This window comes from Megascapheus bottae, chromosome 15 (assembly GCF_031878675.1).
Source record: "Megascapheus bottae isolate mThoBot1 chromosome 15, mThoBot2.hap1, whole genome shotgun sequence".
Classification (NCBI taxonomy): domain Eukaryota; kingdom Metazoa; phylum Chordata; class Mammalia; order Rodentia; family Geomyidae; genus Megascapheus; species Megascapheus bottae.
Window position 1 is genome coordinate 12,323,396 of NC_143523.1, and position 59,661 is coordinate 12,383,056.

The 59,661-nt window shown below is 38.0% G+C and overlaps 1 protein-coding gene across 1 annotated transcript; it reads right to left on the reverse strand.

The window, feature by feature from the left end:
• Positions 1–9,569: 9,569 nt before the first annotated feature.
• Trub1 (TruB pseudouridine synthase family member 1) lies at positions 9,570–39,457 on the reverse strand. The gene is made up of 8 exons (XM_090345796.1): positions 39,176–39,457; positions 35,816–35,914; positions 32,262–32,317; positions 22,914–22,995; positions 15,458–15,530; positions 14,310–14,449; positions 12,567–12,623; positions 9,570–11,815 (listed from the first exon to the last, which is right to left on the reverse strand). The coding sequence occupies exons 1-8, from the start codon at positions 39,453–39,455 to the stop codon at positions 11,556–11,558; spliced, it is 1,047 nt and encodes a 348-aa protein (XP_090201922.1). The 5' UTR covers positions 39,456–39,457; the 3' UTR covers positions 9,570–11,555.
• Between the last annotated feature and the right edge of the window lie 20,204 nt (positions 39,458–59,661).

A 59,661-nucleotide genomic window follows, 5' to 3' on the forward strand; every position in this document is an offset into this window, starting at 1 on the left:
ACTCTACAGACGTCACAGGATCGGTGAGATGATGCAGGGGACAAGAGTTTGCAGTGATACCCCCTAATTTGTAAATGTACATCTAAGACCCGCTTTTGTGGAAGCCACAAACTAGAGTTAGTACTAATCACTCTATGTATTACTCTGTGTTCTTCTGTGCATGTATATCCATGTAGTGTTAAGACAGGAAAAGGAAAGTGACTATTAAGATAAAACAGAGCAATTATAATAATATGCTGTAATAACGTGAGTTGTTTATTTCTAGAATTTTCTGTTTTATTTTAAATGATGATGGTTGAGAGGCTGTGAGTTTGGCCTAGTGGTAGAGTGTTTGCCAAACATGCACGAAGACCGGGGTTCGATTCCTCAGTACCACATACTTAGAAAAAGCCAGAAGTGGTGCTGAGGCTCAAGTGGTAGAGCTCTAGCCTCCAGAAAGCCCCAAGAACAGTGCTTAGGCCCTGAGTTCAAACACCAGGACTGGCAAAAAAAAAAAAAAAAAAAGATGATGGTTGACTGGGCAACTTAGGTTGCAGAACATGAAACCAAAGATAAGGATGGCTGCGGCATTAACTTCAAAACTCTGTGTGTGTGTGTGTGTGTGTGTGTGTGTGTGTGTGTGTGTGTGTGTGTGATAAAGTTTAGTGTATCTTAGTACAACCACTCTGGAACGCAGTTTGGAGATTCCTCAAAAAACTAAACATAGACCTTCCCTACAACCCGGCCATACCACTCCTGGGCATCTACCCTGAGCATCATAACCCAGGATACAATAAGGATACCTGCTCGGCCATGTTCATCACTGCACTATTCACAATAGCCAAGTGATGGAAACAACCCAGATGTCCACTACAGATGAATGGATACAAAAAAAGGTGGTATATATATATATATATATATATATATATATATATATATATATACACAATGGAATTCTACATAGCCACCAGACAAGATAAAATACTGGCATTCACTGGGAAGTAGATGGAACTAGATCAAATCATGTTGAGTGAGATAAGCCAAGACCAAAGGAATAAAAGGCACATGGTCTCCTTGATAAGTGAATATTAGATTCAAATAATATAAGAGCGATGATTCAATCAATACTCAAGTACTCCAGGTCACTGACATGAATTTGGAGATATAAATATATCTATAGACATATGTCTATGATGGGATATATATTCTACAGATATATAGATACATTATATATTGATATATATCTGACATACAAAGACTCAGCTTCATTTTAATTGTGTTCTTAAATTTATGTGCCAGTGATTGCATATAGAGATTCTTTTCTTGAATACTTATTTGTAGAAAATGATATTTGACATATGATGTAAAAACTCAGTGTTAATAAAAACTTTCAATAAAAAAGTTTAGTGTATTTAGTACACTGAATAGTAAAAAGGTGAGCACCCACCATCCATATTCCTTTCTTTTTTTATTTGTCAGTGGTTGGGCTTGAACTCTAAGCCTGGACTCTGTCCCTGAGCTCTTCAATTCCATGGTATCCTTGAGCCACAGCACCACTTCAGGTTTTCTAGTGGTTAACTGGAGATAAGAGTCTCATGGACTTTAGTGCCCAGGCTGGCTTTGCATAAGATCGTCAGATCTCAGCCTCCTGAGTAGCTAGGATTACAGGCGTGAGCCACCGTGCCCAGTTAGCATCCACATTCTTTTTTTTTTTTTGCCAGTCCTGGGCTTGGGCTCAGGGCCTGAGCACTGTCCTTGGACTTTCTCAAGGCTAGAGCTCTACCACTTGAGCCTCAGCACCACTTCTGGCTTTTTTCTATATGTGGTACCGAGGAATCGAATCCGGGTCTTCATGCATGCTAGGCAAGCACTTTAACCACTCGGCCAAACTTCCGGCCCCATCAGCATCCACATTCTTAAAGATATTTCCTAGTTGTATTGACAGCCTATTAGATTTAATGTCAGGAAATGTCATTTGTTAAAATTTATCAGATACTATAATTTATAATTATACAGTTCATGTGACAAATGAAAAACTATACAGAGAAGCCAGTACAGACAAATAATAGTTCGTACAGGAGCTGGCAACAAAATAGAACTGCAAGGTTTCTATATTAAAAGGGAGACATGGTTACATCGATCTACTCTGCTGCCAGGAAAATTCTTTGTTTCAGTTCAGTTCCTCTTTCCACAACAGTATTTTAAAAAGGTTCCTGAAGTGTATAATCTGAATCCACAAACCATGAGAATTTCAAGTTCAAACTTCTCTTTTCACATCTAAATCAGGAATGAGGTATTTGCTTGTAAATATTCGCTGCTTCCTAGGCCTTACGAGTCATGCAAAACTACCTAATTTAGGCTTCATAATTTTGCAAAGTAGATCTTATTAACATCCTTACTTTATAAATGAGGAAATAGGCTAGAAAAAAGTTTTTGAACGTAACTGAAGTTAATAGTTGATAAATGGCAGGGAGGCAAAAGTCTAACACCAGAGTTTAGGCTCTCAAATGCCTATGATTTAGTATCTTAAATAAGTAGGAAGCCACACAGCAGGAGTGAAAAGGCACAGTCTTTTGTTAAGAGGAACATGCAGGTGGTAGGTAGTCAGTGTCGCAGGTAACCATCCCTGTTACCCAAGGCAAGAAAATGCTACTCGTACAATATTTCAGATAGATTTTCTTCAAGAAAAACTACTTGATAACAATTGTTAATCTTTTTCCTCTCTCCAATTATACAATTTTCAATTATCTAGTGAATCACTAAGCAGCATTAATTCTCCTTTATGGTCTATTCAAACACCTACTATCCATCTGACGGTATTCTAATGGGAGTTGAATTTATGACCTTCATCCTGGGTTACTGTATCATATTTGTTTCTAACTGGGCTTTGTGCCTCTGATTTCTACCTATTCAGTTTTTGACACGCATCACTGCCAGTGCAATCTCCTTAAAATAAAACTTCCATGTGAACAAGTCTCCACTTTGAAGCTTAATTGCATCTGGCTTTCAAAGCTCCAAATGACAAAATCCCAAATCTTGTCACCATCTTGACCAGACTCCACTTCACTGACCAAATCTGCCTTGTCCACTACCCTCTATGCGGGGCTGCTCTCCTTTCTTCATCTTTTCTCCTCTCTTCACTCTGGATATACAACTCTGGCTATAGCGAGGCCAACTAGGAGCCTTTCTTCTCTATGCACCTTCCCTGGTCACTAGGCACTCTGTGCTGTCTCCTTCCTTTATATTTGGTTGCAGGAGCTGCACAGATGTTTGTAGAAATGAATTATCATTCCATTACTCATCCATTGCTCTTTCTGGTAATAACGCGCATTGACATTGATGTATTGTCCTGGGCTGTGACTTACCTTCTTATATGGATGTTTCCTTAATTCCCAAATCAAGTTAAGTGAAGGCTTCTGAATGGCCTGGACTATGGGTTTTGTTTCCTCACTGGGAAGGAACTTGTGACTATGTGACAACTGACATATTTAAATTATATATAATAAAATGACCTAGGCTTCTCTTTTCAATCATATGGCCAATTTTGTGAGCCAAAAGAATACTAATGACATAGCTATCTGGCCTCCAAGCTAGCAAGCCTCCGAGTCCTTAGTAATGCAATAGTTTGGAGTTGGGAGAAGTCATTTCTCTAAGCCCCAAATTGTCCTCCTGTAATGGAAAGAATTAAGTCAAATAACTTCAAAGCACTTGAATTCACAAATGCTAATTTATTAAATGTGTTGCCATTAGTCCATTATTTCAAAGATTACTTTTAAAGGATATGGAATGAACTATAACATTATAGATTTGCAAGTTAATAGCCATTCTTAAGATGGGGAGAGTTCCATTTCTAGCAAGGACGGTGCACAAAATAACTTCAAACCCAAGTGAAGCAGTGGCTAGTGTCTACAACCTAGGAGGCAGAGATCGGAGCACGTAGTCTAAGACCAGATCAGGCAAAAAGGCAGCAAGACTCTATACCTAGGAGCAAGCTGGGCGGGCATAGTTGTGCACATCTACAGTCCTACTTACATGGGAGGTATAAGCAGGAGGATCGCAGTCCAAGGCCAACCCTGGGGAAAAGTGAGATCCTGCAGGGCATGATGGTTCACGCCTATAATCCTAGCTACTCAGGAGGCTGAGATCTGAGGATGATGATTCAAAGCTAGCCAGGGCACTGAAAACCATGAGACTTTTATCTCCAATTAACCACTAGAAAACCAGAAGTGGCCCTGATTCAAGGAGTAGGGTGGTAGCCTTGAGCCAAAGAGCTCAGGATAAATGCCCAGGCCCAGAGCTTGAACCTCAGCTTAATTGGTTATTTGAAATTGGATTAGGGAAGGGGGGAAATCAAGATGAGCAGGGGGAGAGGGGGAGAGAAATGGGGACCATGACATGAGAAAAGGTATCAGGTGAATTAATGCACCTTCTATCTGGTGAATATAATGTTACCCTTCTATTAATTACAATAAAAAATCTAAATAAAAAAAGTGAGATCCTATCTGAATAAAATAAAGGAAAAAGGGATAGAGATATGACTCAAGTGGTAGACCTAACAAATGCAAGTTCCCAAGTTCAAACCCCAGTACTGTAAAAAAAAAGACAAAAGCCCTCAAAATTCTCTCTTAAATGCTGAGAAAAGCATTATTTGACAAATTCTCACCAGAACATCGATTCCATCCTAATAGCGAGATTAGTTCTTGAATCCAAGAGAGAGGTGAGGCTGTAAGGTAAGCTGAATTAAAAATAGGTGATAAGACTCTCAAGACAGAGATGGAAACAATAAACTTTCATTTAGGAAAAGGGCAGAACAGTGAGATACCATAAAAGCAGGATTATCAGTCATGGTTTTCTAAAAAACTGGGACCCATAAGAAACAGATGGATGAATAGATGGGTACATTAAAAAGATACAAGAGCAAATCATGTTGAGTGAGACAAGTCAAGACCTAAGGAACAAAAGGCGCATGGTACCCTTAATATGTGGCTATTAAATCCAAAGAGTACAAGAGCGAGGACTCAATAACTGCATACCCAAAGCTATGGACATGGTAATGGAAATATAAACATAACTATATAGACATAAAAACCTATGACTCTATAGACATAATGTTTTATTTCTTAAATTAATGTTTCTATGACATACAAACCCTTAGCCTAATTTTGATTAAGTTCTAAATACTAAGTCCTAGTGATTGTAAAGAGATTCCCTCCTTGAACACTTGTTTGTTAAACTTGTCATTTAAAATATGATGTAAAAATCAACATTAATAAATTCTTTAAAAAAAATACAAGATGACAGAGACAACAGTGATAGATGATAGATGGAAGATTGACAATAGGTAGATATGTAGTAGTTGGGTGGGTAGGTGGTTAGATGGATAATCCTCATTAAATCATCTTTTATGAAATAACTAAGCACTCAATAGTGCTTTGGCTAGTATATTGTTTTATGTGTACCTGAGAGAAAGACTCTAGTCTGTTCTCATATAATCATGTAAAGGTAGTAATGTTCATAATATTCCCTTATGCTTTTTTTTTCCTGGTAGAACTTGAACTCTGTGCTTGCTAGGCAGGTACTCTATCTCTGAGTCACCACCCCAGCTCTTTCATCTATTGTGGTTTATTGGAAATAGGGTTTCACTCACTGAGACATACTTTTGGATCACAATCTTCCTATAGTTTCTACCATAGCTAGAAAACAGGCACATGCCACGGTACCGATTCTTTCACGGAGAGGATATCTCATGGGTTTTTCCACCTGGAAACACAATTGCCCCTAATCTCAGCCTCTCAGGTAGCTGAGATTTGTCATGAGTCAACTGGCACTCAGCTGCTCTTACACTTCTAATAGCTATAGAAGTGTTCCTCTTTTATTCCTGGTATTTTCTAATTTCAGTGATCTTTTCAAGTGATCCATTTTTGCCTTCATTGGTTCTATCATTTTTCCAAATTCTATTTTTCATATGCATCTATGCTTTCATTTTACCTCCTCTGTGTCAAGTCTAATTTGCAATTTGTCCAATTTTAAGTGGCAGCATATTCTTTTCTGATCAAACATTAACACTTAAATTCTTTAAACATAGCTTTAGCAGTGCCCCCACAAACACAATGAGTTGTGATTCAATTTAAAATAACTTCCCTTTGTTCATTAGTTATTTAAAAGTTTGTCACTTCAGTTTTTAACTCTCATTTCCTGCAGGAAATGTTTTTCTCTATTTCTCCCTACTTTAATCCTGTGATATTAAAATAAATCCTTGCTAAAACTTAAAAAAAAAGTTTACCATTTAATTTCCAAATACTGGAGACTGTCCCAGATATAGTTCTCTTCATTGGTTTCTTAATTTCATGTGGCCAGAGATTATAGAATGCACAAACATGAAATATCTAGTTTAAGTTAGTAATTTATTAAGATTTGCTTTATGAGATAGAAATATCTATCCTAGGCATTCCACATATACTGGAACATTTTACAAAAGTGCAGGTCAACTGGTTTCTAGTGTTGTTCAAAATTTTCCATTTTATCCTTACGTGGTACTGGGATTGAACTCAGTGCATCAAATTTGCTAGACAAATGCTCTAACATTATAGAGGCACAACTTAGTCCTCTAAATGTTTGTTTTTCAGATAGTGTTACACTAACTTTACCTAACCTGGCCTTGAACCATAACTCTCCTATCTTTCTCCAGGACCTGGGATTAGAAGTGTGTATTTGCTATTGGCCTATATTTCTAATTCTTCAGAGCATTGCTAAGTTTTGTTTTGTTGTTAAACATTCGGTTTGTCTACTTTGTCAGTCACAGTGAGAAAACTTATGTCTTCCCTTCTAATGAAGGATTGTTTATTTCTTCCTGCAATTCTATGCTGCTTTTTATATATTTGGGAAACTTTTTTTTTGTGGGTCATGGGGCTTAAACTCTGGGCCTGGGCGCTGTCCCTGAGCTCTTCAGCTCAAGGCTACCTCCTTACCCTTGAGCCACAGCTCCACTTCCCCTTTTCTAGTGATTAACTGGATATAAGAGTCTTGCAGTCTTTTGTGTCCAGGCTGGCTTTGAACCTTGATTCTCAGATCTCAGCCTCCTGAGTAGCTAGGATTACAGGCATGATCCACCAGGCCTGGCTTAGGAAACTTTTTATTAGGTACATATACATTTAAGTTTTGGAACAAATCTATCTCACATGCCAGCAGAAACACATTTCCAAACCTTTTTGGACAGAATATACTGAACTAAGCACACAGATCTTCACAAACAATGTCTCACTGAATTCACAATCCAAGTTTCTAATACCAAGAACATGATTTTGTCTCAGATGAGAATTAGGAGACTGAACAAATAATATGACCGCATACTTCCCAAGAATTTCAGGTCACTGAATTAATAAAAACTACTAAACATGGGGCTGGGAGTTTGGCCTAGTGTTTGCCTAGCAAGCATGAAGACCACGGATCGATTCCTTGGTACCACATACATAGAAAAAAAGCCAGAAATGGTGCTGTGGCTCAAGTGATAGAGCTCTAGCCTTGAGAAAGTCCAAGGACAGTGTATAGGCCCTGAGTTCATACCCCAGGACTGGCAAAAAAAAAAAGAAAAAAAAAAAGAAACTACTAAACAGCAAACTCAAACAGATAGAGGGGAAAAAAAAAAAGATAAAATAAACCACAAAAAGCCAGGGGTGGAGGCACGGTGGCTCACACCTGTAATCCTAGCTACTCAGGAGGCTGAGATCTGAGGATCAAGGTTCAAAACCAGCCTGGGCACAAAAAGACCTGAGACTCTTTTTTTTTTTTTTTGCCAGTCCTGGGCTTGAACTCAGGGCCTGAGCACTGTCCTTGGATTTTCTCAAGGCTAGAGCTTTACCACTTGAGCCTCAGCACTACTTCTGGCTTTATTTTCTATGTATGTGGTACCGAGGAATCGAACCCGGGTCTTCATGCATGCTAGGCAAGCACTTTAACCACTAGGCTAAACTCCTAGCCCCAGACCTGAGACTCTTATCTCCAATTAACCTCTAGAAAATGGAAGTGGGGCTTGGCTCAAGGGTAGCCTTGAGCTGAAGAACTCAGGGACAACACCCAGACCCAGAGGTAGGGCAGTAGACTTGAGCTGAAGAGCTCAAAGATAGCACCCAGGCTGTGTTCAAGCCCCATGACCCACAAAAACAAATAAATGGACGAAAGAAAGAAAGAAAGAAAGAAAGAAAGAAAGAAAGAAAGAAAGAAAGAAAGAAAGAAAGAAAGAGGAAAATTACTAAAGGAAGGAAGTTTGGCTAGCAAAAATAATTGAAAACAAGCTATGAAAAATATCTCTAACATTTGCTATATAAATAACTCATGAAAACATGTATAGAAACCATGAAGATATTTATTTATATAAATGAACAAAGTTATACAGATGAGTCATACAAAAAATTTTCTCTTTTATATTTATTAAATTAGTAACAACATATAAAACCCCTACACAGTGACAATGTAAAACATTACAAGTCTTCAGGAATACAAATAGGCAAAGAAACCATAAAAAATTTCACATTATTTAAGACTGCCATTCTAAAAAGCTGCCTAGTTAAATTGAAAACCACTTCAGTATTCCAAAACAGACAAATGATTTAAATGACTCTAAGTATAAAATAATATGAAATAATATGATTAAATTAACCAGTATATATATATATATAATATATATATATATATTTTTTTTTTTGCCAGTCCTGGGTTTGGGCTTAGGGCCTGAGCACTGTCCTTGGACTTTCTCAAGGCTAGCACTCTACCACTTGAGCCTCAGCACCACTTCCGGCTTTTTGCTATGTATGTGGGGTACCGAGGAATCAAACCTGGGTCTTTGTGCATGCTAGGCAAGTACTCTTACCACTAGGCCAAACTCCCGGCCCCTAACCAGTATATTTTTAATAAGCAGGAAAAATGAGGGAGGGTTATAACAATGTTTAAAAAGAAATGTACTCATTACCTTACTTTTATAACTAAAACCTCCATACTCATCACCTTTATAATAAAAAAGAAAAAAGAATAATCTAATAGACTAATACAATAATCGAGAGAATCTTAACCATCAAAACTAAATACAGGCTAGACTCTAGTGGTTTGTGGCTGAGTAGCTAATCAGAAAGGCAAGATCTGCAATCCTCAGATCTCAGTCTCTTAGACTATTATCTCCAAAAGCCAGAAGTAAAGGTGTGGCTCAAGTGATAAAACACTAGCCTTTAATCAAAAAAGCACATCACTGAGTTTGAGGCACAGTACCCACACCAAAAAAAAAAACCCCAAACAAATAAAAGTACAAATAAAGAGTAACAAGTGAGAAACAGCCACTAAGAAGTATAGATGCCATAAGGCTATAAAGTGAATTTTCAAAAGGAAAAGTAATATTAAAATTATAATTCCCAAAGGTAATATATGAGGATTATTAATACATTTTCCATCTGGAAAAACTTTTTTCAATGTTTTAACAGGACTGGCTATCTTGATTTTGAGTGTGTGGAACTGGGGTTTGAACTCAGACCTTGTCTAGCTCGATTTACTTCTTTAGCTTGAGCCCTACTACTTGAGTCACACGTCAGGCTTGGTCTTGTTATTGTGGAGATAAGTTTCAAAGTCTTTTCTGTCTGGATGGGCTGCAAACTTCAATCTTCTGGATCTCAGCCTCTTGAGTAGTCAGGATACAGGCACAGCTTCCCAGTGCTATCATTTTTAGACATTATTCATGTGTTCAAGTAATCACTATTCATTCCTATTTGTGATCTAGTAGTCAATATTTCAGTTGAGAAAGAAAAAAAAAAAAAGAAAAGCCTGTGTTCCAAAACCTAAATATTCCTCTACTTGGATTTAGCTAACAGTGAATGAATTCATACTGTACCCCATGCCTTTCCTTTCTGGTCAACACAAGTCACTGGATGAGAATTAGTAAAAATATAGACTTTCAACTTCTGAATGTATTGTTTGGTATCTAGGTTAATGCATCATATTAACATTTCTTATATTTTTCTCAAACTAAGAGAAAGATTAAATTTCATTTAAAATAAGTTGCCAGTATGCTGAGAATGTTTCTGAAACTTCTAACTTAACATTGTTTACTAGATTAGCTACAAGTGAAAATTTTTGAATTAGAAGTTAATTATGGCAACTACCTAAAGAAAGGCAATGGAACCAGGCACTGGTGGCTCATATCTAGAATCTGACTACTCAGGGGGCAGAGATCTGAAGATCATGGTTCAAAGCTAGCCTGGAAGGAAACTCCATGAGACTCTTCAGTTAACCATCAATAGGTTGGAGCTGTAACTCAGGGCTACAATATTAGCCTTGATCTTAAAAGCTAAGGGAATTAAAGACTGGCATGTCACACACAAGTGCATGCATGTGCGCGCACACACACACACACCACAGAGAAAAAAATGCAGCTAAAAAAATCTAGAAACTACTTGTATATGAATTTTTAGTAAATCTTCCTTTTGAAACTGTGTTTCAGTAAATGAAAGAGGATTTGAATGCCTTTATGACTGGCTGCACAAGTTATCACTTTTCTACAACAAAAATATAAAGCACTCACATGAAATACTATTTTGCAATATGATAACATTTTCAAAATCATGGTAGAAAGGGATTCAGAACTTTCCCAAAGTTCTTTGAATGGAAACATTTGAAAATCACTGTTTTAAAATATTTTGAGCAGAGGAGATTAGCAAGAAATTCAGGGCAGCTCTTTTCCCATGTCTATAAATATGTGAAAGAACAAACCACCAAAAAACACATATCATGGGGATTAATGCCCTATAATGAAATACAAATAAATGCTAAAGAGACAAAGGAAAAATTTAATTCAGGATCTATCCTTTAGTTTAAATTTTTATATTGTCACTTAGTAAGCTGCTACAAAGCAGCAGACTATTGATGCAAAGAAACAGCTCATGGTTGCCACAATACAAAGCCACAGGAGCTCAGTGACCCACTGTAAAGGTAGAGGTGAAATTAATTAAACATTACTCTTCTGTTTACATGCTATTAGTAGTAAGCAATAATTTGTTCATTTACAAATATTATAAAACTTCATTTCCAAGAACTAAATAAACATAACCACTACTAGATGAGTATAACCTTATCAACTCAATATTTTCAATAATACTGGACTCTCCAAAACAGAATAAAGAGATCCATAACTGCCATTTCACATATACTTGAAGAATTCCAAAGCAATGGGACCACCTGGAAAAGCCTGAATAAAATTAAAATGGCTCCCACATCTATGAAATAAAGATACATGTAAACTCATACTTCCTTTTTTTGTTCCACATTTTCACAAGAAAAAGACTGAAGGTCAAATCCAGAAAGTTTCCTGAATCCAGTCAAAGCCATAGTTTAACAACATAAAAACATCTCCAAAAAAACCGAATGAGTTCAAGACCATATATCACACAAACTGCTTGCTACAGGAATTATAAACGATGGTCATTTTTCTTCATGCAAAAAAAATAGCTGTCAAGTTTCTTGAATAGAGCCTGCCATTCGTTCTGCATCTGTCCATAGGATTCAAATATCAACCAGGAAATGATACTTCCAAGCCAAACTCAAAGTGTCTTACATCCATCATCGTCTCCTTGTGTCTCATTTAGGGTTATATATTCACAGCTCAAAACCTGCTCACAAGACCCCTCAGGTTTTGACTTTTTAAGTGTCAGCTCTGCAGGGAGAAGGGATGAACAATGCTCAAGGCATTGGGCAATGCCATCAATTGTCCACTTGTCTTCGGGAAGAGCATGCTCTTCCAGGGTAAATGGCCCCTGTTTGGTTCGGGTCAGCTCTAGCACACTGGCACAGGAAGAAAGTTCTACAGCAATAAAAGGCAGAAAATTCAAGAGATAAGTACTTCAGTATTTCACAGGCTATAACTTTTCAAATGACAGAAGAACATTTCTCAAACCTCTCAAAACTACAGTAAAACTTAAACTGCCTTATTCAAATATAACAAGATCCTTCTGATAAACAGACGATTAAGAAGTAAAGCCATACTTAATAATTCATCTTAGACACACACTGCTTTAGAGTATACAAAGAACTTCCACGATACTTTCCTTCCGTAACTGAGGAAGCATCAGAAAGGTAAACATTGCCCTGTCTTGGCAGATGAGGACCTGTCCATGTCATAATGGCCAGGGAACAACAGGGGCAGAATGGGAACTTTCTGCCTGCTTCTAAGACCATGGCTTCCAGTTGTTTTCTTTTTTGAAGATTGACCCTTATCAAGAAAAATCCATTTTAGGTCAATTTTTTAAAAATCCTTACAGTTAAAATGTTTTATACTTAAAAAAAAATGCTAACCCTGTATCTGTCATTCCCATCTATCCTTTGTTCCTCTGCTTGCTTGCTTGCTTGCTTTCTTTCTTTCTTTCTTTCTTTTTCTTTCTTTCTTTTTTTTGTTCATTCCCATCCCAAGCCCCTCACCGCAGTGCTGAAGCTGATGTAGCATGTGTCAACAACAATGCTCCTCAGAACAGAACTCAGAAATGAGAATATTCCTTCTCCTCGTCAAAAGTAATATTACTCTCCAAATGATAATTCATAATTCACTTTTTGCTTACCTTTGCCAATGTCACTGACCAAGCTTCTGATATAAAAGCCACCTCCACATTCAACATCTGGAACGTGAACAATGACATGGTAAATTGCTAACCTCCTATGAAATCTACTTTACATAGAAATAATGCCCCTCGACAAATGTAAAAATGCACTATGCAAACAATCCAGTTATAAAATATTTATGTGCTAAAATATAAATTATTCATCCAGTAGCATATGTGTTTGTGAGATTGAAAAGTCAAAGTGTGGAGAAAGCAAATAGCAGAAACTCATGAACACATTTTAAATTAACTGGCAAGTCAGAGCACTTTAATACTTCAGTCTTGTTCATTTAATACATTTAAGTAGTTAGAAATCTGTTTTTTCTATTATGAGCTATAGATGCTAAAATACTTCCAGATTAGTATTCTTTGCTCATTTATTAGGCTTTAAAGTTAGAAATCTCAGTTTTGATATTATAAGCTATAGGTTTAAAAAATAATTCTCAGATTTATGCACTGATTAAAAATATAAACAATCAGCAAAACCTTCCTTTCATAATGACAAAAATATCTTTGGGTTACTATATTACATACAGAGAGCTCAGGGTAATTAAGTATTCTCTTATAAATATTCCTTAAAAATCATAAAATACATTATACACTGTAATAGTGTGACTGAATATCTATGAACATCTTCTTACACAGTGTTACAAGCTTGCTGGTTGAGAACAGGGTTCTTTATTTACCAACAAGACCTGAAAGAAGGGCTGTTGTATCCCCACATTGAAGGACTATATTCTTGCTGTTTCTAGACTGAACAAACCAGGACACTTCAGGGAATTAATCATATTTTAATCCCACAGGGGATTTTAATTCCTTTTTTGTCACCAGCTCCCGGTTGAGGCCAATGCTGACAGAAAAGAAATGACAGGATCAAGTGTGGGTGAGATAGCAGGTTAACATTATATTTTACTTCATTGAGGACAGTGCTTTGGGTCTCCTGTACTCTCTAGTAAAGAAAATAAAACATTTATGACTTAAATGCAGTCAGAAAATTTTGTTTTTCTTGCTTTCACGGTATCTACTCTGCCAGTCTAGTTACTGCATGCTTACATGATATAGCAAAACACTCTCTAGACTTTGTTCATTATCTGTCAAACAGCCTAGAATTCTGGGGGGAAAAAAGCAGACTTTAAAAAATATTGAACACAATCATATTCTATAGGAATTTTTACACAGATTAATGTAAATGATAAAAAGAAGCAGTTAGTACATAGTTTCTTAACAAAGGGAAGGGGAAAAATCAGCCCATTCTCAAAATCTGTTACCCAAAAATTAAATATATTCTTTCTAAAAGGACTAAAATTAAATATATTAGATATAAACCATATGAAGGCAAAAGCATTCATAAGACGAAATTTAAGGGCTGAAAATATATCCCCTTTGCCTACTCTTCTCTACAGAGACCTAAAGTAATACACCGGTACTGGAGAGGCTAGGGCAGGAGGATTATGCTTCCGACCCAGCCCAGAGAAAAGTTTGAGACTCATATGAACTATCTGGTCTAATTTGATGAGAATTTCTGAACCTCCATGTTGCTACAAATATCTCAATAAAAGTGCTATCAAATCACAATCTTCCTTAAACTCAGGCTGTATACAGAATCTTCAGCATCATAAGGATCCATTAAAATTACTCAAAATTAGCCAAATACAAAATAAAGGTACAAGTAATCACCAATGATTTCAATTTTTTCCATCTTACCTAATGTGAAAAATGGTGGCTGGAATTTTTGGAGGGAGATATTGTACACAGTAACTGGCCTGGCTGGTTTTGCTTCTACGACCTCACCTCTCTTCATTAAAGTGGAAAGTCTCTGTCCATCTTTCTTTAGAGCTGAATAGCTTACAAGAGAAAAGGAGAGAGGCAGGGAATGAAAGAGGATGATGTGAGGGGGGGGGTCTGAGAAAGGAAGAGACGATCATTCCAGATATCATGGAAAGAAAAACTACTAAGCAGGTCTTTGTATTCAAAGCCATTCCAAAAACAAAACTCTTAACAACCTCAACACAGATCACAATTCTTTGAACCCAATGTAAACTCATTGTGGCATGCATAATTTTCAAAAAGGATTTTCTGTTGTTTATAAACTGCCCAGTTTATAGTATTGTGTCATGAATGAATGAAGACAAGTAGAAAATTGATATACTTACATTTTCATTAAACTATAACTCTCATCTGCTTAATTTATGATAAAGATTTTGGACCTGAAGACAATGAGCATAACACCTGACAGCACATGGTGGGGTCTGCACACAGTAATTTCCACGAAAGTGACATTTCTGAACTCAAACTGCCCTGATGCCCATTAAACAGAATCAAACGTTGATTAAAATCTAAATAGCACAGGACCGGGAGTTCAGCCTAATGGCAGAGTGCTTGCTTAGCATGCATGAAGACTCAGGTTCGATTCCTTGGTACCACATACATAGAAAAAAGCTGGAAGAGGTGTTGTGGCTAAGTGGTAGAGCTCCAGCCTTGAGAAAATGCAAGAACAGTGCTCAGGCCCTGAGTTCAATCCCCAGGACTGGCAAAAGAAAGAAAGAAAGAAAGAAGGAAGGAAGGAAGGAAGGAAGGAAGGAAGGAAGGAAGGAAGGAAGGAAGGAAGGGAGGGAATCTAAATAGCACAGATACCACATTGTGCTAACTTTCAGAAACAGATCATATTCTACAGCCACTTAGTGTTGAATGTTTAGCATTTGGTCTAAATCTGGCTCACCTCTTCTTGATTCTTGGACACATCAGATTCACAGCCTTTATCACAAAAGTAAACCTATTTTACTTTAGTTAGAATGATGTTAACCAGTGAAAATAAAATGAAACATGTATTCAAATTCAATAATGGTACTTACAGAGGGGGTACCTGCATTATATTCCCAGTAAATTTCTGCAGAATACCTTCAATATCTTCTTGTGTTATTTTATCTGCCAAAAATGAACAAAAAATGTGGCATAACCACAGATGTCCATATGCTATTTTTAAAGACCAACAGCTCTGAAAATTCACTTAAAAATAACCAAATTCTGGAAAGTGGCACTATGGCTCAAGTGGTAGAGTACTAGTTTTGGGCAGAAAAACTCAGGGACAGCTCCTAGGCCTTGAGTTCAAGCCCCATAAGTCCCAAAACTCACACACACACACACACACACACACACACACACACACACACGCACACATTCTACCTTGCTGACAAGGATAAAATACCCATTAATGAGATAAAAGGGAAAGAAAATCTTACATTGTTCTTTAAATCCCCACCCTCAGGAAAAAAAAAATAGTCCACTCACTGCATTGCATACAGATTTAGCTGGTTCTGACTCTGACATTTAGACCTATAGAAAGCATCACATTGGCTACAGAAATAGTCTGGGCGGGGAATGTGGTTTAGTGGTAGAGTGCTTGCCTAGCATGCATGAAGCCCTGGTTTCTATTCCTCAGAACCACAAAAACAGAAAAAGCTGGAAGCTGCACTGTGGCTCAAGTGCTAGCTTTGAGCCAAAGAAGCTCAGGGACAGTGCCTAGGCCTTGAGTTCAAGCCCCAAGGCTGATGACAACAACAAAAAATATATTATGGCAGTGATCAATAAGGAGGTGACCAAAAAGCAAGCAGAAAAAATTCCATAAATTCTGTCAAGTTTTCCTAGGCATCAAGTACTAACAATAACTTACTGTTGTACTAAATATTGCTAAGTATTTTTCACATTTTAAGTTTTATCTGACAAGATTTCAAAACTAGTCTATGTTGCAGCATAAATTGTACCTAATTTTATAACAACTCTGCTCAAAGAAAAGCTGTGTTGATTTGTCTCTCCTATTTCTTCTCTGCTCTGCAGATTTATCTCCTCTTTTAGCTAAATACGCAACTGGCACAGAAAAAAACCACACAAAACAAGAACTTTAGCATGCATGCTCAGCATTCTTTGCACAATAATTTTTAGAAAATATGAATGAAGATTTACACATAAAGCTTGTAATATCAGTCAGTCATGTTTTCACTTTCTGTTTGGTATCATTCAAACAAAAGATTTTTAAAACAAAGAAGTATGGTATAAATTCAATACTTGAAATTGTCATATGTTATAGATAAGGATGCATATTTCACATTCAGTAATAAACTAAGTCTTGAAAGCATGTTATAACTTAGATCATAGTCAATGGAAAGAAATTAATGTTTCTATGATTGTGCAAGAATTTTATATAAATATTTTTTCTGGCATTTGATTTTATTTGAACAGTATTGAACAAAAAAATTAGTGTGCTTTGAATTACTTTTCTAAAGCCATGATAAAAATTTAACATCATGGGGGGCCGGGAGTTTGGCCTAGAGGTAGAGTGCTTGCCTAGCATGTATGAAGACCCAGGTTTGTCGGTACCACACACATAGAAAAACAAAGCTGGAAGTGGTGCTGAGGCTCAAGTGGTAGAGCTCTAGTCTTGAGAAAGTCCAAGGACAGTGCTCAGGCCCTGACCTCAAGCCCAGGACTGGCAAAACAAAAAAATTTAAGATCATGGAATACCATATCCAGATTTCAGTAGCAACCCAACCTTAACTTCAGTGTAACCTTGATTCTTACAAGCTAAACACAAAACAAAACACTAGAATTTACTCAACTCAGAAAACAAAGAATTATAGAACTCAGAAGAATTTCTTTTTTGTATTTTTTAAAATTTTTTATTGTCATGGATAGAGGGGTTACAGTTATATTCGCCAAGTTCATGTTTTTATCCCCATTTCCCTGTCCCCATCCCCTTCCCAATCATCTTGTTTTCCCTCTTCCCTTTCCTATTTCAAAATAAAGAAATAAACCTATATACAATATGCTAGGTAACAAAGTCAGATACTGTAACAATATGAGTTTAGCCAAAGGGCAACAAAAGAGAAGAGAAATAACATAGTACATTAAGACAGCAATCACACAATCTAAAGCCTTGTTTCCATATCCTGCAGATCCTTTCATTTAGCCTCATCATAGATGGCCTTATGTATCTAGGTTGTGCACTATTTACCATAGCGAAGATATGGAACCAACCCAAATGCCCCTCAGTAGATGATTAGATCAAGAAGATGTGGTATTTATACACAATGGAATTCTATGCTGCCATCAGAAAGAATGACATCGCCCTATTTGTAAGGAAATGGAAAGACTTAGAAAAAATCATATTAAGTGAAGTAGGCCAGATCCAAAGGAACATAGGCTCAATGGTTTCCCTAATTTGTAATAATTAGTACACATCTTGGACTCTCCTAGCAGAGGATTACTATAGCACAAAATCTAAAACTCAGATTTTCTGCACCAACTGGCACTCCCAAACCACAGGCTACCAGTAGCAGTTCTACTTATTGCTTCTCATGCACTCATGCTTCATGGTATGGGTAAGGATCTACCCATTAAAAAGGTTTGCTCTATTGCAATATCAAGACACAGCTGCTAGTGGTCTTTGTTATACAAATCTAAGTTTTACAGTTGGTGGTACCTGGAAGCTGGTACTTGGGTGAGAAAACCCTGTCATAGATGATAAAATTGCAGTAATTCATAACTAAGTCACACATTTCTAAAACAATCCCCCAAACTCATATTATGGTACATTGTAAGCCTAGCCCTTGGAAGAAAAAAGTTTCTAAGTTTGAAACTAATCTAGGCTACAGAGTGAGAATCCTGTCTCAAAAATAACTTAAAATTTTAATTAAAAATGAATACCACGGGCTGGGAGTTTGACCTAGTGGTAGAGTACTGGCCAAGCATGCACGAAGACCGGGGTTGGATTCCTTGGTACCACATGCATAGAAAAAAGCTGGAAGTGGTGCTAAGGCTCAAGTGGTAGAGCTCTAGTCTTGAGAAAGTCCAAGGACAGTGCTCAGACCCTGAGCTCAAGCCCAGGACTGGCAAAAAAAAAAAAAAAAATTAAAAAAAATAAAGAATACCAAAGAGCTGAAACAAATTCTAAGTAGGGAGGAAGAGCAGGGAACTAGAAAGGGAACAAACAAATGGAGGAAAGGTGGATAAATGCTGTCATTTTATTCAATGGACACTATGTAAAAGCTGGACCCATGGAATGAAGATAAAGACGTGAGGGGTTAACAGGGGAGAATGACAGAAGGAGTGACACTGGTCATTGTATACTGTACTCATAACCTGACTTTTGGACTTGAAACCCCTCTGTACAACCACTAAATAAAAATAAGTACTTGTTAAAAATAAATTTTAAAAATTAGCAAGACTAAACAGCTTTCCTGTTCTGCTAATGTGGTCTTTTTCCTGACATCCAGTGGCATCTTTCACTAAATTCCCCCCTCCCCCTCACACACATACATTTTATTTCTGCCACATTGTTTCCTTCTCTAATTTCACATATCAGACATCGAAGGCGTATACTGTTCATCCTGAATTAATCATACACAATTTCAAACAGCACTTTAAGGTATTATCTCATCAGTGAAATCCTGAGCTTTTGAAAGACAAAGACAGTTTTCTTAGATAATGTACACTAGTAAGATGGCTTTCAAGACATTTTTGCTAAAATTTAATTTGTTTAAAAGTAATAGAATCTCGAGTAGGTTGAAGGGGTGACAGATGATGCTTTGTATTCATAAACTCCGCTGTTAAATGGTACCTCTTTTGTGCAACTACTTAAAGATAATAAAAGTTAAAAGAAAAAAAGTAATAGACTCTCAAGGTCAAAGGACATTTAAAATTCATCCAGGGCAATCACTTAACTGATGTTTGCATGACAAAGGCTAAGGCTGTGGTGTCGAAGTCTATGGCAAAGCAAAGGTGCTATATCTAAAATATGGTATTAATCTACAATAACTTTCCCTAAAATGTAACAACTCTACTTCAGAGCAATTTAGAAGAAATGAAGAACAAAATTTCAACAGCAAGAATATCTAGTAACTATCCCAAAGAAGTATATTTGGTAAAAGAAGTTGAGTATGATCTAAGCATATTAGAACTGGATAATTATTATTTGTTCAGTAATTCATAAGTAATATATGGCAGTATTAATCTGAAGTTCACTTTTTTAAAGTTGGGATGTAGTTCAGAGGCAGAGCACTCGCGTAGCATATATAAGATCCAAGGTTTAAACCCTCACATTAAAAGAAAGAAAATAGAAAAAAAAAACTCATTCTCTAAAATTGTACATATAAGAATATATTAGAGGGCCAGGAGTTTGGCCTAGTGGTAGAGTGCTTGCCTAGCATGCACGAAGACCCGGGTTCAATTCCTCGGTACCACATACATAGAAAAAAAGCTGGAAACGGTGCTGAGGCTCAAGTGGTAGAGCTCTAGCCTTGAGAAAGACCAAGGACAGGGTTCATGACCTGAGCTCAAGCCCAGGACTGGCAAAAAAAAAAAAGAGGGAAAAAAAAAAAAAGAATATATTAGATATCATTACTTGCTTAAAATATACTGACACAAGCCAGGCACTGGTTTGAACTTGTAGTCTACTAAATCAATGACTCACTGTCTCAGTTCTCTAAAAACTAAAAATATTGCCTAGCTGAGACAAAATGAATTTTAAATACTCATTTGCCATTGACTGTAGAGTGCCTTGTTATTTTATCTACATATCAGCTTTTTGGAAAGCTCAACAAAACTGCCTTTTGGGTTGTAGCAATAACTGAGGGGAAAGGCAGCACCAGTGGCCCTTTTATTGTGATTTTTTTAGTTTTGTTTTTTTGTGATGCTGTGGATCAAACCTAGAGCCTTACACATACAAGGCAAGCACTCCACAAGGGAACTACATCCTCACCCTGCCATTGGCCTTTACAGCGAGGCTAATGACCTACAATATGCAGGACCATAGAACACAACAAAGAACTGTCCTTGGTATTTCCTGACTTCTAGATATATGCCCTAAATGTCTGCCAGATACAATTTGGTATAAAGCCTGTTTATTACAGATAGTGAGGTTAAGGTTTATCTCCATTTCACAAAGAATTTTTCTGTCCAGCTTTATATTTTGTAACTTTTTAATTACCAAATTTTCTAATACCAAATCTTAATGCAATACTACCTGTAACAGAAAGCATTTATACTTTTATCATTCACAGGGATCTATGTATAAGTACAAACAGCTGACTATTTCATGAAGAATTTTAGTTTTGTAGTGGTAAATACACAAATGCGTGCATTTACACAGCAGGATAGAATTTTATTATAAATTGTGTTTCTTTCATTTATTGTTTTATATTAATCTAAAAATTAATATAAAATAATTCTATTTCAAGATAGTAATGAATGCATATAAAATACTGGCCATAGTCTGTGATAGAGCGCTAGCCTTGAACAAAAGAAGCCCAGGCCCTGAGTTCATGCCCCAGGACTGGCAAAAATAAAGTAAAATAAAATAAATAAATAAAAAAGAATATTCATTTCAGGGAGGAAAGGGGTAGACAAATAAAGGAAAGATGGGCAATAATAATGCAGTGAAGAACTGAATTTATATCTTATAAAATTAAGAAAAGCAAGGGAAGTGGTGAGTTGGTTGATAATGTTCAAATGGGTGACACTGATCAAGAGACAATGTATTCATAAACTGCTTAATTAAATGGCTACTCCTGTGTACAACTATGTAAAGATAATTAAAATATTTATAATCATGGAAAAAAAATATTGGCCATAGGTCTCAGACTGAGTTCTCAGAGAACTGAAAAAAAAAAAGTCAAAAATCCCCATTAGAAAGTAACTCTATAAGGACACATCTAGGTCTTATCCTCATTTATCTTCCCCTAGGTTCCTATTAGAGCTTCAATATAGTAAATACTTGATCATTTGCTGAAAGCACATGGAAAAACCATACCACGCTGCAAAATTCTCTGAGCTCTCATTTTCTGGGACTATAAATACTACTCAAATATTATATGAAGTTTTTTTTTTAGTCCAGAGCCTGAAGAGGAATTTAGTTTCTCTATGATTTATTGCAACATCATCATAAGGTTATTTTGATGAACTGGATTTTCTTTTAGATTAAAAAATAATAAAATTACAAATTACCCAATGCAAGAATAATTTTTTGGAAGTTCAAAATGCTGAAGACTAGAAAGAAAGAATATGTGATAGGGTATGTTTTTGGCAGCCTGCTCTTCTAGTATCTCCTACTCAACACACCGCAACATCACATGACCTAAAAACCTAGGCCAACTAAAGTCAACTCTTCCTTACTATCCCCATTTACTCAACCAACAATCAGTAATTCTCACTAGCTTTACTTACTGTTCTGTCTCTTCCACCACAACGCCAGTCCAAGTTACCATCATCTCTGCTGAGATTCTATTACCCTATTCCTCTTTCATTTTAAAAGCTGTGGTTAAAGGTTATAGTTGTGCTTCAATTAAACGGAGTTCTACCATTTGCTAATGTTACAATGAGTCAAAGCATAGTTCAACAGCTATGTTTCTTAAAGATTTGGAAATAAGTCATGACTTTTTGTTTGTTTTCATTTGGCTGCTTTATTAGTTGAGCAGAATTCCAAACTACATATAAATGTTAACAGCATAAACTGAAGCCATTATGAGCAAAAAAAAAAAAAGGAAAGAAAGAAAAAACCAAACAAAAAAAGGAGGTTAGCCTGGCTACCAGGGCAATTTATAATAATACAATAAGGACAATCTGCATAAAAACATAAGGAAGTCAGATGCTGCCTATAGACAAATTAAGAAGAGTTAACATTAAACATGGGAGAAAGACCCAAAATGCTCACAAATAATTCACAATTGGTGACACAATAACGCATATGAACTGACAGGCAAAACTGCAATGACTGCATTCTGAATAGTGTGAGCACTGTGAGAGTTGCTAGGAGACCAGGTTCATTTATCTATCCTTCCTTAAAGTAAGAAAAGAAGAAATGGCAGAATCATTAAGGTGGGTCTCAGGGAGTTCTATGTGACTTCAGAGAATTACCTTCCTTTTCCTCATGAAGAGTGTTTAAAGTACTAAACCTGGGACATCTATTTCACTAGTAGAAAAGTAATTGTTTAAAAAAGCAAGACAAGTAATATCTAACAAGATGGCATCTCTACTTTGTTTTTAGGGAAGACATCCTAAAGCATGTGTTTGGCAAGGGAGCTACTTGGAAGCATAATTCTGAATATCATAAAAATTCATTATAGAAAAAAGTAATTATAAAATATCTGTGTGCATAAATTTGTACCAAATATGCTACAATATGGTGAGAATTTTCAATCTTCTTAAAGAATTATGTACTGAGATGTAAAATCAGATAAAATCAAGTAAAAGATTTGTTTAAATTTTACATTTTCTCTAAAAACTAAAGAGAAAACCTGAATTAGATAAAATTCATACCATAGGGTTTCTCTTCTGTTATTTTTCCCGTAGAATCTAACGTGTCAGTAGCTTTCCCCAGCTCTCCGATGGCAATATACCTCTACAATAAGGGAGACAAGAGAAAAAAAATGGTCCATGGGGTAAGGAAAAACTGTTATGCATGCCTTGAAATTTATGTAGAATTTCACTATCATTACCAAACTGGTAAGAAATAAAAGCACACATGACACACTGATATTTTTTTGTTGGTGGTTTGTTCCTGGTATGTGAGAAACATTTGCATAAACTGAGAAACACTCACAAACGTCTCACATCTGCCAACAGGACAAAGAAAAAAAACCCACGTTATTGCAAATTCTAAACCCACCTTAATATTGAGTAGTTTGTTTCATAAGGAAAAAAAAAACAGTTGGCTCTCCATATTGTGAGCTCTGAAACACATTCAATCAATCACACATTATGCATGTTCTAAAAAGAATCACATCTGTACTGAACATGTACCGACTGCTTATCATCATTGCCTAAACAATACAATGTAAGAACTATTTATACAGCATTTACACTGCAGTAGAAATTATACAGAATAGAGATAATTTATAGTATACATGAGCATGTATTTATGCTGTAGGCATATAATATACTACTTTATAACAAGGACGAGTATTCATGAACTTTGGCATCTGCAGAGGCCCCATACCCTCATGTACACTGGGGAACTACAAATCCATGAGTAGAGAGAAAGGCGCAAAAAATACAAATGGCATCACTAGTACTAATCAATATTTTATCACATACAGAATTAAAATTAATTATAAATAAATCAATTTATTTTTATATGAAGCATAAAACCAATCATAATAACTAGGACATTCATTTAAACAAAAAATATGTAGAAAAATAGAGAAAAGCTAGTATAGCAGAGGTAGTATACTTAACTACTACATGTATATTACATTATTCACAAATAGTTACTAAGTTTCTAATAGTTATTAGACTAAAAGCCAAACTGGTGCTTCTGTCTGGAACAACTAACCAATCTTGAGTAACTAACACCAGGGGGGGTGGGAAGGGGGGGGAAGAACTATAGCATGAAAGGTAAGAGCAGAGGCTGAAACTAAGTCTGGCTGGGTTTAAGCAAATGCTCTAGCATCAGCTCATCTTAAAATGGGGGAAAATAAGTACCTCAGGAAAACAGTATCTGGCCTTAGTAAGCAATGGGTAAAAGTTATCCACCTATCATCATTACTATTACCAAAAAGCCCCCAAAACAAAAAAGGAAGAGTGATTCAGATTAGAATGACTGATCTTTCCATAAGAAAATGCTAAGGTTTTCCCTTCAGAAGTCTCTGTAGCTGAATAGAAAAGCACAATGCATTGTGCCTTGAATTCATCTCATTATTCTGCTCTATGACACATTTGAACTAGGGGTCTTAACGAGAATGCCAAGGAGCAAGGCCCATCGTCATGTCTGGATTAGGGATGTCCCGTGCTTCGGCACATGCTACTTCTATGGCTCTGAGTTTCCTCTGTTCCCTAAGAACCAGACGTATTTATCTTTCAAAGCCATCCTATTAATCCACCCCAACTCTCACTCACTCCAACAGGACAGAAGTAGACATTCAACACAAAACTTAATATATAAAAAGAATGGTTTCTGCAGGGCGCCAGTGGCTCATACCTGTAATCCTAGCTATTCAGGAGGATGAAATCTGAGGATAATGGTTTGAAGCCAGTCAGCCAGAGAAATTCCTCCTGGGACTCTTATCTCCAATTATCTCAAAACCTGGAAGTGGCACTGTGCCTCAGTGGTAAAGTGCTAACCTTGAACCAAAGAGGCTCAAGGACAGTGCCCAGGCCCTGAGTTGAAACCCCACAACCAACAAGAACAAGAACAACAACAAAAATGTTTTTTGGGTTTTTTTGTTTGTTTGTTTGTTTTGCCAGTCCTGGGCGTGAGCTCAGGCCTGAGCACTGTCCTTGAACTTTCTCAAGGCTAGACCTCTACCACTTGAGCCTCAGCACCACTTCCGGCTTTTTTCTATGTATGTGGTACCAAGGAATCAAACCTGGGTGGGTCTTCATGCATGCTAGGCAAGCACTCTACTACTAGGCCAAACTCCCAGCCCCATGTTTTTGTTTTTAAATCAAATCCACAAACTCAATCATGACTCTTAAGAACTATAAATGTATGAAGTATTATCCTATGTACATTTGAGATACAGAGAGATGACAGACTTCTCATCTTCAAAAAGTTGTAATTTAAGAGAGTAAAATATTATAAGGATAACTTAAGAGCGAGACGAATGTATGTATAGAAACAAGGGCTACCAATGTTCTAGCTTAACACTGCGCATATGTTTACCTGCTGGAAAAGTTCCTATGGGTGTAATCTTCCACATTTCACCATGGTTTTGGATAATCACGAATTCTGTAACTAGCTATATGCTATAATCTTTTTAGGGTAAAAAACATCTATCCCAAACAGTTCTCAAATATTTTAGTTTTAGAATTCCTAAAGGATTCAACACTAATTGAGAAATCTTGGCACAATTTTTAAAATCTAAATATTTACTGTATTAAAAGCTAAAACTGAAAAATGTTTAAAATATATATACTCATTCACCTTCCATCAGCAATCATAAAAACCTAGGATATTAGTTTTGACTTCAGTAGGCCCCTGAAAAGAGCCTCAGGAAGGAGTCCCTGGTACATATCCTGTGAATTTGTGATCTAAATCATAGCTGTTTTCTAGTTCTACCTGTCCTGGCCACTAATATTAAGCAATTAACCTTTGAGTTTATTCCGTTAACCACAAGCCACTTGGAAAAGGCTACCACACAGTTAAACCTCCAGCTGAAACAAAGTCTTACCATCAAAAAGATGTGCGATAGAGGTAAAAAGAAAGATGGACATACAGAGAATCCTATCATTTCATTCTATGGGTGTACTATGCTCACTTTCACTGGCTTCAATTGGGTTTTAGAGTTGCATTATTTTCTACTATGTATACCTGGGAGTTGTAAATTCTATTACTACATTCATTACAACCATAATTTCACTGTAACAGAACAAACGGAGGCCCCACAGAGTTCCACTGAACTGAGTGCTCTCTGGGATTTACAGGTTTTTCTCACTGATACTACTCTATTCTCTATTCATCCTCAAACTCCCTGAGTCCCACGGCAGATATTAGCTGGGCATCTCTAAGAGCAAATGAGCTTTTGTACTCTTCAGGGGAAAGGAAAGTATGTGTATTACAGAAAGAATACACAATCATTTCCATGTCAAGTAACTGCTTTTGCTGAGGATCCATTTTTAAAGTTGTAATTCAAATTCTTACAAAGACTAGGAAGAATGTTTTTCAAAATCTTCCAGATGAAAAACATGGCTCTGAATGCCTTTATTAAGAAGGAACAATATAAACGAAAATAAAAGTTCCTTATACTACTCAGACAAAATACAGCTCAGAAAGAAAAGTCTTCAGACCTTCCAAATGTACATTTTTTAGTTAGCACAGTAAATATGAACCCCAAGTTTCTTCAACAGCAAATACCCTATTGGATGTAAGGAAATCAATGGGAAATTGGGAAATCAGGATCATCTTTGTTTAAAAGAAAGCAGTGAACTGAATCTCAGACCTTGGTTTTGGTCTTGCCTTGCCATAATCCTGTCATATACTTCGTTTTATCTTATTAAACATCTTTGAGTTTAAGCATCCATACCTTCCAAGTGAGTGTGAGATATAAAGTCACCTTTCTCACCCTAAAATTCTGTGAATCCAGTGAAATTACTCCACTATAAAGACTTTTTCTTGCTTTCTTCTACTTTCTTAAAATAAATATAAAATCATGTAAGTCAATATAAAAAAAGAAGGAACAACTGTTTATACTTTCTAAGCCCTACAAAAAATTTCAATATAGTATTTAAAACACATTTGAATACTAATAGAGGAAAAGAAGAGGTACAAAGTAGCCAATGCCAGTGGCTCATGTCTGTAATCCTAGCTACTCAGGAGGCTGACATCTAAGGATCAAGGTTCAAAGTCCATGAGACTCATATCTCCAATTAACCACCAGAAAACCAGAAATGGCACTGTGGCTCAAAGTAATAAAGAGCTGGCCTTGAGCTGAAGAACTTAGAGACAGCACCAGGCCCAGAGTTCTAGTGCCACCAGTGACCTCCCAAAAAAGAAGAGGTACAAATTGGACTAGCCTCTGTAGATGATGACTAGAATGAAAAAATGCTAAAATCTTAAGGAATTGGCCAAGATTAATAGAGAATTACCTAACTCACTCTTTAGCAAACTCACAACTGGTTAACCTTACTTTACATGCTACTGTTTGTTTTTTTTTTATTGTTGTTGTTGTTGTTGTTTGTTTGTTTTTTGCCAATTCCGGAGCTTGAACTCAGGAACCGGGCACTGTCCTTGAACACTTTTGCTCAAGGCTAGCACTCTGCCCCTTGAGCCACAGCGCCACTTCTGGCTTTTTTTTTTTTCTGTGTATTTAGTACCAAGGAATCGAACGCAGGGCATCATGAATGCTAGGTGAGCACTCTACCACCAGGCTTTATTCCCAGCCCCCATACTACTGTTTTTAGAAGTTTCTATCCCCTGATCCCATCCAAGGTAGGGAACTTCATATCCCAGTGATAACAAGTTCAGTTGCTGGAAGTGACATAAACTATTGTGGGAGGAAATTCTGGCTTTGCAGCAGGTGCTACTATGCAGTACTTCTACATGCTCTGGTGTGGGGGGGGAGAGGAGGAGGCGGTCCTCATGTGTCATCAATGCTAGCTAGATTCAAGTTTTCATATAGGATAGGACAGCAACTCTCTTATCTCATCTGGTTCCTAAACATCTTTTAAGTAGCTAACTTTATTAATCAACAAAGAAAATCAGTGAGGATAGCATTTCAAACCTCACCAAAGACAGCTCCATCAAGGTATATATGCTATATAGCTTCTGCTAACTTAATAAGCTGAAGAAAGTTTAATTTGGGGAAAACATTAGAGGACCACTCACTTTCCTTCACTAAACTACACTCTACTCTTAAATCAAGATAGGCCAAAGGAACACAAAAACGTAACTACTCAGAATCATTTTACCTAAATTATTTTACACAGATCTACAGATCAATTATAAACTACAATAAGAACAACCATCTGTCATTTAATATCCCTCATATCCTTTTGTACACAATTTCTGTTTTCAAGTCCTAAGAAACTCTGTCTCTCTTTTTTTTTTTTTCAATTGGTCATGGGGCTTCAACTCTGGGCCTGGGCATTGTCTCTGACCTTTTCAGCTCAAGGCTACTGCTCTACCCCTGGAGCCACAGCACCACTTCCAGTTTTCAAGTAGTTAACTGGAGATAAGTCTCACATTCTTTAGTGTCCGGGCTGGCTTTGAACCACGATCTTCAGATCTCAGCCTCCTGAGTAGCTAGGTCACTGAGACCAGCCAAAACTCTGCCTATTAAAGAATAGAACTTTTTTTCTTTCTAATGATTATTATGTTTTAGTTATAATACTAGAAATCTTAGGAATAAACAAACTGAAAAAAGAAAAAAGAAAAAAAGGAAAGAAATTAGCTACAGTTTTTCTAACAGAATTTGTTTAGCTAAAATTGACTTCGGGAGTCTATGAGTTTGTAGTTACAGAAATCTAATAGACCTGGAATTCAGAAGAGAAAGGATTCAGTGATGTGTGAAATACTCAGTAGTAATAACTATATTATTTATTGGACAATTTCTGTATACAAGTGCTATAAAGAAAAGTTACTTTTTACATATGTAATACACAACCTCAAAAGCAAATGCAGTATTATTGCTGTTAATGTACTACGTTATTTCTCTTCTCTTTTTTGGCCCTTATAGTTAATCTCATATTGTTACTGTATCTGACCTTTGTAACCTAGCATATTGTATGTAAGTTTATTTGAAATAGGAAAGGGAAGGGGGGAAAACAAGATGATTGGGAGGGGATGGGAGAGGGAAATGGGGACAAAAACATGAGAAGGGGTATCAATGTTTGAGAAGTAATGCACCTACTACCTGACGAATATAACTGTAACTCCCAACAAGAAAGAAAGAAAGAAAGAAAGAAAGAAAGAAAGAAAGAAAGAAAGAAAGAAAGAAAGAAAAAAGGAAAGGAAGAAGGAAAGGAAGAAGGAAAGAAAGAAAAAAGGAAAGAAAGAAAAAAGAAAGAAAGGAAGAGCAGTGAAAAAGGAATAAGAGACTCAAGAGAAACATGATCATAGGAAGAACAAAGCTACAGGACTAGGGATATTTTCCTGTTAAACCTGATCTGAATGGGAGAGAATGGGAGAAGCGTCAGATGAGGACACCATGCCTTAAGAAAGCCCAAATTAGGCCACAGAGAAGCCACCTACAGGGACTTAGAAAGGTATATGAAGTCAGTGATGCTTCATCACTCTGTGCTCTAAGTCCAATCATCCTGAGACATCTCCAGCCAAACCCATCCAACTCAGCCCTTCCCAAATCACTGACCCACAGAAATCACAAGGGAAATAAAACCATGTAGTTAAGAAATAATATGTTGGGCACAGTGGCTCATGCCTGTGATCCTTGAGGCTGAGATCTGAGGATCGAGGTTCAAAGCCAGCCTGGGCAATTAAGTCTGAGAGACTTTTATCTCCAATTAACTACCAGAACACTGAAAGTGGCTCTGAAGGTCATGGGACAGAGTGGCAGCAGCCTTGAGCTGAAGAGCTCAGGGACAGTGCTAAGGCCCAGAGTTCAAGTACCATGATGGAAAATAAATAAATAAATAAATAAATAAATGGAAAAAGAAAAGAAATGTGATAAGGGAAAAAATAGAATGGAAGAAAGACAGCCTCTCCAACAAGTGGTACTGGCAGAACTGGTTAAGCAACTGTAGAAAACTAAAGATGGATCCTTCTTTGTCACCCTGCACCAGGATTAACTCTAAATGGATCAAAGACCTCGAGGTAAAAGCAGATACACTGAAAACTTTACAAGAAGGAATAGGAGATACACTAGGTATCCTTGGCACAGGTCGAAACTTTCTTAATAAGGACCCAGAAACACAACAAATCAAAGAAAGTCTGGATAAGTGGGACTGCATTAAACTTCAGAGCTTCTGTATGGGAAAGGACATAGCTAGCAAACTAACTAGAAAGCCTACAAAATGGGAAAAGATATTCACTAACCATACCACAGACAAAGGCTTCATATCTAAAATATATCAACAGCTCAAAAAATTGAATCACTCCAAAACTAATCTTCAAAGAAACAACCATCCCATTAAAAGATGGGCCAAACACTTAGAGAGTCTAAGAATGGCCTATAGACACATGATGAAATGCTCGACATCTCTGGCCATAAAAGAAATGCAAATCAAAACAACTCTAAGATTCCACCTCACTCCAGTTAGAATGGCCAGGATCAAGAAATCTAATAACAACAGATGCTGGAGGGGATGCGGCCAGGAGTGATCACTACTACACTGTTGGTGGGAGTGCAAACTCGTTAAACCACTATGGAAAGCATTATGGCGGTTCCTCAAAAGACTAAACATAGAGCTCCCCTATGACCCAGCAATTCCACTACTTGGCATTTACCAATTGTCCAGAAACAAGGACATACTAAATCTACTAGCACAACGATGTTCATTGCAGCACTATTTACCATAGCAAAATATGGAACCAACCCAGATGCCCCTCAGTTGACGAGTGGATCAACAAGATGTGGTATTTATACACAATGGAATTCTATGCTGCTGTCAGAAAGAAATGACATCACTCCATTTGTAAGGAAATGGAAAGACTTAGAAAAAAATCATATTAAGTGAAGTAAGCCAGACTCAAAGGAACATAGGCTCACTGGTTTCCCCCATTTGTCATAATCAGTAGAAACCTTGGGCTCTCCTAGTAGAGATTTACAATAGAGCAAAACCTAGATACATAAGGCCATATAGTATGACACTAGATGAAAGGACCTCCAGGATATAGAAACAAAAGTCATATAATGAGTGATTGTTCTATGTTATGTCTCATCTCTTTTGCTGTCCCTTGGTAATCTCATATTGGTACAGTATTTTACTTTGTTATCTGATATATTGTATATATGTTTATTTGGTTATTTGAAATCAGATAGGGAAGGGGGGAAAACAAGATAAGGGGCAGGGGTGGGGGGCGGAAAATGGGGACCAAGACATGAGAAAGGGTATCTATGTTTGTGAAGTAATGCACCTTCTATCTGGTGAATATAATGTAACCCTTCTATTAATTACAATAAAAAATATATGAGGAAAAGAAAAAAAAAGAAATGTGATGAGGATGGAGATAGGAGTTGTCACTCAAGGTAGTAGCACATTAGCTGGGAGCAAAATGATAAGACAATGTGGACTTGTGTAAAAGTTTAAAAGCAGGTAAGAGCTGAACACATGCGTTAATTTTTTTTTTAAGAAAAAATCTCCAATTTACAGAAAAGTTGTGAACACAGTGAAGAATTTTTCCCCTAAACTATTTGACAACCCCTACTGTCTTGGGAACCTTAATGTGTGCTATCCTTTTACATACATCAGTGTGTATTTTCTAGAAACAATGACATTTCTACATAATCACAATACAACTTTCAAAATGAGAAAAATTACATTAGTACCTCATCTCAGGCTCCATTTGGTTTTTCTCATTAATCTCCTTTGTAACAAAGGTTAAATCATACATTGCATTTAGCTATGTGACTTCAAAACTCACATAGTAAATCTGGTTGCATGTCTTGCTTCTCAAAAAAAAAAGAAAGAAAAGGCAAGGGGAGGAGAGGGGAGCAGAGAGGGGAGGGGAAAGTGAAAAAGATACAAAGCCAGAAAGCAAGCAAGAAAACTAGAAAATATAAGAGAGAAGGGAGAAAGAGAGAGAACAGTCTCTGATCTTTACAAATGAAAGCACTTAAAACTGTAGGTCAAAGGCCAGCATCTACTACATAGTAAGCTCAAAAATCATGGTGTCTAGGGGACTGGGAGTTTGGCCTAGTGGTAAAGTGCTTGCCTAGAATGCATGAAGACCTGGGCTCGTTCCTTGGTACCCCATACATAGAAAAAGCCAGAAATTGTGCTATGGCTCAAGTGATAGAGCTCTAGCCTGGAGGAAAGCCCAAGGACAGCGCTCAGTTCTGAGTGCTCAGCGCTCAGCCCTAAGTTCAAGCCCCAGGACTGGCAAAAAAATAAAAATAAAATGAATAATGGTCTCAAACTTTGAGCCCTGTGAGCATACACTAATTACTATGAATGTCCTTGCAGTTTACAGTTTATCTTTTAACTGATTAAATTAAAAATACAGGATATTTAGAAAAATGTTAAAGAAAAAAATATTCCAGATATTCTTACCTTAGACCCTGACAACATACTGGTCAACATTTTTGTTCCCCTTCCAATGCCAACCACTACAAATCAAAGAAAGAAATATTATGACATTCTGAATACTCTGAGAAGCAGAACTGGCTTTAATTTCCTGGCCTGTGCAAAGTGAAGTTGGAACGAGAAAATATTTAACATAACTAGAGGGTGCATATTACTCTAATCAGTTGAACATGATATGCAACTGAACAATTCTGAAGGGGGAATAGAGGGAGACCTTTTCCCCAATTCATAAGGTATTAAACACAAAAGAAACCTTAACCTAGCCAATTAGACAACGAAATTTTAAGACAATCTCAAAGGACCCACTGAAAATTTACAATAGGCACTAGTGAGAAAATACATGGTACAATTAACTATGTACAAGTGTAGGATGAAATGATGGCAGAATTCATTATTGAACAAAGAAAAAGCCATCATCATAGCCAATGAGCCATTTAAACATGATTTGAATTCAACAGTGTATAATCAAGGAAAGAAACAAAGTAAATCAACCTAACACAAAACTGCAAGCTAAATTGAGGACTCAGAGAATATATTTTAACACAGATCAATTATAAAGTACATGGCCTACTTTTCCCTTCAAATTCAAATATTTATCTAACACATTTCATCAGATGAGTGAATAGCAAGCAAATGTTTAGAATAACAAAAGTATTTACTGTTCATAGTTGCAATTTCAAATATAGCCATACAACTCAGGATTGAGAAAGCAAGAATGACTGGCAAATTGAAAAAATTATTAATATTTATATCAGATGTTATGCAGTGAGTGTATCATGTATTAAGTTACACTACAAACGCTTTTCACCCATTATCTCACTTAACCCTTATAATACCCCTTAAGTAATATAATTATACCTATTTTAGTCTCTGAAGTCCACTGAGACTAATAACAATTTGTCCAGCATTTTATAACAATACGGTGAAATTAAAATTCAAACCATGCTGTGTAGTCTTTTGGTTCCCCTTGTCAGATGAATCACTAAGACTTTGCTTCCTCTGCTACCAACTTAACCTACTGCAAATGTTTTACAGCATAAATCTTTCTATTTCTTTTATGCCAGAGCCAGGGCTTGACCACAGGGTCTGGGCTCTATCTCTGAGGTTCATTTGCTAAATGCCAGCATTTTTACACTTGAATCATAGCTCCACTTCCAGCTTTTTGGTAGTTTATGAGCAAAAAGAGTCTCATGGACTTTCTTGCCCAGGTTGCCTTCAAACTGTGATCCTCAGATCTCAGCTCCTGAACACTATGCCACAGACACTATTCTTCCTTTTCCAATTCATATAATTCCATAGATACTTCTAAATACCTTATTTTGTACACTATAGAGTCCCTAGTAAATTTAAAGTCCTAGTTTGTATTGTACCAACTGCTTAGGAGTTAAAAGTCCACTTTTCAAAGTCTAGCCCCAAATTATTCACAAGATCTATTTCAAACCCTCTCTAAACATGGATAATACGCATTGGTATTTTAAATAGTTAATTTGTTTTATTAATGTAGGACTGTTCAAGTGAAGGGCCTTATTGATAATGAGGAGACACTTTGTATAATAGTAACAACAAAGACTCAATTCACTTTGATTCCATTCAAGAGAATCCTTAGTTTGAACAGATGTTACACACTCATTCCAAAGAGGATGGCTTTTAATGGAGCAACAAGCCTTAGACACATTTCCTGACTTTGAAAGAGCTTAAAGCTCAGGGAGAAAACAAAATATAGACAAGGGAAATCACAGTGTTCAAAAATTGTTCTCAATGAATGAACAATGACAAGAAACAATGTAATATATAATTATGCATCCCAGTGAACAGGGTGGCTGTTCACTGGGCATTTGCTCTAGGAAACTGAAAGAAAATGGCTGAAGCCAGAAAATGTTTCATTTAAGCATGAATGAAGCCAGTTAGGTTTTGAAGAATGTATAGGACTTGAACAGAGAGAAGAGAACTGTATTCTAAAAAAGAAACCAACTAAACAGGGTGCTAGTGGCTCATTCACGTAATCCTAGCTACTCAGAAGACTGAGACCTGGAGAAGTGTGGTTTGAAGCCACACCAAGAAGAAAAGTCCATGATACTCCATGTTAGACTTCTTCACTAGATAAAACACACCACACATAAAAGGGGAGAAAAAGTTTAATGCCAGGGAACTGGCAGGCTGACTCCATTAACACAGAGAGCAGTAGCTGCCATTATACTAGTTACAGGGGAGGGAGCTCAGGAACTGTATAATCAGTGGGAATGAATCAGGAAATATATGGTAAGGGGGCGGTGGTCCTGGTCAGGACAGGTCAGGGGGGTCTTCAGACTCAGTGGAACATGCCTCCAGTCCCCAGAAATTGGCCTCCAGTCAACATTTAAGTCAGCTACCAGCCAACACTCCATCTTCAGGTAATCACAAAAAAATCTGGGCAGGAGGTATGGTTCAAGTGGTAGAACACCAGCTGAACAAGTAAGCTGAGTGACACCCCTAAGTTTAAACCCCAGTATTGACCAAAAAGAACAAAAGAAAAAGAAAATGGTAAGCTAATAGATTTCTAGGACTTTCCCTCTACAGCTATTAGCTTCGTTTTCTCAAGATAACCTACTGGATTGTGGTGGCACATGCCCACAGTCTCAGCACTTGGCGGGAGGATTCCCAGTTCAAGACCAGCCTAGGCTACAAAGCAAGATCTTGTCACAAAAAACAAAAATGGGGGCCGGGAGTTTGGCCTAGTGGTAGAGTGCTTGCCTAGCACATATGAAGACCCCGGTTCGATTCCTTGGTACCACATACATAGAAAAAAAGCCAGAAGTGATGCTGAGGCTCAAGCAGTAGAGTTCTAGCCTTGAGAAAGTCCAAGGACATTGCTCAAGCCCTGAGCTTAAGCCCAGGACTGGCAAAAAAAAAAAAAAAATGAGTAAACAAATAATAACTACTCTGAGCTTAGAGGAACTCATGTTCAACTTTCTTCCTGAGTTTTTTCCTTTTCCTAAAAATAAAAAAAAAGCAGTAATATGTATGCAATATTTTTTTTCTCAAAGAAGTTCATTAGAAACTCAGTGCCCTAAATTTTTATGGGGTGACTGAGAAAATGTTCACCCAGATACCCTCTGCTTGGGTGGTGAGACATAATTCCAGACTAGAAGGAAAATGGGTTTTCACAATGAGTCACAGCAAACCATTTTTATATCAGGTAGGGGAGAGCAGGAACATTCTTGAAATTCAAATTCGAAGATGCCAGGCAAAGGCCAGCTTTGCAAGCAGGCATTTCTAAAGATAATAATTTCACACCCCTGTGCAAGGACATAAACCTTTACTCATGCTCCCATCTACAAATAAAAGTGGATACTTCTAATAGCATTGTGTACTTTGTACGCCTGAAGGGTTTCTTTAGAAGATAGCAGTATAAATGCAATAGAACTGTCACATTCAAAAGTAGACTGAAAATAGCATGACTTCATTGATTTACTTGACATTCAATCCATTTTACTTTGTGATATTGAAGGTCAGTTCCATTCCATTTCTTTCAAGTCTCTTACCTAGAACGCCTTGGGCTGCACTATCTAGAGTCCCTCCATGCCCAATTTTCAAAGTCTGCTTTTTCCTCTTGGTCCATTCTGGAGAAGGCATCTCGGCTTCTATGATAGTAATTGGGATGAAAAAACAAAGATAATTACCAAGACAAGTAGAATCTCCACAAATAATGAAAGGAGAACTTATACAAAATAAAAACACAACTTAACATATGAAAGCTGTTACTACATTACTAGCAAAGATTTTTTTTAATGTACAGATACTCCCTAATTTGCCAAAACAACAAAAAAAGTATAGTTGTCCAAAAACTAGAATTCAGGGGTTGAGAGTATGGCCTAGTGGTAGAGTGCTTGCCTAGCATGCACGAAAACCCAGGTTCGATTCCTTGGTACCACATACATAGAAAAAAAAGCCAGAAGTGTGCTGAGGCTCAAGTGGTAGAGCTCTAGCCTTGAGGAAGTCCAAGGACAGTGCTCAAGCCCTGAACTCAAGCCCAGGACTGGCAAATAAATAAATAAATAAATAAATAAATAAATAAATAAAAACTAGAATTCATTTCCTGAGAAAAAATCTTACTAAAAATTCTAAGTAATGGACAATTGTGGAATGATCAAAATTCAATTCTGATACAGAAAACTAGCTTTAAAACTTCGAAATTTCAATCTGGTCTGGTGGCTCCCACTTATAATCCTAGCTACTTGGAAGGTTGAAATCTGAAGATAACAGTTCAAAGCCAGCCCAGACAGATAAATCTGTGAGATTAACCAAGTGGCTCAAGTGGTAGGACACTTTGGGTAAAAAAGCCAAGCAAGGAAATGAAGAGCAAGGCCCTGAGTTCAAGTATCAAAAAACAACAACAAACAATAGTCCTCAATTTCCATTTCTAATCTCCTCCATTTTTCCCTCCCTGGTTGTTCTTTACTGTTACTTCGTTATCTGCAGTTGTGCTCCTACTGGACACACAAATGTCTACTTCTAGACTAATCTCAACAAGAGGTTAAGTATATTAATAGTAAGGTAAACTGCTAAGTAGGCTCACAATCAACTCAACTTCTGAAGCATTTAGATTTTCTTTATAAAAAAAAAAAAGGTCTGTCTCATATTTCTACATAAATACAATCCCCATGATCTATATAAACCTCAAACACATCACATCTTCTTTATTACCACTGACATGCAGGAGACAAAAATAGTGACAGGAAGTGAAAAGAGAAGACTGATAAAACACTGAGAAAGCAAAGCAATAGTTGGATGTGTTGAGGTGCTCAGTTTCACAATATAATGAGCATCCCACTGAGTTAAAATCATGATTAAAATATCACCATACTTTGACTAACTTGCAATCCTATTTTGACATAAACCTCACCCTTAACCTTTCATTTACAATCCAGCATAGATCTCTCACACATGAATTTACTAAATTATTTACGGGGAAACTCTTTGTATTTTCAACTTGATACTCCAAAGAGAAAAATGTCTCAGAAATTTACTGTCTTCTTTGTGCTCAAACTTACCTCCTTCTAACTTGCAGCATACTGCTTTACTACACTGGATCTGGTTCACTCCACTGAACCAAATATTTTCAATATTTATTAAGGTCTTTCCTAGCTATAAAATGTTAATATGTCTCAGGCCTGGAAGAATTCAAGCAGAGAAGAGTAGAGATTGTAAAATGGCAGGAATCAAAGTAAAGACAGGCAAGTGATATTATCAGAGGCCATGACCACTGACTATGGCTTAAATGAGTACTTCTTGTCAGAATGTGGGTGTTTTTAAGAGTCTCCCCAAGTAATTCTGACTGGCGTAGCCAGTTAGACTGAAATGCCATTTGAGAATCCGTTGCTTACATAAATAAAGAATAGGCTACTCTCAAGCCTTACAATGGTAATTAGATGTAAACATCTGAAAAAGTTTCCAGAAAATGGCCTACCAAGTCTTTTTAAAACAATCATTTTAGCCAAATTATGACACAAAACTTCAGTGCTTATAGGTAGATTAGTCAGAGGACCAGGGTATACCTTAGAGCCTGTCAGAAACTTGTCTGACAGAAAAGAATGGGAAACACTAACTTGAGAATCAGAAAATAGAAAGTATGACTTATGAATCAGGCCAAAACAAAGCAATTCTACAAAGGGAAAAAAACAAAAAACAAAAATACTGACAACACAGCTTATTCTTAATGTAATACATGGCTTCAACATCCCCCATGTAATCCAACCTATAAGAAATATAAGGAAAGCTTGACAAAAGAATAAGAAGGTATAATACTGGAATCAAACATCTGTAAGAGTATATATTTGCCAACAAACTTTTGAATCTGTATTACACAGGTTATAATGAACAAATTCCTATCAGAATAACTTGGTTTTGTATTTTTAAAAATGTGAAGTCGGCCACAGTATACTAAATAATTTAAGAAGTTCCTTTATTGGTTTAATAGCAAAATAGGCTAAAATCAAACTCTGGAGGACCTTGAGTTTGACAGCTGAAAGCTAAGGAAATTACTAAGTCTATTGAACCAAGTGAAAGGAAGACTCAGTATCTTTCACCTTCTTTTCGCTACAAAATAGCACAGACCCAGCTTTTTAAACGTGGTGTCCAACACATGTAAGGTTCTGTGATGTTACTATCTGAAATGATCTTCTAGGGGCTGATGAACTCTGATCTTTCAGGCTTTTCTATTATCTTCCCAGTGTGTAGGAAAAAGAGAAACTTCTCAGACAACGGTCCAATTCTATTTAACGTTTAATGAAACAGAGGCTCATTTACATAATGGGGCCAACAGATTACTTACTCTGAATCACTGTTTAAAAGATGCAATTTCCTAAAAATACCTTAGACCCTCAGAATCACAATCTCCTGCGAGGTATTATTAGGAACCCGCATTTCTGTAATAAACTAATTTTCATGTCAACTATCATAGGTGAAAAACCAAAACAAAACAATGTGGGAAAACGCTGCAGTGTCTTGGTTTATCAATACATCTCCACGGGCGTAACTCTAGGGATGTACAGAGTCAGGACTTTCTTGGGGTAAGATTGATCCACGTGGAGCACATGGAAGCCTCCCGAGGGCTCCGATGACAGAAAACTCTACAAGCTCCCGGGCAGAGGTCTACACGTGCGCGGCGGCTGGGGTCGCCCCTTCCCCGCCCCGCTGGCGAACGTCAGGTGCCAGGAGTGTTTACAGGGGCTGGGCGAGGGCAGGTCGAGGCCGGGAAAGCCCAGCCTTCGGGTCCGAGTTAACTCAGGGGTCGCTCTCCCATCCCCTTCCGCGTTCCTCCAGAGCCTCGGGCCGGCCGCCGAGAGCCCCGCTCGGCGCCCCGCTGGGGCCGGCGCTCGGCGGGGCTCCCCGGGCCGCCGTACCTGCCAGCAGCTTCTCCTTCAGCCGGTTGAGCAGCTCGGCCGAGGTGGGCCCTTTGGGCTTGCGCACCGCGAACACGCCGCTGAGCGACAGCAGCTTCGCAGCCAAAGCGGCCTTGGAGACCCTGGCTTCGGCTCCGGTCCTAGCCGCCGCCGCCGCCGCAATCGCTGCAGCTACTGAGGTAACAGCCATGGCCGAGGTTGTTTCGGCAGTTTCAGAGATGGAGGCTGTGTCTATTTCCAAAGACGATGAAGACAACACCGCCGCCTCAGAAGCTGCCATGCTTTCCCACACGCAAGACCTGTTATCGGGAGGCGCGTCGTGATGACGCAACTGGAGTGCGCCAGACAGCTCCCTTTCCCCAGGCGGCAGATAGGTGTGCCGCACGGGGTAGTGGGAGTTGTAGTCCATGGCCCTCCCCAACGCTTGCAAAGACCCTTCAGGGTTGCTTCTGGCAGTCTTTTTTTTTTTTCATATATTTTTATTGTAATTAATAGAAGGGTTACATTATATTCACCAGATAGAAGGTGCATTACTTCACATACATTGATATCCTTTCTCATGTCTTGGTCCCCATTTCCCTCCCCCCCACTCCCACCCCTCATCTTGTTTTCCCTCCTTCCCTATCTGATTTCAAATAACCAAATAAACATATATCCAATATATCAGATAACAAGATGAAATACTGTAACCTTATGAGATAACCAAGGGACAGCAAAAGAGATGAGAGATAACATAGTACATTAAGGACAACAATCACTCATTATATGGCTTTTGTTTCTATATCCTGGAGGTCCTTACATTTAGTGTCATACTACATAGCCTTATGTATCTAGGTTTTGTTCTATTGTAAATCTCTGCTAGGAGAGCCCAGGGTTTCTACTGGTTATGACAAATGAGGGAAACCATTGAGCCTATGTTCCTTTGAGTCTGGCTTACTTCACTTAATATGATTTTTTTCTAAGTCTTTCCATTTCCTTACAAATGGGGTGATGTCATTCTTTCTGACAGCAGCATAGAATTCCATTGTGTATAAATACCATATCTTGTTGATCCACTCGTCAACTGAGGGGTATCTGGGTTGGTTCCATATCTTTGCTATGATAAATAGTCTGGCAGTCTTTCTTTTATAGTCCTCTCTGCTTCTTTAGTTAGCTCCGAGCCAAAGAGGTATTTTGGAATTGCAGTCATATATTAGCAAACTCTGAAGATCCCAGGCCAACTTGGCCCACTATTTCATCCAATTTAGGAGCAGTTGGATTCACAGTATAGAATTATATACCTCTTTGCTGGATCCAAATGTATTCAAATACACATGTAGTAAGTGCTTAAATATTTAGAATAAATCAATTAAGAGTTCTTCAAATGCCTTAAAGAAACTTCTAGGCCAAGTCAATTGTAAAGTTCTTGGGCGTATGCTGATCTCTTTCACATGACTAGTTCCTCTGATTTGCTCACATTTCCCACTACAATCCTTGCTATCAAGATTTCTCCAGGACATGAATAAGCCATGAAAGGCAAGAAGGATCAAATGTGTAGGCCACCATTATGTTTTTGCTTTTATTAATTTTTGGATAGGGTCTCATGTTTTTGCCCTGGACTGATCCTCTTATTTATTTCTCCGCATAGCTGGGATTATAGGTTTGTACCACCATGCCACCCTTATTAGTTGAGATAGGATCTCACTAACTTTTTTGCAAGACTGGCCTTAGTGCTGATCCTCCTGGTTTCTGCCACCTTAATGGCCTTCATATCTCTTTTAAAAAGTCATATTATAGGAATGTAGTCCAACCTTCAATAACGTCACTAGATCAAAAAATGAAGGAAATGAATAGTCTTGATTTATGTTTTCACAAAGTTTGTCATGGTGAAATGAGAATATTATAAGGTAGATGGACTAGTTTTGGGGAAAAGGCTTAATGGATATAAAGAAAAAAAATGTTGTGTAGTTACTGTGTGTAGTACCCAATGATTAGCACAATATCTCACGCGCAACTCATTTGAACACCTAAAAAATAGTATCACCATGTAAAGATGAGCAAATTGAAATTCAAAAGAATTGGGTAGCTTGTTGGAAGCTCCAATAATTAGTAAGTGACAGTAGGTTTTGTTGAACCCAGGTTTGACTGAGTCATATGTTCATAATAGACCTCCACGCGCGCGTGTGCACACACACACACACACACACACACAGATAGGCTGAAGAACTAGAATGAATTTAAATATTTTTTACAGGACCAAAAGGTACTGGAGTATGAATATTCAAAAACAACATTTCAGCAGCACGGTGGTTTACGCCTGTAATCCTAGCTAGTCAGGAGGCTGAGATCTGATGATCAGGGTTCAAAGCCAGCCTGGGCATAAAAGGATCTGAAACTCTTATCTCCAATTAAAGTCCAGAAAATGGGAAAAGAGGCTTGGCTCAAGGGTAGGGCAGTAGCCTTGAGCTGAAGAGCTCAGAGATAACACCCAGGCCCAGGGGTAGGGAGATAGCCTTGAGCTGAAGAGCTCAGGGACAGCACCCCAGGCCAAGTTCAAGCTCCATGACCCACAAAAAAAAAATTTCAAGGGCTTTTAAAACAGTAGATTAAATAAGTCTTGAATTAAGACTAGATTAAGCCTCTCATAATATGGGAGAGAGAAACACACTGATCCACTTCAGGAGAACTGAAGTATAGCAAAAAACAAGATTTTAATGATAATAGCTGGTATCTGATGGGTAGGCATACCCCAAAAGGTTGAAGTAAGCCATTTATTTTGTCATCTACACAAGTCCTCATTGGTTGAGTGCTAGGGGTTATGTATTCTTTCCCCGACATTCCTTAAGTTTCATTATATTCTGTTTGGTAATTCTGATATGAGTACCTCTTGAGATTCAGTTGATGTTTAGAAGCAATTTTTGGCTGTCTCCATCTTTATCCCTTGTGGCGGGGTCAGAGCTTTCTAGAACACACCTATTTCTTCTTTGTATTGTGGTCCATTCTTCCCCTTGCTATCTGGCCTCTTGTAACATTCTGTTTGTCTACCCTGTTTGACTGGGGGCTCTTCCAAATGCATGAACTTTGTCATATCTCCAAGTCACTATGAAAGTAAGCTAAGGTAATTTTCCACTAAGCGTCAAATGCCTTGCTTCAAAAATGGACTACCTCTGACTTTATTCTAACACTTGAATGTTTTATGTAAATATAAAATGACCAAAGGAGATAATATTAAGCAATAATAAAATTATCATGTCTTGGATAGGAAGGATATTATCAGGCCCCAGTAACACGGCCATACTTTATATTCTAGATCTTTCCCTGTCTAAAAGATTTCTTGTTTTCTAGCTTCTCGGTTTGATGAGAGGACAACCTGACAAACTATCATTATTTTGTGAACCAAGTAAAACTGCTGCTTTTTTGCAGGTCAAAACATTTGAATATCAGTGATTTCCATCTACTGTTAACATCTCTAGATAGGGTCGTCACTGTGTTCCTTTAGGGGTATTGGCATTTTTAGCCAAAAGAATCCAAGAGAGACTGTTTCAGATTAGGAAGGGCAGATACTGGCGACCCTGAAAATAACTTTCCAAACCACACCATACCAAAGTACATTTTCTTCACAATCTGTTCCATTAAGCTATACCAGTGCCCTCCCTCATCTAGCACTGTCAACCCTTGTCCATTCAAAGAAATAAATGTTACTATCTCTTCTGACTCACTGGCAGTCAATGCTTGCCAGTGCATTAGCTGGTACATACAGCCTATCTATCAAAATAATGCAAAAGAGAAGTGGCACGCTCTCCCTCTCCTAACCTAGTTCAGAGGAAAATAAACATGAACATTTTAAAGAGCAAAGAGGTAGAAAAAAGGGATATCAAAAGAAGGGTCTGGGATGATAAAGATATGTCATGAAGAACAAAATGAGTACATTTCTGGCTTTAGGGATCCTGAGGGGAAAAATCCTCTAATTATTCCCAAGCTCATAGAACAGCATTCAAAAGGCATAATTAATTTCAGCAAAGTACACAATGTCATCAAAGGGCATTCAAGACAATAAAATCCTAAACTAAACAGATAGAGCCAATTATACATATTAAAATTGTATTAACAGTATAAATATTTATAGCTTAATATAAGCATCACATGGATGATTATACATTCGATTACAAATGCAACAAACTAGATTTGATTGGTCAAATGCTGTCTTAACAGTGCCAAAGCAACCCAGACTTTTTAATGTGAACATTCATTTGTTGCTTCATTGTGTAGCAAATGTTCACGATGCACCTGCTTGGTGATGGGTACCTAAATTTCATATAGACCAATGCTGTCATAAAGAGCTTAGGGAAAGTACATGGAATTTGACTTTTAACTAGGCTCTGAGGAGTTGGAATGTTTGAAACCATTTTATATTCACATTGCAAAGATAATGTACAAATGGTCTCCGCTGATTAATCTACAGTATCATGAGCCAGGGAAATGTCGTCCTGTGACTTCAGTTTTTGTTAAGCGTTTAATAATGTTCTCCACTTGAGGAAGGGTTTCAGGCTGGCCTCGGAGACAGAGGTGATGGATGCATCCTATTACCAGGTTGAATGAAAAGCCTCTTATTTAGTGCAGACTGTGCCTGGAGGCTTACTGAGGAAGAAGATTTTACCTTCTGTCATTTGTTATCTCAAAATTTCTGAAAGCTTCAACCTTCCCTATTACTACTTAATTGAATTTAGAAAGGCATGATCTTCTTCTTAATATTTTACTCACTTTTATATCCAAGATTGATTTGGGGGGGGATAGAGGAGGCGGAGGGCGTTTGGATATGTTTTTCCTACTCTATGATTCGATATCTGTTTCAAAAAATTGAATGTTTTAGTCATTTTGAAAAATAAAAATATGTTCTCACTTTTGGAACCATGAAAAATATCTGCCTGTGTTTTTAGATTCTTTTGGTTAACCTTAGTTATGGAAATGTGATGCAAAGAATCAACAAAGCTTGTGTATGCTCTCATATGAACCCTAAAATTATTCTTCACAATTTGTACATTAGATTGTGTATAGTTTATTTTATATTTATTACTCCACATTTTTCAATAGGAATTACAAATAAGGTCTCACCCTTACTTCATCTGATATCCACAGTAAATGTTATTTCCTCCTTCTTTTCTATTCTACTTTGAACAATTCCTAATTAACCACAAACACCTCACCATTCTTCTTCTCAGAAATAAAATCACTTCCACTTCACAGAATTTTTACAAGGAAAAAAAAAGCACTTTCTTAGTTCACTTAAGACCACACTCAAACTCAGTGCTGCTGCGCTTATCATCTGTTTCTCAATCTGTAAAGTGAGAATTACATTACATTTCTGGCTTATGAATTTCCCGATTCCTCAGTTAATGGCTGAACTGATTATTTTAGCCTATTTACAAAAGAATTTATTATTTATTTCCTAATACATAGCTAGCTTAGGAGGATATCTCCCCCCTGTCTTTTCTTTTTCTCCCTCTTTGTCTCAAATCTATACCTATATAGTTGTTACAATAATATTGAGCTCCCACTATCAATACCTATTGTTAAATGAATAGTGTGCATTTTTTTCAGAAATCTAGTATAGCTATGGTTTTCACAAAGCCACCCGTCTGTGCAATTCATTCAACAGAAAGACAAATACATACATGAAGCTTTTGCCTCAATTCCTATGCATGTAATATTTACAAATTTCATGTGCATGTATTTCATTTGCTAATGACTAGAAATGCCTACTCAGCTCCCACTCCCCCCACCCCCATCTCAGACAGCACTTGTAGCACATTGTGTCATTTTATTGAGAGAGACTTTCTTTTCTGATAAATGGCTTTGAAAGCAGCCGGGCAGCCTTCCCCTTTCCTCCTCTTCTATATCTCGTTGAGCTTGTCGGTGTACCTTTATAACCTGCCTGAAGAGAATTATAATCTGCTGCATGACATTGCTGGCCATTAATCTTCCTCCCATTTTCAGGGTCTGAAAGGAGAAATCCCTAGAGCATGTTCTCCTCTGGCCTCTGAGTCATCCTGTTACCTCTCTCAGTCACACTTAAAAAGCCAGCCCTGTGTGCTCACAGCTGGGCTCTGGAGGCAGGGCCAGCTTTGCCACTTGTTTCCTCAGGCTTCTGCATGAAGGATTCACGCTTGTCATCATCCAGGAGAAAGCAACCCTATCAACTCCGAAGTTCAGGTATCGCTCTAAGCAGAAGATGTTTTTACAGCCAGGACACAGCTCAGAAAAGAAGGAAATGACACATGCAATTGAAATCTTCAATGTATTATCGTTCTGGGTGCAGGGAAAGAATTCTTTTTAAAATCTTTCATAAAATAACATTTTCTGGCAGCAGCTGCATTTTATCACCAGTTCCAATAATTGGCTCTTTAAATGCATGACTTCCCTTGGAAGTCATGAATAAGCCAATCCTGATTCCTGGGTCCATAAATTGTCCCTGATGTCTCATCCAAGTACCAGATTATACGTCCATCTTCTAGCCAGAGAAGAGCCCTGAGAGGACCTTGTCACTTTGTATTATTCCTTGAAATAGTCTGCCACCGTGGATTTAGGACACAACTTCCAAAGCAGTGGATAAATGACAACACATAAAAGAATCTTCAATACCTGTCACAAAAACCTGTGATCAGAATTACTATGTCCACACTCAATTAATTTCCCTGAAAAATATAAATTAAAACTCAGGAAATATATGTATGTGTATATACATATTTTACAACATTGGTCCCCAGTCACTAATCTGCCAATTCAATATTTATCAAACAGTCCTAAAAATAGTTTGCTCCGAATCCTGTGCTAGAGTAGTTCCAGAGCAAGTATACTGGCAAAATAGCCTCACATTCAGAAGTCCAATAGAAGCTAAAGAAAAAGGAAAATATTCTGGGCAGCCATAGTGATGTGACTAGAAAATCATATTGGTAACTTTGTATTAGTTACTTCTGCATCATTATGAACAAACACCTAACAGTTCAATGTAAGGGAAATTAAGGAGGAAAAGATCTGGGTCACCACTTCAGAGCATTTGCTCCCTCATGGATGGCTCCTCCACTGCTCCTAGGCTCATGGTGAAGCAGAGGATGGTGGAAATGAGAGGGTGTGGCAGAGGCTGCTTACCTTAGGGCAGACAGGATGCAGAGAGGGGGAGGGAAGGAAACTTGGCAAGATAGACCAGAAAACTGCTGTCTCCAGCTGGGTCACAGCTCTGAAAGGTTACAGAAACACACACCAAGTAGGGACCAATCCTCAACACAGGGGCCCTTTGAGGGACACCAAAGCTAAACTATAATACTTACTAACATGATGTAAATGTTAGATATTTGTACCCCAAATGGTGGGAACCAACAGCTCTTTCTCAAAATACTTGTGCTGAAGGAATTGTGTTTTAAGATAGCCACTCTGTTATAGACTGGTACTTCTATAAAATACAAGACAAATAAAAGTTAAACTTAAGCAAGCCTAGAATGCAGTGCTATATTTCTTAGTAATGCACTCTATTAAAGCTCTATTAAAGCTCTTATATGCTTACTCTCAGTTTCTGCATTTATCTCATTGCAGACCAATAACACTGATGCCACTCTGTACATCGTATCTAAGTGTGTGTCTTTATATACTGAAAAGAAACAGAAACACCAACTTTTTCAGTGAAATTTTCCCTCCAAAATGGAGAAATGAACCCGGGGATGAGGGAGGGAGGATAAGTATTACCCAACCTGGAACTCATCTTTTCCTTTCTAGGGATAGAATATTCTTATGAAATAAATACAGATGTTGGTTCAGATCTAGATTCCCATCCACCTCTATCACTCACTTGCTGTGTGACCTTTGGCAAGTAACTAAGTTACTTTGAGAATTCTTTGTTTTTGTTTTTCTCTTAATGTATAAAATAGGATGGTCACGATAACAATTTATTAAGACTACTGTGCAAATGACATGCAATAGTATAAAGAAAGTATCTGGAATCAAGTAACGATGCAATTGGATGGATGGAATGATCATTGTCAATGTTCATTCCCTTGAGGCAGGTTGTATGGAAAACACAACTTATTCTATGCCCCACCCTCTAGGCTCAGTGCTCACAGGCTTTGTGAGTGTAACAAGAAAGAGAAGGGAAAGAAGGAGAGTAAAAAGAAGAGAGAAGAAAAGAAAGTCTCCCGCCCCCCAAAACAAAAAAGAAGCTGGGCGCGGTGGCTCTCGCCTGTAAACCTAGCTACTCTGGAGGCTGAGATCTGATGATTGACGTTCAGCCCGGGCACTAAACAACAGGAAAGAAACACTTACCTCCAATTAACCACTAGAAAACTGGAAGTGATGCCATGGCTCAAGGGGTAGGGCAGCTAGCCTTGAGTGGAAGAGCTCAGGGACAGCGCCCAGGCCTAGAGTTCAAGCCCCATGATGAGAGAGGGAAGGAGGGAGAGAGAGTGAGGGAGAGGGAGAGAGAGAGACAGACAGAGACAGAGAGAGAGAGAGAGAGAGAGAGAGAGAGAGAGAGAGACAGAGAGAGAGCGCCAGTTGTATTAAAACAAGGTATATTTTTGCCCTTCAATAAAGTTCTGAAACCGTATCATTATAAACTTGTAAAAATCAGAATAAATGAGCAAATTCTTGGTTACTCCCAAATGAAGCATTAAAACAAGGTCTTTCATTTGGACTTGGGCATCACACTGCGGGCAAAGGTCAATGAACACACAATCAGTCCATCAGTTATGACAACGTTAGCACCCAACACTATGCCAGTCAGGCAAGGCATGAGGTGGGATGGCACTGGGACATTTTACTTAATTCGTGTGTGGATACTGTCCATGACTTCAAAAGGAGTCAGACCTAGCAGTTTTTTAGTTGTTGGGTTTTTTTTTCTTTTCTTTCCTTTTCTTTTTTTTTTTTTTTAACAAACAAAGAGTTACAGTGATTTCTACCACGTCATTTCAGTTTGCTAACATTGTTTGGAAGGGGGATCTATAGAAAGCAAGTTTGTTCTGCAGGGCTAAGTGGCCACGGAGGTTGAGCAAGGTTATTTCTAGCTGCCACAGTGGCAGGATTGCTGACACAAATGCAGAGCAAGATCAGCTGTTTGCTTGTGTGCTTGGAACATAATCTTTCCCCAAAAGTTGTGAACTAGCCACAGATGTGATAGATGATATTTGTCTTTGGCCTTCTGTGATTACTGTAATAGAATCTGTAATTGCATATTAGTGCTCAATGATTCAATTTAAGACCTTTGCCTTTTCCCTCATTCTTCTTTTGCAGCAAAGAGTTACCATGGGAGAAGCTATATGTTTATATTCTTCCAAAGAAAGAATCCCGTTTGACTATTTTCAATCTTCCCTGGAAGCAAAGTACTTAGTTTAGCACTTCCAGTAAGAGAAAGATTTGGGTTTTTACTGAGGTTAAAATAAAATATTCACCTCACAGCCATAATACAACATCCAGTGCTATGAGAACACTTAATATGGTAATTACATCTCTGGATAGAACTGATAATGACCATCATTCTCTGAAGTAATTCTCTTATTTCTAGAGATGAGTAAAAGAAAATATGTAGGCTTACCAGTACACTAAGGAATTAGTCTTCATTTCTAAAAGGAATTCTAATTTACATCCTATTGAATTTAGGAACTCTCTTAGCATCCTTTGTGATTTAAGAAAGAATAACTCTTCAATTGAATAAAACCAGTTAAATGGAAAGCGAGAAGATGCCAAATCCTGGAAGCTGACAACCTCAAAACTTGTTTAATAAAGGCCTTTTCCCCTATGATGCATTACATATTTGTAATATCAGAATTACATGTGTGTCATTAGTAACATACAATAAAGTTTCTCATCATGCAGACCTGCATAGTTCAGTGCATTAAGGCAAGATAGCAGATAGAGACCTATATTAGAAGGATCAAACTGCCCAGGAGAAGATGAAGAAAATACACTTTTGCAGTCTTTTGATTTCCTTCTAATTCAGTGAGACATTGATTCCTGGATTAAATTTATAAGATTAATTATCCTTCTCTTCCCAATAAAAATATGCTCATTTTTCAAGATAGGAATGCTCTAATTAAGAACTGAGGAAGAAATGACTGAGACACAATGGAATTTCATGCTTTGAGAGCTTTCATAAAATTATCAATAAAAGCAACTTGTTATTTAGAGTGGGTGATGGATTTTCTTATGTTCTGGCAAGATATAAGAGAAAGAAAATCATCCAGAGTTATTTTTCTTTGTCAGTGATAAGCAAAGATGGAGATTATCACCTACACCAATCATAGTGAATCTTTTGTCAAAATACTAGCACAGAATTTGGCTCTGTGCTGAAACTGTGACAAGCCCCAGATGTATTTGTTAAATGGCTTAAGAAAGCAATGTCCTGGAAGTGGTACTGTGGCTGCAGGAGTAGGGCAGTAGCCTTGAGCTGAAGAGATAAGGCCCAGGCCCAGAGTTCAAGTCCCATGACTGACAAAATAAGAAAAGAAAAGAACAGTGTCTTGTGCTTAGCCTTACCTCACCCACGCCAGCCCTAAAATCATAGTCCTCCTATTTCTGCCTCACAAGTGAGTTCTCAATATTTTCTTTTTGTGCCAGTCCTGGCACTTGAACTTGGGGCCTGGGTGTAGTCACTGAGCTTCTTTTGCTCAAGGCTACTCTTCTGTCACTTGAGCCACATCTCCATTTCCACTTCCCGTTTTTCTTTTCCTTTGTTTGCTTTTGATAGTTTATTGGAAATAAGAGAATAAGAGTCTCACAGACTTTTTTTTTTTGCTTTCCACTGTCATTCTAAGATCTCAATCATGTAAGGCACTAGTTCCCAGCAGCTCTCAATTTTTAAATGATATCCAAAGACACTTGCACTGTGTATGTCTCTCAAGCCTTCAAAAAAATGAGACAAAACCTCTCTGAGATCTGGACTTGGCTGGTTCATTACCTCTAGAAAGCTGAGCTATCACCATAAAGATGAATTTTCATGCATTTTTGTTCCTCCCCACTGAGGACCCCAAGAAACTTCAGGATTCCATGCTCCTTTCCATGACTGATGATTCCTATCCCTTCAGCTTCAGGAGCTTCTGTCCTTTTATAGCTCCTCACCTCTCATCCATCTTGGTATTTGAATTTCCTTTTACAATGAGGATCATAGAACCCAGAACAGCCCAAGTCAGTGAGTTTTGCTCACTTGTGTGATTATCAGCTTTACATGAGGAGTTAAAATCTCAAGTGGTCTGGAACTATGCCAGATGTAATGAATCAGTCAGAGAGAGGGAGAGAATCAAGAATTTTGATTTTTTAGAAAGCTCTTGGGCATTCCTAAGAATTATTGACCTTCCATTAGAATCTGCATCTTAATAAGTTCCAAACCTGTAACTAAAGCCACTATAATCAATGGAAGAATTTGGAGTGGTCGAAGCAGGTGGAATGCACTGGTATTTACATTCCTTGCCTAGAACCATTAGAGTTTTTTTTTAACAATTAACAAAACTTGAGAAGTTTTTTTTAATCCCTGACTTAAAACTGAGTGTTCTTCACAGGATATATGAAGTAATATGAAGAAGGGAATGAAAACTAAACAAGATACATTTAACATTTTAGTTAATTTCCTTCTGTTACTTTGAAAGATTATTTAACAGAATTAGCTTCATCTTATTTTGGGGGGTGGGGGAGGTGGTTTGTTAGTAATAGGGCTTGAACTCTGAGCCTAGGCACTGTCCCTGAGCTCTTCAGCCCTACCCCTTGAGCCACAGAAACACTTCCAGTCTTCTGGTGGTTATTTGGACATAAGTCTCCTGTTCTTTAGTGCCTGGGCTGGCTGTGAACCGCGATCCTCAGATCTCAGCCTCCTGAGTAGCTAGGATACCTCACCCAGCTTAGCCTCATCTTTTCCATACTATTTTCTGAAAGTTGGCATCTATGTTGTTCTGTAGGCCTAAAGGTCTGTATGTCCCCTGTGTATGTGTGTGTGCGTGTGCGTGTGCGTGTGCGTGTGTGTGTGTGGGGGGGGCTTCTGTCCATCTGTCTCTGTCTGTCTGTTTCTCACATATAAACACACACACACACACACACACACACACACACACACACTCTAAACCTAACAGTGCTTATAATGTTTTATGTGCTCAGTAAATATGCAGACACTGAATAAATTTGGTGACCTAGTTTAAGACTCTTTTCTGAGTGTTCATGGAAACTTAGTAACAAGTATCACAATGATTTCTCTTTGTTGCTTTCTTAGCTTCAAAAAATATTTTTAGGACAGTTATGGAAAAATATAAAGTAGAATTATTAAACATCGTGTGAATAGCTCTTTGAACTTTCAAAATAACTACATGGGAAATTTAAATTTTAAAAATGTGTCTTCTAAGAAACAAGATTTCTCCTTCTACAGTAATTTCTTTCAGAAAGGATCTCTTTAAATGTAGTTTGACAGCTTTACTTCAGTAAAGGCAAAGAAGAGTAGCTTAAACATGACAAAGGCTAGGGTTAGCATGGTAAATCCATGGTCCACCAGAGACTCCAGGTCCTTTCATCTTTTTCTCTACTTTCTTTCTTGTCTTTTTTTTTCCAGTCCTGGGCTTGAGCTCATAGCCTAAGCACTGCCCTTCGACTTTCTCAAGGCTGGAGCTCTACCATTTGAGCCTCAGCATCACTTCCAGCTTTTTTCTATGTATGTGGTACCGAAGAATCAAACCCAGGTCTTTGTGCACTCTAGGCAAGCACTCTACCACTAGGCCAAACTCCCAGCCCTCTACTTTCTTTCATGGCTTCTATCCTTAAAGTTACCTTCACTTATTCATGATTGCTGGAGCACTATCCTTTACATCCATATCCCAGGCAGAACAAATGGAAAAGAATAGAAGAGAAAGGTGTGGCTAAGTGAATGATGTTTAAGGAAACAATGTCAGTAGACTTCATTCATCAATTGCTCAAAGCTACAAAATGAAGCCCTTAGTTACCAAGGATATACTCAGAGGGAAGATTGTGGGGAGACTGTACATATTAAATAGGCAACCAGCAGTCTCCACAGCAAATTAGCTTATGTCACTGAAGAGGGAAGGAGTCTCAAAATGACAAAGATATTATCATTCTTTTCGTGTTTTGGAGACAGCTGTGCCTACCTTAAAAGTGACACTGCCTGCTCTTTCTCCCACACATAGCCCAGGAGAATACAAAGCTATCTGTGGGGCTTTCTCTTCTTCCAGTGTAAAATGAGGAAATCACATTTGTAAGTCCAATAACCACCTGTTCCACTTGAGAATGGGAGTTACTCTGCAGCATAGCAGAGCTGAAATGTCAGAAGACCCCAGGACATTCTTGATGACTTTTGGAGTCACCATGCCAGCTCAGGGAGGTCTTCTATCTAGAAAATAACCCTCATTTGTTTAGCATTGTAGTTGTCTGTTATTGAAAGAGGCATTAATTTTCTAATCGCTTCATTCTCATAACCATCTTGGAAGTTTTATTATTACCAGATCTCATTTTTCCCTAAGATGAGTAATGGTTAATCTTAGAGTGTGAATTCAAGCACATAGTTTTCATTCCCATGCTATCTGGCACATCAGGCTGGACAGACATGGTTAAGAAAGGCAGAAAGGGCTGGGAGTTTGACCTAGTGGAAGAGTGCTTGCCTAGCATGCATGAAGACCCGGGTTCAAGTCCTCGGTACCACATACATAGAAAAAAGCCCGAAATGGTGTTGTGGCTAAAGTGGTAGAGCTCTAGCCTTGAGAAAGCCCAAGGACAGTGCTCAGATACTGAGTTCAAGGCCCAGGACTGGCAAAAAAAAAAAAGAAAAGAAAAAGAAAAGAAAAGAAAGAAAGAAAGAACGGCAGAAAGAAAACCTAGATGCCATAGCAAGAGCCAGATAACCCTTGGAGGATTGTGTGTATGTGTGGGAATGTGGCTGTGGTGGCAAGAAGTTATAAGACTCAACAGGAACAGCCATGCTGATAAAGCTCTTCTGTTGATTTTTTTAGACCTGATCATTGAACTTGAGGAATTTCTGAGCTTGCAACTTCAAGTCCAAGTTAGAAGTATGTTAACAGTTAGTTTGCTAATTGAGTTAATTTAGATGCCAATCCTGATAAGTCTCAATGAAGAAATTTTGATCTGAATTAACTAGTTTAATTGTCTGTGAAGTCCTAATTGACCAAATAATTGCAAGTTAATCCTGTCCTTTAATACTGTGTCCAGCCCCTCGCTCTGATTGGAAATGAGCTGTTCAGATTCTTGGAGTTTTCTCTGTGAAACAGTTGTGGTTCCTTTTATCAGCCTAGGTGGACATTTTTGGTTGTCACAGCTAAGTGACGTTACTGTCACTCAGTGGGCAGAAGTCAGAGAGGCTGCTAAAAGCCCTGCAGGGCTCAGGACTGCTGTTTGCAGATGTATCCAGCTCCAAATGTCAAAAGTACTACTACTGAGAAACTGGGCTGTAGTCAAACCATACTTACACTTACCAAAGGGATTTTTGAGCACTTTAACTTACTAAATGACACTCCTATCAGCTATTTCAAGACCTGTAATTAATATTTAAACTTATCCCCTTGGTTGATCAAATTAAGTAAAGCAACTAACAGATCAGACTTCACTTTCCTATTGTAGGCATGGCCAAAAAGTATAGCTGATAGAGTTACTGAAATCCTTTATCTTTCTTTGTGTCAAGTCTTGGTGTTTACTGGAAGGTCATTAAGTTGCTTTGCTTTTGAAGTTCATTTATTACTTCCAGATCTAGTGCAGTCTATTTAGCTTTTCTTAATGCTGCCTTGTGAAACATTAATGAGAATCTCACGCATAGTCATAGAATTTGTCTGATTACTTCATTAATTTTTAATGAGCTTGCTGCTTACACTTCAGGATAACATAACAGAAATGGGATAATATCATTCTTTCTAGGGGGAGCACCCCTAAATTTGGCTTTAAATTATTAATCATATAGGCTGAGGACATTAAAGTAGTCTTTTGGCCCATAAATTTGAATCTCTGACTACATCATTTCTATCAATATAGTCTCTTCCAAGAAATTTCCTTTAATCATTTGTTTTTCTTTTTTGTAATTGACAACATCCAATTTTCTTCAGAGGACAAATCCTTAGAATTTAAAATCTTGAGAACTGAGATTCATTACAAGAGTCAAAATGAAAAATGATTGACAAGAAACATTATAATCACATCAGCTTCTTAAGAAGGAAAGTGAGTCATAATTTTAAATATTAATTATGGCTCTCGGTAATATAACTAACTCAATATATGTACCTGGGTCTTCTAATTTTATTTTAAACTCTTAAATTTTTCAGCATATAGATTTTTGGCACACAATTTCATAAATACCCTACAAGTTGCACAGTTAGAGAGCAAGATATAAATAAAAATCAAACCATAAGATGCCTCTATAGCCAGGAGTTTGGTCTAGTGGTAGAGTGCTTGCCTAGCATGCACAAAGACCCAGGTTTGATTCCTCGGTACCACATACATAGAAAAAAGCCAGAAGTGGTGCTATGGCTCAAGTGGTAGAGTTCTAGCCTTGAGAAAGCCCAAGGACAATGCTCAGGCCCTGAGCTCAAGGCCCAGGACTGGCAAAAAACAAACAAGCAAACAAAAAGATACCTCTATAATCCTGTCTACCCACACTATGATGGCCTGAAGCTCTTTTGCTAAAAGCTAGCACTCTACCACTTAAAGACACAGCTCCACTTCCAGTTTTCTGGTGACTGATTGGAGATAAGAGTCTCATGGACTTTCCTGCCCAACTGGCTTCAAACCATGATCCCAGCCTCCTTAGTAGGCTAGGATTACAAGTAATGTGAGCCACCAGCACTCAGCAACCCTTTTGACTACTTTCTAACTGCTACTCTGGTTTATTAGAAATTTATATTTAACTCCCAGAGGTCAACTTCATTTCTACAGCTCGAGGGCCACAGAGGCAGCTGATAAGTTTCCTTACCTTCCCAAGGGCAGAATGTGTTCTGTTGGGAGAAAGGAATGGAAGGCTGAGGGCTAGGCACAAGGGATAACCTTGTGCCTCTGCAGTCAATCCCCAGGAACGTGGGAAGATAACGGAAAGACCCATGGAGTGAAGCAATCAGGAGGGTGAACGGAAAAAGAAGAGTGAAAAACAACCTCTACTTCCCAATTTTCCTTAGGGACAGTTCTGACAGTACCTTCCCTCTTCTTCAAAAAGAGCAGCCAGGGAAAATGGAGATGACAACAACGTTGTTTTCTTTTTCATAGAGTTAGGCTCAGTTTGAAGGTTTCTTCTCTCATTAACAACCCCACATGCATGTAGTGCCCAAGACAAATATTTGAACAGATAATGTTTACAGGTGCTATTTTCAGTTAGCATTCCACATGCATTTTCATTAAATCTTTCACTTTAAATTAGTGCAACCTAACAATTATACACAGATATTTTGAATTCTGAAGTCAGGTTTAAGCATCTTTAAATTCATACAAATTTTCTTTCTTTTTTTTTTTCTTTGCGGTTGTGGAACTTGAACTCTGGACTCAAGGCTACTGCCACAGTGCTAATTCCCATAAAAATTTTTAAAAGAAAAAAAGGAAAAAAATAAAAAGAGCAACATCTTCCTTATTGATTTACCCAGGGTTGGCAACACAGTGTCTAGATTTTTTCCTGTTTCTTTCAGCAAATGAGTAAAACTGACACCAATTTTGTCAGAATCATGCTTGAAGGTGAATTTGAGGTTACCTGAATGGCTATTGAAACAACTATGGATTGCCAAGCTTAGAAAACTTTTCTCCATTCTATTTGAAAGTCTGTCTTTGGGGGTGAAACTTTCACCTCTTCCTGACTTCTAATTAGCTTTTCTTCAATGACAAAAAGTTCAGAGGAGAGTGAAAACAGTGGGAGAGACTGCCTGGGGCACAGGGAATAAAAGTAATGGGAGCTTTCATCCTCTCATCTAAGGTGATTCTAGGGATTAAGACGCTGGTCTTTAAAGTTTTCTTTGTATCCAAAGCCTCCCTGAAGAAGATATTGATGAATACAAGCAAACACAATTCCCAGGGCCCTTGGTTGATTTATGATGACCCAGAACACCTCCACTCTCCACTGGTAGAGATTGGTGTGAACCATTACAGGCTGAGTTATTCTTACTTGAACTCCTCATAGTATATTTTTGACCTTTCCGAATCCCGGTAGTCAGGGCTTTCTGGAGACAAGGTACTTTTCCATTCAGCAGGGAAATCTTTTTCAAGTAGAATTTCCCTTTATTTGGACATGGAATAAGAATGTCTGACAGAAGACTCATTGTGTCAAAATGCTTCATCCCTAAACAAAGTATTAGTCTGTCCTCAAAGATATCTTTATCCTTTGATTCATCTCACAAATATGTACCCTTTGTCTGCTGTGTGTCAGGAAAAGGTATGTAGGTTAAAATTTAACTTTAGTTCCTGTAGCGCTGACATTGTGATGAGCAAAAAGCAAAGATACAAAAGTTTCTAGCAGTGTTAGAGGGCTTTTTTTTTTTTAAACTGCCAGTCCTGGGCCTTGAACTCGGGGGGTTTGAACACTGTTCTTGGGCTTTCTCAAGGCTAGAGCTCTACCACTTGAGCCACAGCATCACTTCCAGCTTTTCTTCTGGGTATATGGTACCGAGGAATTGAACCCCGTTCTTTGTGCATGCTAGACAAGGACTCTACCACCAGGCCAAACTCCTGGCCTGTTTGTTTTTACAAATCTTTTTTTTTTTTTAGTTGGTTGTGGGGCTTGAACTCTGGGCCTGAGCGCTATCCCTGAGCTCGTCAGCTCAAGGCTAGTGCTCTAGCACTTTGAGTCACAGCGCCACTTCTTGTTTGTTTATTTTTAAAGGGCTTATTGCTATGTTTGTGAGCTATTGTTATAAATTGCTATTGCTAGGCCTGTCTCCGTCTCCTGAATAGCTGGGGTTATAGATGTACACTCCCATGCCCGACAAGGCAAGTTTATATGACGTGATTATACATCTTCTCTGTAAGATAATCAAGGCTACTGTGAGAAAGTGACATTGAACTGAACCCCAAAAGATGAGAAGACAGCCGTGACAGATCTAGGTAGTCTTAGAGACAGAAAGATTATCAAGAACAAGTATCTCAAAGCCAGAAAAAACACAAGTATCCTGAACATAGAGGAGTCAGTGTGCCAGACTGAAGGAAGGATGAGACGAGAGAAGTGAGAAGCCAGACATGGGTAGCTCTTGCCTATAATCCCAGCTACACAGAAGGCTGAGTTATGATGATGGCAGTTCAAAGCCAGTCAGGGCAGGAAAGTCTGAGAGACTCTTATCTCCAATTAACCACCAGAAAACTGAAAATGATGCTATGACTCAAAGTGGTAGAGGTACAGCACTAACTTTCAGCAAAAATTGAGCTCAGGGACAGTGCCTGGGTCCATGCAACTCTTATCTCCAGTTAATCACTAGAAACGGGGAAGTGGAGCTGGTGGCTCAAAGGGTAGGGCAGTAGCCTTGAGCTGAAGAGCTCAGGGACAGCGCCCAAGCCCAGAGTTCAAGCCCCATGACCCCCCCACACACAAAAAAAATGCTCACTCATTATAAATAATCTTAGGGATGAAAACTCAATTATGAAGGTGAGTGGCTATATAACAGAGAATTGCATTTATTAGTGCTTCACGTTAAATGTCTTCCTGGATGTTTTCTTCTTTTTCTTCTTCAACAAAGTTCCTGGTATACTGCCGGAAGACTAGCTAAAATGCTGTTATAATTGTTTGATTTTATGATTTAAAAGTAATTTAAAAATCAATTCCCTTTGCCATTTACTCAGAACAACAGTTACTTGCCCTATATTACTATGAAATGTGGTCAGAAGAGAGCAATTTTCTATGGCCTTCACCATCCTGCAAGTCACAGGGAATCATTGTCTCTCACTGAAGTTCACAGGATGACAAATGTTCTGTTTGTCTTTGCTGTTTCCCCCCCCTCACCCCCCCGCATCTCCCTTTCTGAAGAAATATTAGAAGTTGCTCCTGAATTTTTGCTTACGTTATGTTCTGTACTGCCCAAATATTTCTTTTCTTTTCTTTTTTTTTTTTTTTTTTGTGCCAGTCCCGGGCTTGAGCTCAGGGCCTGAGCACTGTCCTTGGACTTTCTCAAGGCTAGAGCTCTACCACGTGAGCCTTAGCACTACTTCCAGCTTTTTCTATGTATGTGGTACCGAGGAATTGAACCAGGATCTTTGTGGATGCTGGGCAAGCACTCTACCACTAGGCCAAACTCCCGGCCCTATTTCTATTTTTTTATACAGATTAAACGAAGGCTATCATAAGGAACAGGAACGGAAGCCACTCTCCAAAGAAAGAAACTATGCTTGAAATGTCAGTTTTTCCTTGAACAGAATACACAAGAATGACAAATTACTTGGTTTAAACCTTTTAATAAAAACAAATATTGTCTAGCGCTGGTGGCTCGTGCCTGTAATCCTAGCTACTCAAGCATCTCTGAGATCTGAGTCAGGAAAGTCTGTCACATTCTTATCACCAATTAACCACCAAAATGCAGAGTGGAACTGTGGCTTAAATGGTAGAGCATTAGCTTTGGTTTAAAAAAAAAAAAAAAGCTAAGGACTAGCAGGCCCCAAATTCAAGCCCCATTACCTCACGAAACCCAAATCTTTCCTTTAAAGAGGATGACTTCAAGTTTTTCATTGCTGTTATAATATTTGAGGGGTGATACAGAGTTTGTTTTTAAAAATGAGTCTTCTAGTTCACTAAGGCTAACATCCCTTGCCTGCATCATAGATTTTGTATCCTAATCTCTAGCAGTTGTGGTTTATTACTTATATAGTAAAGAATGTTGTAGATGTGACTAAATAAATGGTTTTAAAATAAAGGATTTCCCTGGTTTAACTATGTGGGTCCAATGTGCTCATGCCTTTAAAGAAGGAAGAAGGAATGTCAGATTTGGAAAAGAAGATGTGATGATGCTTTCAGATTCCACCCAGCTGTTTGCCCCTCTATACTTTCTGTTCAGGGAAGCTCAGGCCCTCCAGGTCATGTGAATTCTAGAGTCTCTTCCCAGAACAGAGTAGTGTGTTCATCTGAAAGTACCAAGGACCACCAAGTAGAAATTCCTTCTATCATGGGTTAGATGCAAGGTGGAATGGAGAACCATGAGCCCAGGCCCTCTGAATCACATGATGTCCACAGCATCTTCCCTGCAGAAAGAGACTGCTGAACAAGGTCTGGACCACTGTCCCTCAGTGATCCATCACAAGTATAGACCTCAGTGCTCTACCTAGCCCTCAGATCAGTGTTTGTTGCCCCCAGAGTCACAGACAGGGCCTTGGGGACCAAGTAGGAACCTGCTCAGCTACCTGAGGCCAGTAAGAGTTCTCAATACAACAACCCAAATGTGGACAACTGACCCCATCATGAAGAGATTATAATCTAGTTTACTTCAAGCTGAGTGAGTAGGGATCGCGTGTGGTGCCCTGTCTATGTGGGCAAATGTTGGCTATAGAACCATTCCCTTAGGGCCAGGAGTTTGGCCTAATGG

Excerpts from the sequence above, each read along its gene's own strand:
- Trub1 (XM_090345796.1), bottom strand. The coding sequence starts at position 39,455 with ATGGCAGCTTCTGAGGCGGCGGTGTTGTCTTCATCGTCTTTGGAAATA. Across the intron at positions 35,915-39,175 it reads GAAGGAGAAGCTGCTGGCAG|AAGCCGAGATGCCTTCTCCA; the intron begins GTACGGCGGCCC and ends TTACTATCATAG. Across the intron at positions 12,624-14,309 it reads GCCACCATTTTTCACATTAG|ATGTTGAATGTGGAGGTGGC; the intron begins GTAAGATGGAAA and ends TTCACGTTCCAG.